This window comes from Heterodontus francisci, chromosome 44 (assembly GCF_036365525.1).
Source record: "Heterodontus francisci isolate sHetFra1 chromosome 44, sHetFra1.hap1, whole genome shotgun sequence".
NCBI classification, from domain to species: domain Eukaryota; kingdom Metazoa; phylum Chordata; class Chondrichthyes; order Heterodontiformes; family Heterodontidae; genus Heterodontus; species Heterodontus francisci.
Window position 1 is genome coordinate 11,077,740 of NC_090414.1, and position 72,089 is coordinate 11,149,828.

Here is a 72,089-nt window from a genome sequence, read left to right on the forward strand (position 1 = left end):
CTGCCACTTCACAACCACCAATATCCTCAATTCCGCTAACCCCTACTAATATTCTCAGCTCTTTCCACCCCACGTAATATTCACAACTGCTCCCACCCCAGCTAATATTTTCAGACCGTAACCAGCATTCCTACCCTGCTCAGTTACTCCCACCCCATAAAACTTCTTCTGATGCTCCCGAAACTGCCGAAAAAATAACTTCAACCACGCCCAGTTTACTAAGCTTACCTCATTCCGATGCCCACCTAATATGCTCAGCTCTTTCCCTTCCTCACCTAAAACCCTCAGCTCTACCCCACCCCACAACATTCCCTCAGTTCCTCCCCACCACACAATATTTCCTCAGCTGCTCCCCTCCCCCACCCCTTAAGCTGAACAACTCCTGATCCCCACCTTATACTGGCAGCTTGCCCATCCAAACTGGTATCCATAGCATTGCTCCACATCGATCCAAATCCTTAAATCCACATGTAATATCCTCAGCTCATGCACCCCCACCCCACATAGGAACCTCAGCCCCTCCCCAGCACACCTGATATCCTCAGCTCCTCCTCACCCCTACATAATGTTCAGAGCTCCTCTCCAGCCCAACTCAAAATTCATATCTTTCTCATCCCCAACTAATGTTCTCAGCACACCTTTCCCCCACCTATAAACGTCAGACCCTCCACACCACACCTCATATCATTTGCTCCATATTTGTACCTAATATTTTCAGCTAAATCACATTGCATCCAGAATCCTCAGATTCCACTCACTCTGCCTAAGCTTGGGCTCCTCCCACCCCTTATTCCCTCTGTTCTGCACCTCCACCTAATATCCAGTGTCTCTCCCCACGCTACCTAAAAGCCTCAGATCCTCCGCAGCCCCAATTACAGCTTCGGAATCTGCCACATAAGCTTATTTTTCAGGCTCTCACTTCCTCGTAATAACTTCACCTCTGCCTCAGACCCAACTAATATACTCAGCTCCTCCCAACCCACCTGATGTCCTCTGCTCCTTCATCATCACCACCACTTATCATACACTCCTCCAGGATACAGCGCTACAATGCTCTAGCTCCACTCCACCTCACATAATAACATCAGCTCCTCGCACCAACAGTAACATCCTCAATACCTCCCCACCACGCAAAATGTCTCAGAAGCTCCCCACCATACCCAATATCCTGGCGTCCTCCCACCCCCACCTAATATCCTCAGCTGCTCCTCACTCCACATAATATTGTCAGCTCATCCCAGCACCCATATCAGTCTCTCAGACTATAACCCCGCTCCCCCCCACAGTATGCTCATCTTCTCCCCACTGTCAATTCGTACAATTAATCCTCTTCACCCCAATATCCTTAGCTTATCAGCCAATCCATCCAATACCCTCTGTTCCTCCTGCACCCCACGTAATATCATCTGAAACTCTCTATGACCACCTGATGCTATTTGCTCCTCCACAGCCCCAAATAATATCCTCAGTTCCCTACCACCCCAGCTAATATTGACTTCTCACCACCGCCTGCAACCTATATCTTCAACACCCCATCAACAATTAAAATGCTCAGCTCCAAATAATAACTTCAGCTCCTTCGTACCCACCTCAGATATTCAACACTTCCCCGCCGTCAACCAATATCCTCAGCCCTTTCCCGCACTACATAATGTTCTCAGCTCCTCCACGCAGACAACCATAAAGCCCACCCTCTCCCTACTGTCACATAATATCCCAAACTCCTCACCACCACCTTCACCCCCTCCCTTCCCTACCGAATATCCTCAGCTCTTACCACCCCACCTATTATCGTCAGCTACCCCACTCTACCTTCTGTCCTCAGCTCCTCCCTACTCTACCTGATGTCGTCACTTCGTTCCACCCATACAGAATATGCTCATCGTCACACCACTCCACCTAATAACCTCAACTTCTCCCCACTGTCACATAGTTTCTCTCCATCCCATCATGTCCCACCTCAGATCCTCAGCTCTCCACCACCGTCAGTTCCGAATGACAACAAGCTTATATCCTTGCCTCTTCCACAAACCCATTTAATACCTTCTGTTCCTTGCCAGCTCTACCGAATAAGCTTATGCATTCTTCACTCCATCCTATCTCCTCAGCAAGCTCTCACCGTACATAATATCCTCAGCTACCGCCCATTCCACCTAATATCCTCAGATCCTCTCCCCTAGCTCCACCCAATTTTCTCAGGTCATACCTCCCATACCTAATGTTCTCAGCTCCTTCCAGTCACTCCAATAAATGCAGTTCATCTCCACCTCCGTTACCACTCTCTGCTCCTCCCCCATTCCACGTTATATCCTCAGAACCGGCCAATTCACCAATATACTCTGCCCGCCAGGATCCCACCTAACATCCACAAATCTTCCCCACCCAGACCTGATAACGGAAGGACCACCTGGCATCCACCTAGGCACACAATATGAAATGGCGCAACCAGATATGCCGACCCTGCAAATTCTTCCTTATTTACATCAGGGAGAGTGTGCCAAAATTGGAATAGCTGGTCCAACAGACCATTCAAGCTAAAACCAAACATAGTCATACTCAAGGAATCATACTTTACAGACATTGTCCCAGACACCACCATCACCATCCTTGGGTAAGTCCTGTCGCACAGACAGGACAGGCCCACCAGTTCTGGCAGCGCAGCGTTATACAATGGGCACTGTATACATAGTTGCCCTGGATGCCCTCAACATTGACTCAGACCCCGCATGAATTCTCATGGCATAAGGTCAAACATGCGTGGGGAAACCTGCTGCTGGTTACCACTTACCGTCGTCCCACCAAACCCTCCCTCCGTCCCGCGCCTGATGGACCAATGCTTCTCTATTCTGAACACCACTTGGGCAAAGCACTGATAGTAGTAAAGGCACAGAATGTACTCTGGGTGTGGGTCTTCAATGTTCATCATCAAGAACGGCTTGGCAACACCAACACTGATTTTGGTGGCTGAGCCCCAAAGGATCTGGCTGCTTGATTGGGTCTGTGGCAGGTCGTGAGTGAAGCTACTTGACCGCACTCTCAACAAAATCTATCTGCAACACATGCATCTGTCGATAACAGTGTTGGTAGTAGTGACAACCGCACAGTCCTTCTGGAGTCGAAGTTCTGTCTTCACATTGCAGATACATCGCATTGTGTGGCACCATCAACGTGCTAAATGGGATGTATTTCGATCAGATTTAGCAACTCATACTAGGCATCCATGAAGCGCTGTTGGCTATCAGCAGCAGCAGAATTGTATTCAACCACAATCTGCAACCACTTTGCACGGCATAACCCGACTCGACCATCAAGCTGCAGGATCAACCTTGATTCAGCAGAAATTCTGGAGGGCATGCCAGGAACAGCAGCAGATTTCGGTGTTTCGGTGACTGCAGCTTTGATAGTAATGGAGGTGCGTGAGCGGGCTTACAGCTGTGAAGTCAATATCTGTGTCAGTTTAAAAGTGAATTCCCTTTTGTTTTCGGAGGACCAGGGGACTGCTGGGTAAGTAAAAAGTATATATTTGTGTGGTGGCTGTACCCGAGCCAATACACGTGTAGTGTCTCCCACCCACCCTCCTCCTCTAACCAAAAAAAATGACTCTTGTGTGTTGATAAGGTAAGCTTTTTATTTAAGAAGTTCTGTCCGTTGTATTGCGAACCTAACAAGTTTTAACTTTTTGTTTTTGGTTTTTCAGTAGATTTGTTGGGAATTTGGAATAGTGGGAATGTAGGTTAAGGCAGTTGCATGTTCCTCCTGCAGAATGTGGGAGGTAAGGGTCGCCAATAGTGTCCCTGCTGACTGCATCTGTGGGAAGTGCACCCAACTCCAGCTCCTCGAGAACCGCGTTAGGGAACTGGAGCTGGAGCTGGATGAACTTCGGATAATTCGGGAGGCAGAGGAGGTTATTGAGAGGAGTTATGGGGAGGTAGTCACACCTCAGGTAAAGAAGTAGGTAGATGGGTTACCGTCAGGGGAAGGAGAGGGAACCAGCAGGCAGTGCAGGGATCCCCTGTGGCCGTTTCCCTCAACAACAGGTATACCGTTTTGGATACTGTTGCGGGGACGACTTACCAGGGGTAAGCAATGGGGTACAGGTATCTGGCACAGAGTCTGTCCCTGTTGCTCAGAAGGGAAGGGGGAAGAGGAGCAGAACATTAGTCATTGGGTACTCCATAGTTAGGGGAACAGATAGGAGGTTCTGTGGGAACGAGAGAGACTCACGGTTGGTATGTTGCCTCCCAGGTGCCAGGGTTCGTGATGTCTCGGATCGTGTTTTTGGGATCCTTAAGGGGGAGGGGGAGCACCCCCAAGTCGTGGTCCACATAGGCACCAACGACATAGGTAGGAAGAGAGATGGGGATTTAAGACAGCAATTCAGGGAGCTAGGTTGGAAGCTTAGAGCGAGAACAAACAGAGTTGTTATCTCTGGGTTGTTGCCCGTGCCACGTGATAGCGAAGCGAGGAATAGGGAGAGAGATGAGTTGAACACGTGGCTGCAGGGATGGTGCAGGAGGGAGGGTTTTGGTTTCCTGGATAATTGGGGCTCTTTCTGGGGTAGGTGGGACCTCTACAACAGGATGGTCTTCACTGAACCAGAGGGGTACCTATATCCTGGGGGGGAGATTTGCTAGTGCTCTTCGGGGGGGTTTAAACTAATTCAGCAGGGGAATGGGAACCTAAATTGTAGTGCCAGTGTACAGGATGTTGAGAGTAGTGAGGTCAGGGATATGGTTGCAAGGACGCAAGAGGGCACTGGCAAGCAAGAACCTTGTTTAAAGTGTGTCTACTTCAACGCCAGGAGCATCCGGAATAAGGTGGGTGAGCTTGCAGCATGGGTTGGTACCTGGGATCTCGATGTAGTGGCCATTTCGGAGACATGGGTAGAGCAGGGGCAGGAATGGATGTTGCAGATTCTGGGATTTAGATGTTTCAGTAAGAACAGAGAAGATGGTAAAAGAGGCGGGGGGGGGTGTGGCATTGTTAATCAAGGAAAGTATTACAGCGACAGAAAGGACGTTTGAGGACTCGTCTACTGAGGTAGTATGGGCCGAGGTTAGAAACAGGAGAGGTGAGGGTACCCTGTTGGGAGTCTTTTATGGACCTCCGAATAGTTCCAGAGATTTAGAGGAAAGGATAGCGAAGATGATTCTCGACAGGGGCGAGAGTAACAGGGTAGTTGTTATGGGGGACTTTAACTTTCCATATATCGACTGGAAATACTATAGTTCGAGTACTTTAGATGGGTCAGTTTTTTTCCAGTGTGTGCAGGAGGGTTTTCTGACACAATTTGTAGACAGGCCAACCAGGGGCGATGCCACATTGGATTTGGTACTGGGAAATGAACCCGGACAGGTGTTAGATTTAGATGTAGGTGAGCACTTTGGTGATAGTGATCACAATTCGGTTAGGTTTACCTTAGCTATGGGCAGGGACAGGTATATACCGCAGGGCAAGAATTATAGCTGGGGGAAAGGAAATTATGATGCGATCAGGCAAGATTTAGGATGCGTAGGATGGGGAAGGAAACTGCACGGGATGGGAACAATCGAAATGTGGAGCTTATTCAAGGAGCAGCTACTGCGTGTCCTTGATAAGTATGTACCTGTGAGGCAGGGAGGAAGTTTTCGAGCGAGGGAGCCGTGGTTTAATAAAGAAGTTGAAGCACTTGTCAAGAGGAAGAAGAAGGCTTCTGTTAGAATGAGAGGTGAAGGCTCAGTTAGGACGCTTGAGAGCTACAAGCTAGCCAGGAAGGATCTAAAGGGAGAGCTAAGAATAGCAAGGAGAGGACACGAGAAGTCATTGGTGGATTGGATCAGGGAAAACCCTAAGGCTTTCTATAGGTATATCAGGAATAAAAGAATGACTAGAGTTAGATTAGGGCCAATCAAGGATAGTAGTGGGAAGTTGTGTGTGGAATATTTTGCGTCAGTATTTACAGTCGAGAAAGAAAATGTTGTTGAGAATACTGAGATTCAGGCTACTAGGCTAGATGGGATTGAGGTTCACAAGGAGGAGGTGTTAGCAATTTTGGAAAGTTTGAAAATAGATAAGTCCCCTGGGCCAGATGGGATTTATCCTAGGATTCTCTGGGAAGCTAGGGAGGAGATTGCAGAGCCTTTGTCCTTGATCTTTATGTCGTCATTGTCGACAGGAATAGTGCCGGAAGACTGGAGGATAGCAAATGTTGTCCCCTTGTTCAAGAAGGGGAGTAGAGGCAGCCCTGGTAATTATAGACCTGTGAGCCTCACTTCGGTTGTGGGTAAAATGTTGGAAAAGGTTATAAGAGACAGGATTTATAATCATCTTGAAAAGAATAAGTTCATTAGAGATAGTCAGCACGGTTTTGTGACGGGTAGGTCGTGCCTCACAAACCTTATTGAGTTTTTAGAGATGGTGACCAAACAGGTGGATGAGGGTAAAGCAGTGGATGTGGTGTATATGGATTTCAGTGAGGCGTTTGATCAGGTTCCCCACGGTAGGCTATTGCAGAAAATACGGAAGTATGGGGTTGAAGGTGATTTAGAGCTTTGGATCAGAAATTGGCTGGCTGAAAGAAGACAGAGGGTGGTGGTTGATGGAAAATGTTCATCCTGGAGCTTAGTTACTAGTGGCGTCCCGCAAGGATCTGTTTTGGGGCCACTGCTGTTTGTCATTTTTATAAATGACCTGGAAGAGGGTGTAGAAGGGTGGGTTAGTAAATTTGCAGATGACACTAAGGTCGGTGGAGTTGTGGATAATGTCGAAGGATGTTGTGGGGTACAGAGGGACATAGATAGGCTGCAGAGCTGGGCTGAGAGATGGCAAATGGAGTTTAATGCGGAAAAGTGTGAGGTGATTCACTTTGGAAGGAGTAACAGGAATGCAGAGTACTGGGCTAATGGGAAGATTCTTGGTAGTGTAGATGAACAGAGAGATCTTGGTGTCCAGGTGCATAAATCCCTGAAGGTTGCTACCCAGGTTAATAGGGCTGTTAAGAAGGCATATGGTGTGTTAGCTTTTATTAGTAGGGGGATCGAGTTTCGGAGCTACGAGGTCATGCTGCAGCTGTACAAAACTCTGGTGAGACCGCACCTGGAGTATTGCATGCAGTTCTGGTCGCCGCATTATAGGAAGGATGTGGAAGCTATGGAAAGGGTGCAGAGGAGATTTACTAGGATGTTGCCTGGTATGGAGGGAAGGTCTTACGAGGAAAGGCTGAGGGACTTGAGGTTGTTTTCGTTGGAGAGAAGGAGGAGGGGAGGTGACTTAATAGAGACATATAAGATAATCAGAGGGTTAGATAGGGTGGATAGTGAGCGTCTTTTTCCTCGGATGGTGATGGCAAACACGAGGGGACATAGCTTCAAGTTGAGGGGTGATAGATATAGGACAGATGTGAGAGTTAGTTTCTTTACTCAGAGAGTAGTAAGGACGTGAAACGCCCTGCCTGCAGCAGTCGTCAATTCGCCAACTATAAGGGCATTTATGTGGTCGTTGGATAGACATATGGATGAAAATGGAATAGTGTAGGTCAGATGGTTTCACAGGTCGTCGCAACATCGAGGGCCGAAGGGCCTGTACTGCGCTGTAATGTTCTAATTCTAAAAAGAAAGGATATACCTGTAAATGTGGTGTCAACCTGGTAAGCTACAATACAGAATGATATGCCTGCCAAATAGCAAAAGCAGCATGCGATGGACAGAGGCTCAGCGATCCCACAACCTCTTGAGTTTAGCTGTTTCCATGCATCAAGGCTATAATGAGGTCAGGTGCTGAGAGGCCCTGGCGAAACCCAAACTGAGCATCGATTATCTCTCTAGGTTGAAATATAAAATATACGGCAACTTTTTTTTGAAGCGGAGCACAATGCAGTGTGTTGCTGGAATCACAGAGGCTGTTTTCTTGTTGCAATGCTTGGTTTTCAGCTATTGGCAACAAATGCCGACAAATCGTTCAAACAAGAAAGCGACGGTGAATCATACAGAACACTCTGGCTGCACGAGTCGGGCAAGATTAATATTACACAGGGGGTGATGTCCAGGAACGACATTGGGAAATAATAATAACTGAAACGCCTCAATATGACCACAGTGAAAATGACAAGTGGATCCGCAGTTGCCATGCCCAGCAGGTGGCAAGTGATGCAGGGTGAGAGGCGGCACTTGCCCCGCGACAGGATCACTATCGCCATTCAATTAACTGTAAGATAGAGAACGGAATATATACTGGAAATGAATCATCAAACATGCTCCCTAACTGAGCACAGAGCGTTAGGACTGGATTGTGGCACAAAAAAAAGGTGGGTTGCAATTGGGACAAAAGTAAGGGTAACTCAACCATGACTTCAATTTCAAGTTTCATTGCGGTGTGTAGGGAGCCGAGCAGCAAATCTCTCACAGGAGGTGGGTCGGCATGCTAAATATTTTAATGAGTTTCACAGCATCTGAATTAACCTTGTTTACAGATTTAACTCTGGCCAGGCATAATTCAACCTCAGACAACCCCAGCCCCAACCACGCCACACAACAAATACAGTCGCGATCGGTAACGGGGCACCCCACCCGTCTCCCAGTTTCAGAACCACACATCGTGCAGTCACACCCACTGATTGGTCCACACTCTACTTTGTCCGGGATCGGATACTTGCTCTGGATCTGAAGAAACCCAGGATTGGAGATTAGAAACTCATGCATTGGACATCCTCACAGTGTCTGGGATTGATTCACAGCAACCTTTTTAGGAGTCTCTTTCCTAGTCGTATCCATGTAACTTTTACCCATGTGGGCCACAAGTACAGGATCCTCGCCCTCCACTGTAATCAATTTCCTTTCTAGTCATGCACATCTGCCCTGAAATCTGGCAGGCACCAGGGAGAAGGCATAGCCTTCTGGAGTCTTTACCTTAGCTGCAGAGAAATTCATTCCCTTTATTCCCCTGAATATACTGTCCCCTACTACCACTACATTCATATATACACTCCCCTGTTGAATTACTTCCCGTACCACGACGCCATGCTCAGTTTGATTGTTCACCTGGCAGCCCTCGCTCTCATATTGAAATATCAACAAACCGTTTGGACAATTGCAAAGGCTGATGCTACTCACGTCTGCCTTCTCCATCACATTAAGTGCCTCATTGGCAACTCTCCTGTCTCTGACCACTGACGAAATCACTCAAAGAGGTTTGACTGCATTCTGGAACAAAATGTGTAGCTTACTGCCATCTTCAGTGATGCATCGCAGTTCTTTAACTCCGAGCCAAAGTTCCTCGAATCATGGACGTGGTTGTTCTGCAACACATTTATGTCAACGAGCTCCCGCGTACTATATCGGCAACTCTTCACCTGCCCTGACATTCTTATTGCATTTTAACTAACTAATTTATTGCTTGCCCCTCACAACCATTTACTGGTAAATGATTTAGACGTGAATATAGAAGTAAGTTCGCAGATTACACAAAAATGTATGCTGTTATAAATTCATGTTGTTAGGGTTTCTGCCTCTACCACCCGTTCAGGCAGTGTGTTCCAGATTGCAACCACCCTCTGGGTGAAAAAAATTATTTCCTCAAATCCCCTCTAAAGCTTCTGCCCCCAAAATAGTGAGGAGGAAAGCCTTAGGTTACAGGACATGTATATGGTCTGGTAAGATGGGCAGAGCAGTGACAAATGAAATTTAATGCTGACAAGAGTGGGGTGATGCATTTTTGGAAGATTCATAGGCAAAGGAATATACAATGGATGCTAGGACCCTAGGGAGGACAGAGGGTGAGACGGACCTTGGTGTGATTTTCCATAGATCACTGAAGACAGCAGCACAGGTACATAATATGGTTAGGAAGGGATATGGGATACTTTCCTTTATTAGCCAACGCATAGATCATAAGAGCAGGGATGGTATGATGCAGCTGTATAAAACGCAAGTTAGGCCACAGCTGGAGTACTGTGTACATTTCTGGTCGCCACACTATAGGAAGGATGTGATTGCACTGGAGAGGGTGCAGAGGAGATTAACCAGGATGTTGACTGGGCTGGAGCATTTCAGCTATGACGAGACACTGGATAGGCTAGGGTTGATTTTCTTACAACAGAGAAGGCTGAGGGGGGACCTGAGTGACGTATACCAAATTTTGAGGAGCATATATAGAGTAGATAGGAAGAAACCTTTTCCCTTAGAGGAGGGATCAATAACCAAGGGGCATAGGTTTGGGGGCAGAAGCTTTAGAAGGGATTTGAGGAAATAACTTTTTCACCCAGAGGGTGGTTGCAATCTGGAGCACATTGCCTGAACGGGTGGTAGAGGCAGAAACCCTAACAACGTGAAGTATTTAGATTTGCACTTGAAACGCCATAGACTACAAGACTATGGGCCAAGTGCTGGAAAATGGAATTAGAAAGGTTAGCCGCGGACATGGAGGGTCAAAGGGCCTGTTTCTGTGCTGTATAACTCTAAGACTCTATCCATTAATGTAATAATGTAAAATTGTGTAATAAAATAAACGTTACCGCTGAAGAAAAATTGTAACATCGCCAGCTTATCTTCTACTTGCGTCTCCGAATTAATAATGTCGCTACAACAGCATTATTTATTTTAAATACACTTTTCTATCTTCCAGATATTTACACATGCTGCCTAATCTTAATATTTATTGATATTCCCTAACAGATATTATTCATCTACGAATTAACCTATGGCTTATCTTGGATGTAACTGTGTTTTTTATTTCCCAGCTCAGTCATTGTCTGGTGATACCTGATGTCCGCTGTTCTGCCACAGCCTCTAGTGACTGTCCCGAGGCATGTAGATAAGTAAGAGAGCTAATAGTGCTTGAGTTGTGTCTGCATATAAAGTCCGTGATTGTCAATTGATGAAGGGCGGCACAGTGGTGCAGTGGTTAGCGACCCGGGTTCAGTTCTGGGTCCTGTCTGTGCGGAGTTTGCAAGTTCTCCCTGTGACCACGTGGTTTCCGCTGGGTGGTCCGGTTTCCTCCCACAGCCGAAGACTTGCAGGTTGATCGGTAGTCTGGCCATTGTTAATTGCCCCTAGTGTCGGTAGGTGTTAGGAGAATGGTGGGGATGTGGTAGGGAATATGGGGATTAATGTAGGATTAGTATAAATTGGTCGGCACAGACTTGGTGGGCCGAAGGGCCTGTTTCACTACTGTATCTGTCTGTGACTGCGAACACAGCACTAACTCTGCTTCTCTCTCCACAGACGCTGCCAGACGTGCTGAGTGTTTCCAGCATTTCTTTTTTTTTACTCCAAACTTTATAACTGATTGGAACTCTCTTCACTTGTGGCATTGGTTACACGCCCATAGGGCCCGATGGACAAAGGAGCATTCAACCCGACACCCTGCTCCGCCATTCAACTGGATATTGGCTGACCATGCACCTCAACACCACTTTCCCACACCTTCCCCCTATCCCCTGATGTCATTAATATCCAGATAACCAATGATTTATGTCTTGAACATTATCAGTTATTCACCGCCCTCTGAAGAATTTCTCCTCATCGCAGTCTTTTACATTGGACTGGAGCCCACGCCCACCCACCACCAAGTCGGGGACGATGTCATCTTCGCCGGGCCTGGAAATCAGGCGATGATTTTACGTTTCCCAGGCCCTTAGTTGGCCTCGGGCGTGCATTTCACCCTACGGAGACAGTAATTACAACTTCTGACAGCTGCTGGCCATATCATCAGGCGAGCAACACGCATCAGCAGCGTCACAGGGGAGCGAAGTCCACTGCTGGGACAGCAACCAGGGAGAGGAGCAGGAGGAATGCTGGTCCAGAATTAAGGTGCTTGCGTGGGATTTTATTGGGGACAGTCGGACATGCCTCAGTGACAAAGGAGGACTCCTTTGCGGGGGGAATATAGTATAATGGGTGCAGCTTGTGGTGTGGGAGGGCGGGGAGAGGGGAGGGGAGGCACTCCGTAAGCAACAAGAAGGTGGCCAGATTTTACTGATCTTGCTGAGATCTTCAGCCACACGCTCCCACTGGTAATACAGCTGCAATGTCAGGGGGAGCAACTTAAGTGGCAGTTAATTTGCCATGCAGGCCTTAATTAACCTGGGGCGGGTGGGCCGCAACTTGCCACCATCGCCACCACTTGTAAAATTGCAGTGGGAGTGGGGAGGTGACGGGAACGGTAGCTCCGCTTCCCACTCACATTTATACAACCTCCCCCGCCATCCCCTCCAGTACACTCCACTGGGGTCATAAAATGCAGCCCTATGTCCCCTGATTCTTGACTCATCAAGCAAAGCAAGCATCCTGTCTATATCCATCCTGTAACGCCAGTAAGAATGTTGTAAGTTTCAATGAGATCACCTTCAGCTCTTCGAAACCCCAGCGAATAAAGGTCTTGTCTCCTCAATCACCCCTCATAATGCAATACCACGATGCCAGGGGTTAATCTGGTGAACCTTTGTTGCACTCCCTCGATGGCAAGTATTTCCTTCCTTAGATGTGGAGACAAAAACTGTATACAAAATTCCAGGTGTGGTCTTACCAAGGAGCTCTACAATTGCAGGAAGACTTCTTTACTCCATAACTCAAAAAATGGGCAACATATCATTTGCCTTCTGAATTGTTTGTTGCTCCTGCATGCTAGCTTTTAATGACTCATGAAAAAGAGCACTCTTTGGGCATCAACACTTTCAACGTCCCTCCATTTAACAAATATTCTCTCTTTTTTTCTACCAAAGTGGATCACTTCACAATTATTCACATTATATTCCATCTACCATACTGTTGCCCATTCACATAGCCTGTATAGTTCCTCTTGAACCTTCCCTGCTTGTTCCTCACAACTTGCATTCCCACTAAGTCAAATTTCGGAATATAGAAACATAGGAACAGGAGTAAGCCATTCAGCCCATCGAGCCTGCCCACCATTCAATACAATCATGACTGATTATCCAATTCAAATCGTTTTTTCCCCCACTCTCTCCTCATTCCCTTTATATCATTGGCATTTATAAATCCGTCAATCACTTCTTCAAACATTCCCAAAAACAGATCTTCCACAGCCCCCCGGTGCAGGGAATTACAAAGAGTCACAAACCTCAGGGCAAATAGATGTCTCCTCATCTCTCTCCTAAGTGGCTTCCCCCATATTTTGAATTTGGGTCCCCTGGTTCTAGACTCCTCAACCAGGGGAAACATTTACCTTGTCTATCCCTTTAAACATTTTGTCGGTTTCCATGAGATCACCTCTCATTTTACAATTAATTTCAGCTATATAACGGATGCACTGGTTGTCATGATTGATTTAACAATTACGTTTGTTATAGTCAATTGATCAATTAACTGCAGCATGTTATTGTCATATTGCTTATCTGGTCAAATTCAGCAACTAACAACAGCTTTATTCTTCAGCGTTTTGGTTATCATAGATCCATACAGACACATATAAATACAGCACTGGAGAATGCTATTCAACCTATCGTGTCCGAGCCGGCCGAAGCAACGTGCTACCCAATCTAATCCCACCTTCCAGCATCTGGTCCATATCCTTGCAGGTTACAACACTTCAGTTGCAAGTACAGGTACGTTTTTAAAATAATTGAGGTGCTCTACCTCCACCACCATTCCTGGCAGTGAGCTCTAGACACCTACCACCCTCTGGATGAAAAAAGTGTTTCCTCATGTCCCCACTAATCCTTCCACCAATAACCTTAAAACTGAGCTCCCCGTTAATGACCTCTCTGCTCGGGGAAACAGGTCCTTCCTGTCTTTACTTTACAGGCCCCTCAAAATGTTGCACACCTCAGTTAATTCACTCCTCAGTCTCCCCCGTTCGATGTAAAACAACACTAGCCTGCACAATCTTTCTTCATAGCTGTAACTTTCAAGCCCTGCCAACATTCTTGCAAAACTCCTCTGCACTCTCTCCAGAACAACTATGTCCTTACTGTACTGTGACGACCAGAACTGTACACATTACTCCAGCTGTGGCATAACCAGCGTTTGATACATTTCCAGCATTATATCCCTGCTTTTGTATTCTATACCTCGGGCAATAAAGGGAAGCATTCCATATGCATTCTTCACCACTTTATCTATCTGTCCTGCCACCTTCCGGGACCTGTGAACATGCACTCCAAGGTCTCTCACTTCTTCTATTCCTCTCAATATCCTCCCATTTATTGCGTATTCTCTCACTTTATTTGTGCTCCCCAAGTGCATTACTCAACTATCACCAGTAACCTGTCTCTCGATGCAGAAATCAGTAAGTGCATGGGAAAGGCATCCGCTACTATGCCCAGACTGGCCAAGAGAGTGTGGGGAAATGGCGCACTGACACGGAACACAAAAGTCCGAGTGTTTCAAGCCTGTGCCCTCAGTACCTGGCGCTATGCCGACGAGACCTGGACAACGTATGTCAATCAAGAGCGACGTCTCAATTCATTCCAGCTTCGGTGCCTCCAGAGAATCCTTGGCAACTGGTGGCAGGACAGTATCTCCAAAGCAGAAGTCCTCGAAGCGGCCAACATCAGCAGCATATACACCCTACTGAGCCAGCGGTGCTTAAGATGGCTTGGCCATGTGAGCCACATGGAAGATGGCAGAATCCCCAAGGACGCATTGTACAGTGAGCTCATCACTCGTATCAGACCCACTGGCCGACCATGTCTACGCTTGAAAGGCGTCAGCAAACGCAACATGAAGTCCTTTGACATTGAACACAAGTCGTGAGAGTCAGTTGCCAGTGATCACCAGAGCTGGCAGACAGCCATAAAGGTGGGGCTAAAGAGTGCCAAGTCAAAGAGAAATAGCAGTTGGCAGAAGTACAAGTAGGGATTCAACTGTGTAACAGCCCCGGCAACCAACCTTTGCTGCGGCGCCTGTGGAAGTGTCCATCACTCTAGAATTGGCCTTTATAACCACACCAGGCGCTGCTTCACAAAGCACTAACCGCCACTAGGCGCCTACCTATTGTCTCTCAAGACAGGGAGGCCAAAGAAGAAGTGCATTATCTCACATTTCTCTTGATTGAGTTCCATTTGCCACTGTCCCGCCCACTCAACCAAGCCATTGATATCATTCCGGAGTCTACAGCTCTCCTCTTCTCTATGAACCACAAGACCAATGCTTATGTCATCATCAAATTTTCCAATCATGCCTCCCACTTTTAAGTCCAAATCGTTAATACGCACCACAAACAGCAAGGGACTCAACACTGAACCCTGTGGAACGTCACTGGAAACAATGTTCCATTCACAAAAAAAAATCTGTCGACTACTACCCTTTTGTATCCTGTCAACTAAGCTAATTTTGCATCCAACCTGTCACATTCCCTTCTAGCCCATCGGCTTTCATTTTACTGACCTGCATGTCATGCGGGACCATGTCAAATGCCTTACCCAAAATTCATGTAGCCCACATCAACTGCACTACCCTCATCAACCCTCCTTGTTGTTTTCTCAAAGAATTCAATTAGATTAGTAAGACATGACCTTCCCTTAACAAATCCATGCTGACTATCCCTGATCAATGCATGCATTTCTAATTCGCAGTTTATCCTGTCCCTCAGAATTGATTCTAATAATTTACCCACCACCGTGGTAAGAATGACCGACATATAATTATTTGTCCCTTCACTCGCACCCTTTTTAAAGAATGGTATAACTTTCGCAGACCTCCAATCCCCTGGCACCTTTCCCATATCTAGTGAGGAATTGAAGATAATCCTGAACGCAGTTGCTATTTCCTCCCTGGCCGCATTTAACTATCTGGGATACAATCCATCAAGCCCTGGCGATGTATCCACTTTCAAGGACGTCAGACCCGCTAGTACCTCCTGTCTAATTATGTGAATCGTATATAATATTTCCCACTCCTCCTCTTTTACAACTATATCTGCATCAGACCTCGACTTTGTAAAGACAGAGGTTAAAAAAATATTCATTAAGAACCCATCCCACATCTTCTCCATTCACGTGGAAATTCCCTTGTACCATCTCTCATAGGCCCTGCTCTTTCCTTTGTTGTCCTCTTGCTCATAATGGATTTTTATTACAGCATTGTGTTTTGCTTGATTTTCCCTGCCAATAATTTTCCATGTCCTCTCGCTGCTTTTCAAATTTCCATTTTCACTTCACTCCTGCACTTTCTATACTTCTCGAGGCTTTCTAAAGTATTACGTGTTTTGTAATCGTCATACGCATTCTTTTTCTACTTCAACTAGCCTTGTAAGTCTCTAGATAACTAGGGATCTCCACATTTGACCGTACCACCCTTTCTCTTTGTGGTGGCACACTCATACTGTGCCTGCAGAAGCTCGCTCTTGAATGCCTCGCACTAGTTTGCCACTTATTTTCCTCCAAGTAGCTGTATCCAGTCCACTTTCACCAGATCAACTCTCAGTTCATAAAATGTGGCTTCCGCAAAATCAATTTTTATTTTATTTTTTATGTTGTCCTTGTCAATTTCCATGTTTATGCTATAACTAACTGCTGTGATCTCTATCTCCAAAATCTAGAATTGTGCCCCCTCACTTTGGACTTGTTACGTGCTGGAGAAGAAAGTTCTCCTAAATGCAGTTCAAGAATCTTCTACCATATGTACCCTTCACACTGTTTGATCCCAGTTGATATTCAGTCAGTTGAAATCTCCAACTACTATTGCCGTATAGTTCTTACACTCAGAAATTTCCCTCCATATTTGCTCCTCTATCTCCCTCTCACTATTTTGGGGGTCGATAGTAAACACCTTGTACTGTCACTGTCCCTTTTTATTGCTGATCTGCACCCATATGGAGTCATTTGATGGTTCATTAAGCATAACATTCCTCCTCAAAGCTGTTATTGATTCCTTAACTAATAATGCTGCACACCTTCCATTTACCCCACACCCACCCCCAACCCCCGCCATCGCTATCCGGTCTGAAAAATCTATATTCGGGGATGTTGAGCTGTCATTCCTGCCCCACTTTCAGCCAAGTTTCTGGTACACCAACAGTATCCCGTTGCCATGTGTCTACCTGTGCCCTCAGCTCATCGCTTTTCTTTACTATATTCCTTGCATTTAAATGAATACCTTTTAACACTGCCAAATTCCTGTGTTTCACACGTTTTAACCTTTGCTTCTTCTGTCTTTCCGAGTCACTCACTAATTTTCTGCCGTCCGTTCCCTGGCCTGCAATTGTCCTCTTTGAAACTGTGGCCAGCTTTCTATTCCCCCTGCCAAACTAGTTTAATCGTTTCCAACTAAGCTATAACTGTAGCTTTCTTCCACAGTGGATCTGTTTCAAGTAACTATAACAATTAACTGAGAAGATATTTTCCCATGCATTGTTGGAAACTCAAATCTGAAAATATAGCACTAACTCGATTACCTCTGTATTTATTATTAAGCCCAATAAACAATTAATTCTGCCGTTATCCCCTGTGTATTGTTTAACGTATCCAATTGAAAAGAAAACTGTACCTTTGTACACCTATGCAGATTGAATCACATGCAATTGTATAATTCTCACCTTATTAAATTCAGAGTATAAAAATTGGCTTAACTGCCTTTTTGTATTTCTGTAAGTACTGTTTATTGTTATCCAATATGACACATAACTGCAATTATATGCACTCGCCTATAAATGATCACATCAAATTAAAAGAAATGTGCTGTTTTCCGTCGTGTGGTGCTTAATGTTTCTGAATAAATATTAATTTTAACACTCTTAATCTGCATGTTATTGTGTCCAGTTTAAGAATTAACTTTAGCTAAATACCGATTGAAAACTGTTGTCAAAAAAATTCCCGCATTGGACCCCATGCTGTATTTACAAATATACTGGAACAGTATTCCTTGTCGTATTGTTATCAAGGCAATTTTTAAAATTAATTGTGACTTTATGGTCTCTCTATTTATTATCAAGCTAATTTTAACATACACAGTAACTATAATTCCTTGTATGTTTACTATCAAACACAGTGTAACAATTAGCAATAACCTTGCCCACCTGTCTGAATTATCATTCCAGTTTCACAATTAATGGAACTTTATTCCACTTTGTATCTGCTACCAAGTCCAATTTGAAAATTAACATTATCAGTTATCAATAGGGACCCACAAAATTCACCGCTAATTTTTACAAAATCAACATTCGCAGCATTTCAACAAACGTGAATTTCAGGATTTGACATACTTAAATCGCACATTTCACAGTATTGCATCAAACAATGAAAATTATCAATGTTTAAATGGAAAATAATGATGTCTGGTTGCTAATATCATATAATACATACTACAAATATTAGCAAACGCTGACTATAGACATGTCATATCCTTTAATCACTGAAGTCAGTGGTTTTAGGCAAGCATGGAGCAATCTGGAACTGTTTGTTTCTTCATTCTCTGTCTCAAAACGGTGAACACCTATCCATTATTAGAAGCAGCTGTCTCTGCATCCATAGAGTTTGTTGGAATTGTTATACAGCGTGGTGCTGGTCTTGCAACATTCGGCATTCCACAGAGCCCACAGCCTCGCAATGTGGCGGAACAGGGACAAAAAAACAAAAAACCTTCGGTAGATAATCCTGTCGTAGTTTATTTGTACTTGGCAAGCAGCCACCATTTTTAAAATTCATTTATGGGATGTGGGCGTCACTGACCAGGCAAGCATTTATTGCCTATCCCTAATTGCCAATGAGAAGGTGGTGGTGAGCTGCCTTCTTGAACCGCTGCAGTCCATTTGGGGTAAGTATACCCACAGTGCTGTTAGGAAGGGAGTTCCAGGATTTTGACCCAGCGACAGTGAATGAATGGCGATATAGTTCCAAATCAGGATGGTGTGTGACTTGGAGGTAAACTTGCTGGTGGTGGTGTTCACAGGTATTTGCTGCCCTTGTCCTTCTTGTTGGTAGAGGTCGTGGGTTTGGAAGGTGCTGTCTAAGGAGCCTTGGTGCATTGCTGCAGTGCAACTTGTAGATGGTACATACTGCTGCCAATGTGCGTCGGTGGTGGAGGGAGTAAATGTTTGAGATGGGGCTCCAATCAAGCGGGCTGCTTTGTCCTGGATGGTGCGAGCTTCTTGAATGTTGTTGGAGCTGCACCCATCCAGGCAAGTGGAGAGTATTCCATCACACACCTGACTTGTGCCTTTGTAACTGTAACTTGTTGTGTTGGGCTTGATAACAGATCCAATGTAGAATGATGGATGCTGGACAGACTTTGGGGAGTGAAGAGATGAGTTACTCGCCTCAGGATTCCCAGCCTCTGTCCTGCTCTTGTAGCCAAGGTATTTATATAGCTACTGTAGTTCAGTTTCTGGTCACTGGTAGCCCCTAGGATGTTGATAGTGGGGGATTTTGTGATGGTAATGCAGTTGAATGTCAGGGGGAGATGGTTAGATTCTCTCTTGTTGGAGATGGTCATTGCCTGGTACTTGTGTCGCGCGAATGTTAGTTGCCACTTATCAGCCCAAGCCTGGATATTGTCCAGGTCTTGCTGCATTTCTACACGGACTGCTTCAGTACCTGAGGAGTCACGAATGGTGCTGAACATTGTGCAATCATCAGCGAACATCCCCACTTCTGACCTTATGATTGAAGGTAGGTCATTGATGAAGATGGTTGGGTCCAGGACACTACCCAGAGGAACTCCTGCAGTGATGTCCTGGATCTCAGATGATTGACCTCCAACAACCACAACCACCTTCCTTTGCACTAGGTATTACTCCAGCCAGCAGAGAGTTTTCCCTTGATTCCCATTGACCTCAGTTTTGCTCGGGCTCCTTGATGCCATACTCCGTCAAATGCTGACTTGATGACAACGGCAGTCACTCTGACCTCACCTCTTGAGTTCAGCTCTTTTGTCCATACTTGAACCAAGGCTGTAATGTGATCAGGAGCTGAGTAGCCCTGGCGGAACCCAATAGCAGTACAATGTTCATCTGTGTATTGTTAATCATTTCTAATTTAATCATAACTGCACCTTTATTCAGCATTGGATCTGTTATCAAGCCCAACACAACAATTGACTGAAAACTTATTGCATTGCAATTAATTTAAGTAAAATAATACTCAATAGTTTCATTACCTTGATAGTAGCGATCATGTCACATCAACAATTAACTGTGCATTTATTACTATGTATATTGTTTAACATGACTAATTTGACATTTACCTTTATCGTTTTCCCCAGGTGCACTCAGTACCATGAGCAACGTAACAAATAATTCGTTTTATTAATCAGTGCATAAACAACTGACCAATTAGCTGTTAGAATAATTCATTATGTACTGCTTATTGTTATCCAGTATGGCAATTAAATTTAATTTTCTGCACCTCTGGCCATAGCAAAAATAAATAACTATGGCTTTTCCCCTTGTGCGTTGCTTAAATTCTCCGCCTTAATGATTAGTTTTAACACTCTAAACCTAGATATTATGTATCATTTCCGATTTATTAATTAAGTGGAGCAACGTACCACAAGTATTTTTTGTCTGTGTTAAATCTGCATATTGGTTATCTTGTCCGATTAAACAATTTAATGTGATATTATTCCCCCGTGTAAGAAGCCCAATTTAAAAATACTTGTAAATTTGTGCCTTTTTTATTTTACAGTTACAAATTAACAACTGCAGCACAGTGGCGCAGTGGTTAGCGCTGCAGCCTCACAGCTCCAGTGACCCGGATTCAATTCTGGGTACTGCCTGTGTGGAGTTTGCAAGTTCTCCCTGTGTCTGCGTGTGTTTCCTCCGGGTGCTCCGGTTTCCTCCCACATGCCAAAGACTTGCAGGTTGATAGGTTAATTGGCCATTATAAATTGCCCCTAGTATAGGTAGGTGGTAGGGAAATATAGGCACAGGTGGGGATGTGGTAGGAATATGGAATTGGTGAAGGATTAGTATAAATGGGTGGTTGATGGTCGGCACAGACCCGGTGTGCCGAAGGGCCTGTTTCAGTGCGGTATCTCTAAAATAAACTAAACTGTGACTTCATATCCTGTGCGTTCATTGTTCAAAATAGTTTCATAATTGGTTCCAACTTTATACCATGAATATTAAGTATCATGTGTATTTCTATGATTATCTGTAAGTTTATTCCCTTATACATTAGTTATCAGGTACAGCTTCACAATTAACTGTAACTGCATTAGCTTGTTTATTTATTATTACGCCCAATTAAAAAAATGCCGTATCTTCATTCCTAGGGGTACTTCACCAAGCCCAAAACAACAATTATCTCTAACTTGCTATCCTGTGCTCTAGTTATCTTGCCCAATTTTACAATTAACAGTACTTTTATGTCCTTGCGTATTGCTCGAAACAAGTCTCTGAAACATTACATCCCGTAAATCGTTTTCAGAAGCACAGGAATTAACAATACCTTTATCCAGCGTGTCCCGGATTTCAAGCACAATTAGACAATTACTGGAACTTTACTTCACTCTGTTTTACTTTCCAAGCCCATTTTGACAATTAACTGCATCTTTATTTCGCAGTTTTAATATTATAGAGCCTAAATATCGTATTTAGCTCTAACTTTATGTCATGTGCGCCATTTTGACAAATAAGTTTAACTTGATTGTCTTGCATCTTGCATAACCCAAGCTTTCAGATTACCGAATTCCCACGTGTATTGTTACCCAGCCCAATTTGTCAATTATCTATAACTTTATTTGTGCATGTTGTCATCATCTCCAATTAAGCTATTGGCATTGACTTTATTCCCCTGTGTATTAGTTACCAGTTCAGATTCAACGATGGACTGTAACTTTTTTCCAATAGGTGTCAGTTATCAAGACTAATTTTAAGAAAACGCCCCACCATAAACCACCTCTACTCACTCAAGCCCAATTCAACAATTGACTATAACCTTGTACACTATATTATTTATCATTTCAAACATAAATAACAACAATTTCTTCCCCTTTGTTTTGTTTATGTGATTTTTACAATTAACGTGAATCAAATGTGTACCAGTTATCGTGCCCAATTTAACAGTTAACTGCAGATATGTCCCTCATGCACTCGTTACCATGAGCAATTGACCAATTCAATTATGGCATTAGCTATTGTCGGTGTTATTTGCAATGGAACAAATCAATGGAAATGTGATCCTGACAGAGTGCTTATCAGGTCAAAGTTTACAATGTATGATTCTGTAAAAGAGCTATCATCTCCAACAATAAATTGATTGTAACTGTACAAACTATAGAACATAGAACATTACAGCGCAGTACAGGCCCTTCGGCCCTCGATGTTGCGCCGACCTGTGTAACCATCTGACCTACACTATTCCATTTTCATCCATATGTCCATCCAATGATCACTTAAATGCCCTTAAAGTTGGCGAGTCTACTACTGTTGCAGGAAGGGCGTTCCACGCCCCTACTACTCTCTGAGTAAAGAAACTACCTCTGACATCTGTCCTATATCTATCACCCCTCAACTTAAAGCTATATCCCCTCGTGTTTGCCATCACCATCCGAGGAAAAAGACTCTCACTATCCACCCTATCTAACCCTCTGATTATCTTATATGTCTCTATTAAGTCACCTCTCCTCCTCCTTATCTCTAACGAAAACAACCTCAGGTCCCTCAGCCTTTCCTCGTAAGACCTTCCCTCCATACCAGGCAACATCCTAGTAAATCTCCTCTGCACCCTTTCCAAAGCTTCCACATCCTTCCTATAATGCGGTAACCAGAACTGCATGCAATACTCCAGGTGTGGCCTCACCAGAGTCTTGGGCAGCTGCAGCATGACCTCGTGGCTCCGAAACTCGACCCCCCTACTAATAAAAGCTAACACACCAGTTGCCTTCTTAACAGCCCTATTAACCTGGGTAGCAACTTTCAGGGATTTATGGACCTGGACACCAAGATCACTCTGCTCATCTACACGACCAAGAATCTTCCCATTAGCCCAGTACTCTACATTCCTGCTACTCCTTCCAAAGTGAATCACCTCACACCTTTCCGCATTAAACTCCATTTGCCATCTCTCAGCCCAGCTCTGCAGCCTATCAATGTCCCTCTGTAACCTACAACATCCTTCGGCACTATCCACAACTCCACCGACCTTCGTGTCATCCGCAAATTTACTAACCCACCATTCTACACCCTCATCCAGGTCATTTATAAAAATGACAAACAGCAGTGGCCCCAGAACAGATCCTTGCGGTACACCACTGTTAAGTAAACTCCAGGATGAACATTTGCCATCAACCACCACCCTCTGCCTTCTTTCAGCTAGCCAATTTCGGATCCAAAGCTCTAAATCACCTTCAATCCCATACTTCCGTATTTTCTGCAATAGCCTACCGTGGGGAACCTTATCAAACGCCTTACTGAAATCCATATACACCACATCCACTGCTTTACCCTCATCCACCTGTTTGGTCACCTTCTCCAAAAACTCAATAAGGTTTGTGAGGCACGACCTACCCTTCACAAAACCGTGCTGACTATCGCTAATGAACTTATTCTTTTCAAGATGATTACAAATCCTATCTCTTATAACCTTTTCCAACATTTTACCCACAACCGAAGTAAGGCTCACAGGTCTATAATTACCAGGGCTGTCTCTACTCCCCTTCTTGAACAAGGGGACGACATTTGCTATCCTCCAGTCTTCCGGCACTATTCCTGTCGACAATGACGACATAAAGATCAAGGACAAAGGCTCTGCAATCTCCTCCCTGGCATCCCAGAGAATCCTCAGATAAATCCCATCTGGCCCAGGGGACTTATCTATTTTCACACTTTCCAAAATTGATAACACCTCCTCCTTGTGAACCTTAATCCCATCTAGTCTAGTCGTCTGTATCTCAGTATTCTCCTCGACAACATTTTCTTTCTCTACTGTAAATACTGACGAAAAATATTCATTTAACGCTTCCCCTATCTCCTCTGATTCCACACACAACTTCCCACTACTATCCTTGATTGTCCCTAATATAACTCTCGTCATTCTTTTATTCCTGATATACCTATAGAAAGCCTTAGGGTTTTCCTTGATCCTATCCGCCAATGACTTCTCGTGTCCTCTCCTCGCTCTTCTTAGCTCTCCCTTTAGATCCTTCCTGGCTGGCTTGTAACTCTCAAGCGCCCGAACTGAGCCTTCACATCTCATCCGAACATAAGCCTTCTTCTTCCTCTTGACAAACTATGTCCAGTTCAACAATTGTTTGTAACTCGATTCACTTCTTTATGTCTCACAACATTTAACTAAAAATTGATCAGTCCACTTAAGGACTTGTATACTGGATTTAACAATTAACTGCATCTGCACTCCTTGTGCATTAGTTATCATGGCTATTTTCACAAAGAAGCATTTCGTTAGTTTTTTTATTGGTTATTCAGACCGATTCAAAAATGTATTTCCGTTCTCCGAATATATAGATGCTCTCACGAACAGTTTGTCAATCAACTCAATCGTCAGGGAATTATTTATACGCAATTGACCAATTAATTAGAGGGAAATGTATTCGCTGTGCATTTTTATCCTCATCTAGTGTAACAATTGATCGCAATATTATGCTTCAGTGTATTATTCATCATATCAAATTTGAGGAACTGTAAGATTTGAATGTAATCTTTTACACAATGCATTAGTAATCACAACATTTTTCTTAGCCACTATTCTCGTTATGCTTATTTAACAATTGACTTTAAATGCATTCCACTGTTGATTGGTTGTCAAACCCATTAAGAAAAAAAAACTGGAACGTTCTTCCACTGTATATTAAGCTCTGTGTATTATTCTGTTACCAAGCCCACACTGACAATTGCATCTAACTGTTTTCCCCTGCGTATTGTTATCAAGCTCAATTTAGCTATTAACTACATCTTTCCATGTGTATTTTTTTTTATCAAGTCCAATATAATAATTAGCTATAACTTTATTGCTTTGGTCATGAGTTGTCATCAAGAATTATGGCAATAAACTGTGATCTATAATCTTGTGTATTGTTTTCTTTTAATCCAATTAAAAGAAAAAATATGTATTATTTTATCGTGCATACTAGTTATTAAGCCTAATTTTAAAACGAACATAAGAACATAAGGACTCGGAGCAGGAGTAGGCATTTCAACCCCTCGAGCCTGATCTGCCATTCAATATGAGCATGGCTGAACTCATCTCGGCCTCAACTTCACTTTCCTGCCCATTCTCCGTAACCCTTCAACCCATTACTAATCAAAATCTTTCTATCATCTCCTTAAATGTACTCAATGTCCCGGCATCTGCCGCACTCTGGGTTAGTGAATTCCATAGACTCAGGACCTTTTGAGAGAAGTAATGTCTCCTGTGCTTTCGCAGTCATGTTCAATTAATCAATAGTAGTAGCTTAATTCTCCTGCAAATTGCTATCAATGCCAGTTTTTCAATTAACTGTAAACATATCCCCACACGAATCGTACCATGCCCAATATAACCATTTACAGTAATTTTGAGCCATAGAGTCTTATACGACACAGGAGGATACTTTCTGGTCCATCAAGTATATACTCACATTCCACAGAGCCATGAAGTCATTCCGACTCCCCGGTTTGATCGCCACAGCCCTGCATGCCGAATTCTCAGAGATGGATTTCCAATGCCCTCTTGAAATGATCGATCATCTCTACTTCCAGCACACCTGCGGGCAATGGCTTCCAGGTCATTCCCACCCGCTATCTAAAATGAAGTGCTTTCTCATATTCACCCTGCATTTGTTACCAAGACCTTCAATCTCTGTCCCATATTCCTTGTACCATGTGTTAAAGGAAACATTTTCCCCTTGTCTAACTTATCGAATCCTGTCATAATCTTATACATTTTTGTTAAATTTCTTCTCAATACCTATTGTTCTAAGGAGAATATACCCAGTTCTCCCAAGCTAACGTTCTAGCTAAAATCCTTCTTCCCTGCAACCATTTGGGTAACTCCGCCCTGACCCTCGCTAGGACCATCACATTATTGCTGAAGTGTGGTGACGAGAACTTGTCATGATACTACATTTACAATCTAACCAGAGCTTTATAAAGGTTCATCATAACGTTCCGGGTTTTGTACAAATGCCTATATTTCTGAAGCGTACGACACCATATGACTTACGAATCATTCTCCCAAAATGTCCTGCCACATTGAAAGATTTATGCACTTGCACCATCAATTTGTTCTGTTCCTGCATATTCTTCAGAACTATGCCATTAACTAGATATTGACTCTCCTTATTCCTTCTGTCATTGTGCATCATATCACACTTATTACACAGCATCTGATAACTTTCTGCCCATTCTATTGCCTATCTATGCCATGCAGGTGGTTTGTATCATGCTCGCTGTTTGACGTACCTCCAAGTTTGATGTTGTCAGCAGAATTTGAGATTGTACTCTGTATTCCAAGATCGAAGTCGTTTATATATAGCAAAACATTGTGGTCCCAGCACTGACCCTTGGGTAACACCACTGTCTACCCTCCTCCAGTCTGATAAGCAACGAGTGAGTATGAATCGCTGCTTTCTGTCCATTTGCCGATCTGTTACCAATAGGACACTGACCCTCCTATTCCATGAGTCACAATTTGTTAAACAGCCTTTTCAGTGGTATATTATCACATTTTTTCTTCAACTCCAATAAAAACAAGATCCACCTCATTGCATTCATCAACGTTCTCCGTTACATCATCAAAAAAGCAATTAGATTAGTCAGGCATGATCTGCATTTTGCAAATTCATGTTGACTGTCCTTAATTAACTCGAAATTCTCTAAGTATGCGTTGATATGTTCCCTGAATTTTTTTTCTAAAATCTTACCCACCACTGATGTTTAACTATCTGGCCTGTAGTTGCTGGGGCTGTCTTTACATACCTTCTTGAATAAGGGTGTCCCATTTGCCAATCTCCAATCCTCCAGTAACATATCACCCGTGTCCAGGGAAGAGTGAAAGGCTATGTCAAGCCCCTCCACTTTCTCCATACGCTCTTCCTTTTAGCAACCTGGGTTTCAGGTCCACCTGATCAGCTAATGTATCTACCCTAAGAATAGCCATCCTTGTTAGTACCTCCCCATCTCATTTATTTTTTTATCCTGTCCATTGCTTCCAATCCCTCTGTTTCTACTGATACTTTGTCAGCCTCCATTTACTTCGGGAACAATAGAACAAGGTATTCATGATGTATGATATGTATGGTAGCCTTGCCCTGTCCCTAATAGGCGCTACTCCTCCTTTTACGACTCACTTAATATTTCCAGGCCAGTAGAAAATTTTTGTGCTTCAGTTTTATTTTGTTGACATTCTGTTTTCATATTTTCTTGGCTAGTCTTATTTTCCTATCTCAACTTATTGCATATGGCCTGGTTTTTACTTGATGAGGTCAACTGACATTCACCATGGACCCTATTTATGTTTCATCATCATCATCTCTACCTCAATTGTCAACCAAGACCTGTACTTGGTTTCCCCACATCTCAGGCTTAGAGGAACGGTCTTAGCCTATATTGGAAGCATTTCTTCCTTCAAGATAACCAATTGTTCCGATGCCATTCTTTGTTTCTATTCTTCCCTGGCTAGGTCCCTTCTCATCGTGGTGATATTAGTCTCTTCAAATCTAAACATTCAACCTGATTTTGTTCCTTGTTTTTTTTCTGAACTACTAGTCCAAACTTATGATCGGATTATCAATCTTACCCATGTGCTCCATCACAGACACGTTGTCCACTTGACTCACTACGTATCCTAGCGTCAGATTGAGCAGTGACACATTTATAGGTGGCCTGAGAACATAGTGATTAAGGAGCTTCTCCTGAATACATTTCAGAAATTGCTGCAACTCCTTACCCTTTACTTTCAAATGATCCCAATCGACATTTGGGGAATGACATTGTCCCAATATCACCTCTCTATAGTTTATTGTATTTATTTATTGATACAGCACTGAAACAGGCCCTTTGGCCCACCGAGTCTGTGCCAACCAACAACCACCCATTTATACTAATCCTACATTAACCCTATATTCCCGACCACATCCCTACCTACCTACACTAGGGGCAATTTACACCTATCAACATGCAAGTCGTTGGCTGTGGGAGGAACCTGAAACACCCGGTGGAAACCCACGCAGTCACAAGGAAAACTTGCAAGCTCCACACAGGCAGTCCGCTGAACTGAACCCAGGTCTCTGGAGCTGTGACGCTGCGGTGCTAACCACTGCGCCACGGTGCCGTCCATGTTCTTGCACATCTCTGTGATTTCCTTGCATATTTCCTTCTCCCTCTCTCTCTTTCCCCCTCACACTCTTTTTTGGCCTTTGACTACCCCTAGTAGCGTTATCAGATCGTATTTGCTCCTCAGCTATAGACAAATGTACTCTGCTCTTGCCCCTTCAAGCACAGTCTGCCTTTCCAGCAATGCAATCACTTCCATAATTAAGACTGCCACACCACTTTTTTTTATCCTCTTAATGTTTTCTGAACACTGTGCATCCTTGTATATTAAGCAAACATTCCTCACCATTTTTAAACCACGTTTCCGTTATTGCCCTGCATGATGTTCCCATGTGCCATTTCTGCTTATAGCTCACCGAAAATATTCAGCACACTTTGTCCGGTTCAATACATGCCTCGTAATCCTGTCTTTGCATTCCTTATCGACTTTCTTGTTGCACTCCCATCTACTACAAAACTATTTCCTTCTCCCTTCATAATTTGCAACTTCCTACTCTGTTGCTTCAGTCACTTCCAATTTTTGTGCACGTCGGTGATTCTCGTTTGTTTTATCCTCTGGATTCCACACCCATGCGAAGTTATTTTGAACCTACACAATAGCACTATCAATGTGTCCCACAAGGAAATTTGCTGGAGCTCTATTCAGAGACAAAGCAATAGGCCTGTGCAGGTCCCATCCTCACCAGAACTGGTCCCAGTGTTCCAGGAATCGAATACCCTCCCTTCTGCGCCATTTGCCAGCCACACATTCATCTGCATTATCCTCATATTTCTATACTCACTTGCACATATTACTGGGAGCATCCAGAAATTACTACATTTCAGCCCCACTTGCTAATTTCTTACCTAGTTCACATAATTCTTTCTGCAGGACCACATCATATTTTCTACCCATGCCATTGCTACCAATGTGGTCCACGTCCTCGGCTGTTCAACCTCTCCGCTCAGCGCTCTGCAGCCATTCCGTGACATCCTTGACGGTGGCATAAGGAGGACAACAAATTGTAGTATAATATTGTCAAGAGGTTAAACTTGATTGAAAGTAAATATGAGTCAAGAGAGCAGGCCGAAGACACTCACAAACAGTTACAGCATGGCATTTGAAGGAGGCACATGGCTAGTTTTGAGTGTATATAGTTACTATGCAATAAAGCTTCACGAGTATCATCCACGAATCACGCTGGCTAGACATTATACGGTGGCAGCATTAGGAACAAAATATATAACTTGGTTGCCAGAAATGAAAAGTTGAAGCAACAATCACCTTTCAGCCGGAAGAGCGGAAACTTAAAAACAAGGAGGTGATGTGAACAAAGTTCAAAACCGTAGAAGCTGGAGGAAGGCTCCACCGAATGGAGGCGGTGCTGAAAAACAATATATTTCGTGAGTCATTGCACCGACGATGAAGCAATCTCAGTTAAAAGAAAAGCCTTCGAAGGGCTTAAACATAATGTTCTAACTTCTCTGTGTGAGCGAAAGGAAAAAGGGAGAGGCTGGTCAACAGATATATATCTTATTCAGACATGACAATGGAACAAGTGTGATGCACCTGTCAAATAAAGGACCATGGCTTTCCACGTACGCTGTGCAACCAACAGAAGCTCAGTTACATGGCCCATGAGGCGTTGCACCTGAAGTAACCCCCATCAGCACAGATGGTGAAATTTGTACTCAGTTAATACATCTGAATTTAAAAAAGCGAGTCAAATGGTGACCATGGAACCATTGTCGATTGTTGTAAAATGCATCTGATTCACGAATGTCCATTTGGTACGCAAACCTGCCGTACTAACCTGTCCTGACCGACATGAGTCTCCGGAGACACAAAAATGTGATTGACTCTTAAATGGACTCTGAAATGGCTCAGCAATCCCTCCATTCAAGGACAATTCGTAGTGGACAACAAAAGCTGGCGAGCCAGCGACGAACACAGTCCATAAACGAATAAGAAAAAAAGAGAATGTTATAAGCAGCACTTCAGTTTAAGGGAAAGCAGATGTCAGAAAACCCGCATGTCCGAGGAAAAGTGGACCTCTCACTCTGAAGTAGAAGAGTTGCATTGTCCTCAAAACCATAAAGAAAGTTGAGGAAGATAGGAAAGAGGAATCCAGGTAATAGGACTAGGGAAGGTCGCCCATCCTGGCTTGATCACTGCAGCGAGTCGAAATTCCAGAAGGGAAGCCACACAATGCAGAGAGAAGCCGCAGAACACAGGATAGTCCGCCATGCCGTTCAATAATTACCAGAGAATGTGAAATTCGACAAGTTCCAACAGTATTGCTGCTCGGACAGAAAATTTGGTAAGAAGCAAGTCCAACAAAATTGTTAAGTACACAGATTGGATCAAAGAGGAAGATCCGATCAAATTATAGTTGATAACTTCTCAAGATGGTTCGAAATTAAGCGGATGTACACAAGAACAACTGAAGCAGTCATCCGTCTTTTATAAGATTTTTTAGGAACACTTTGGAGAGCTGAACAGTTAGCATCTAATAATGGACCACAAATTTCAAACGTTTACTTCACGCACTTTGCAGAAGAATGTGGATTTGTTCATCTAACAAGCTCTTGTAAGCATCTGCAAACAAATGGAGAAGCTGTCAGAACCATTAAAGATATTATGATGAAAAATCAAGAATTCGAATCATACTGACATAAAGAAATATTAAACTATTGTGTGGATCGGGGTCATGAAAGCTCTTAATTTAATGAAAACTTCGTCTGAAACTTCCAATTCTACTCAATGAAGTACTGCAAGGACTGCAAAGCAAGAATTATCAGAAAGTGCACGACAAAGAAAAGTCGAATAGAGACAAGAATACCCATAATTAAAACAATAAATACCTTACAAGAAATCTACAAACGTTGCTAGATGGTATTAAGTAATTTAAAAAATTGAATGTATGTAAATATACATTGGAATAAAGACTTGATGGGAGATGTAGTATAATGGTGTCAAAATGTTAATCGTGAGAAAATGTAAACGTAATGTAATCGTGTTTTTGGGATCCTTAAGGGGGAGGGGTAGCAGCACCAAGTCGTGGTCCACATAGGCACCAACGACATAGGTAGGAAGAGAGATGGGGATTTAAGGCAGAAATTCAGGGAGCGAGGGTGGAAGCTTAGAGTGAGAACAAACAGAGTTGTTATCTCTGGGTTGTTGCCCGTGCCCCGTGCTAGCAAAGCGAGCAATAGGGAGAGAGAGGAGTTGAACACGTGGCTGCAGAGATGGTGTAGGAGGGAGGGTTTTGGTTTCCTGGATAATTGGGGCTCTTTCTGGGGTAGGTGGCACCTCTACAAACAGGATGGTATTCACTTGAACCAGAGGGGTACCAATATCATGGGGGGGAGATTTGCTAGTGCTCTTCGGGGGGGGGGGTGGTGGTGGGGGTGGTTAAACTAATTCAGCAGGGGAATGGGAACCTAAATTGTAGTTCCAGTGCACAGGATGTTGAGAGTAGTGAGGTCAGGGATACGGTTACAAGGACGCAAGAGGGCACTGGCAAGCATGAACTGCGTTTAAAGTGTGTCTACTTCAACGCAAGGAGCATCCGGAATAAGGTGGGCGAGCTTGCAGCATGGGTTGGTACCTGGGATCTCGATTTTGTGGCCATTTCGGAGACATGGGTAGAGCAGGGGCAGGAATGGATGTTGCAGATTCCGGGATTTAGATGTTTCAGTAAGAACAGAGAAGATGGTAAAAGAGGGGGGGTGTGTGGCATTGTTAATCAAGGAGAGTATAACGGCGGCAGAAACAACGTTTGAGGACTCGTCTACTGAGGTAGTATGGGCCGAGGTTAGAAACAGGAGAGGAGAGGTCACCCTGTTGTTAGTCTTCTATAGACCTCCATATAGTTCCAAAGATGTAGAGGAAAGGAGAGCGAAGATGATTCTCGACAGGAGCGAGAGTAACAGGGTACTTGTTATGGGGGACTTTAAATTTCCAAATATTGACTGGAAATACTATAGTTCTAGTACTTTAGATGGGTCAGTTTTTGTCCAGTGTGTGCAGGAGGGTTTTCTAACACAGTATGTAGACAGGCCAACCAGGGGCGATGCCACATTGGATTTGGTACTGGGTAATGAACCCGGCCAGGTGTTAGATTTAGATGTAGGTGAGCACTTTGGTGATAGTGATCAAAATTCGGTTAGGTTTACCATAGCAATGGGCAGGGACAGGTATATACCGCAGGGCAGGAAGTATAGCTGGAGGAAAGGAAATTATGATGCGATGAGGCAAGATTTAGGATGCGTAGGATGGGAAAGGAAACTGCTGGGGATGGGCACAGTCGAAATGTGGAGCTTATTCAAGGAGCAGCGACTGCGTGTCCTTGATAAGCATGTCCCTGTCAGGCAGAGAGGAAGTTGTCGAGCGAGGGAGCCGTGTTTTGTGAAAGAAGTTGAAGAGCTTGTCAAGAGGAAGAAGAAGGCTTATGTTCGGATGAGACGTGAAGGCTCAGTTAGGGCACTTGAGAGTTACAAGCTAGCCAGGAAGCATCGAACGGGAGAGCTAAGAAGAGCAAGGAGAGGACACGAGAAGTCATTGGCGGATCGGATCAAGGAAAACCCTAAGGCTTTCTATAGGTATATCAGGAATAAAAGAATGAAGAAAGTTAGATTAGGGCCAATCAAGGATAGTAGTGGGAAGTTGTGTGTGGAATCAGAGGAGATAGGGGAAGCGTTAAATGAATATTTTTCGTCAGTATTTACAGTAGAGAAAGAAAATGTTGTCGAGGAGAATACTGAGATTCAGACTACTCGGCTAGATGTGATTGAGGTTCACAAGGAGGAGGTGTTAGCAATTTTGGAAAGTGTGAAAATAGGTAAGTCCCCTGGACCAGATGGGATTTATCCCAGATTTCTCTGGGAAGCCAGGGAGGATATTGCAGAGCCTTTGTCCTTGATCTTTATGTCGTCATTGTCGACAGGAATAGTGCCGGAAGACTGGAGGATAGCAAATTTTAGTTTTAGAGATACAGCACTGAAACAGGCCCTTCGGCCCACCGAGACTGTGCCGACCATCAACCACCCATTTATACTAATCCTACACTAATCCCATATTCCTTCAACATCCCCACTTGTCCCTCTATTTCCCTACCACCTACCTCTACTAGGGGCAATTTATAATGGCCAATTTACCGACCAACCTGCAAGTCTTTTGGCTTGTGGGAGGAAACCGGAGCACCCGGAGAAAACCCACGCAGACACAGGGAGAACTTGCAAACTCCACACAGGCAGTACCCAGAATCGTGGAGCTGTGAGGCTGCAGTGCTAACCACTGCGCCACTGTGCCGCCCAATGTTGTCCCCTTGTTCAAGAAGGGGAGTAGAGACAGCCCTGCTAATTTCAGACCTGTGAGCCCACCTTCGGTTGTGGGTAAAATGTTGGAAAAGGTTATAAGAGACAGGATTTATAATCATCTTGAAAAGAATAAGTTCATTAGCGATCGTCAGCACGGTTTTGTGAAGGGTAGGTCGTGCCTCACAAACCTTATTGAGTTTTTGGAGAAGGTGACCAAACTGGTGGATGAGGGTAAAGCAGTGGATGTGGTGTATATGGATTTCAGTAAGGCGTTTGATCAGGTTCCCCACGGTAGGCTATTGCAGAAAATACGGAAGTATGGGATTGAAGGTGATTTAGAGCTTTGGATCAGAAATCGGCCAGCTGAAAGAAGGCAGAGGGTGGTGGTTGATGGCAAATGTTCATCCTGGAGTTTAGTTACTCGTGGTGTACCGCAAGAATCTGTTTTGGGGCCACTGCTGTTTGTCATTTTTATAAATGACCTGGAAGAGGGTGCAGAAGGGTGGGTTAGTAAATTTGCGGATGACACGAAGGTCGGTGGAGTTGTGGATAGTGCCGAAGGATGTTGGAGGGTACAGAGGGACACAGATAGGCTGCAGAGCTGCGCTGAGAGATGGAAAATGGAGTTTAATGCGGAAAGGTGTGAGATGATTCACTTTGGAAGGAGTAACAGGAATGTAGAGTACTGGGCTAATGGGAAGATTCTTAGTAGTGTACATGAACAGAGAGATCTTGGTGTCCAGGTACATAAATCCATGAAATTTGCTACCCAGGTTAATAGGGCTGTTAAGAAGGCTTATGGTGTGTTAGCTTTTATTAGTAGGGGGATCGAGTTTCGGAGCAACGAGGTCATGCTGCAGCTGTACAATACTCTGGTGTGGCCGCGCCTGGAGAATTGCATGCAGTTCTGGTTACCGCATTATAGGAAGGATGTGGAAGCTTTGGAAAGGGTGCAGAGGAGATTTACTAGGATGTTGCCTGGTATGGAGGGAAGGTCTTACGAGGAAAGGCTGAGGGACTTGAGGTTGTTTTCCTTGGAGAGAAGGAGGAGGAGAGGTGACTTGACAGAGACATATAAGATAATCAGAGAGTTAGATCGGGTGGATAGTGAGAGTCTTTTTCCTCGGATGGTGATGGCAAACACGAGGGGACATAGCTTTAAGTTGAGGGATGATAGATATAGGACAGATTTTAGAGGTAGTTTCTTTACTGAGAGAGTAGTAGGGGCGTGGAACGCCCTTCCTGCAACATTAGTAGACACGCCAACTTTCAGGGCATTTAAGAGGTCATTGGATAGACAAATGGATGAAAATGGAATAAAGTAGGTCAGATGGTTTCACAGGTCAGCGCAACATCGAGGGCTGAAGGGCCTGTACTGCGCTGTGATGTTCTAATTCTAATTCTAAACATTAACGCTCACCAGAATGAAGTCAGAGATCATGTGGGAAAGAGACAAGAGCAGTTGCAGCGTGGTTTTTGAAGGAGACACAAAGGCTAGAACATAGAACATGGAACAGTACAGCACAGTACAGGCCCTTTAGCGCACGATGTTGTGCCGACCATTTAACGTACTCTAAGATCAAAGTACCTACATACCCTTCATTCTACTATCATCCATGTTCCTATCCAATAGTCGCTTAAATGTTCCTAATGTATCTGCTTCTACTACCACCGCTGCCAGTGCATTCCACGCACCCACCACTCTCTGTGTCAAGAACCCTCTGACATCTCCCCGAAACCTTCCTCCAATCACCTTAAAATTATGCCCCCTTGTGATAGCCCTTGCCGCCCTGGGAAAATGACTCTGGCTATCTACTCTATCTATGCCTCTCATCATCTTGTACCCCTCTATCAAGTAACCTCTCATCCTTTTTCGCTCCAATGAGAAATGCTATAGCTCCCTCAGCCTTTCTTCACAATGAGGCGACCAGAACTGAACACAATATTGCAAGTGTGGTCGAACCAGGGCCTTATAGAGCTGCAGCATAACCTCGCGGCTCTCAAAAACCCAATCCCCCTGTTCATGAAAGCCAACACACCATACGCCTTCTAAACAACCCTATCAACTTGGGTGGCAACTTTAAGTGATCTATGGACATTGACGCCAAGATCCCTCTGTTCCTCCACACTACCAAGAATCCTGTCTTTAAGCCTGTATGCCGCATTCAAATTCGACCTTCCAAAATGAATCACTTCACACTTTTCCAGGTTGAACTCCATCTGCCACTTCTCAGTCCAGCTCTGCATCCTGTCAATGACCCGTTTCAACCTACAACAGCCTTCCACACTATCCACAACTCCAGCAAACTTCGTGTCATCGGCAAACCTACTAACCCAGCCTTCCACTTACTCATACAAGTCATTTATAAAAATCACAAAGAGCAGAAGTCCCAGAACAGATCCTTGTGGAACACCACTGGTCACCGAGCTCCATGCTTTCCATCTACTACCACCCTCTGACTTCTGTGGGCCAGCCAATTTTGTATCCAGACAGCCATCTTCCCCCTGTATCCCTTGCCTTCTTACTTTCTGAATGAGCCTCCCATGGGTAACCCAATCAAATGCCTTGCTAAAATCCATATACACCACATCCACTGCTCTTCCTTCATCAATGTGTTTTGTCACATCCTCAAAGAAATCAATAAGGCTTGTGAGGCATGATCTGCCCCTCAGAAAGCCGTGCTGACCTTCTCGAATCAAACCATGCTTTTCCAAATAATCATAAATCCTGTCTCTCAGATCCTCTCCAATAATTTGAGCACAACCGATGAAAGACTGACTGATCTATAATTCCCAGGGTTATCGCTATTCTCTTTCTTGAACAAGTGAACAACATTTGCCACTCTCCAATCATCCAGTACTACTCCAGTGGAGAGTGAAGACGCAAAGATCATCGCCAAAGGCGCAGCAATCTCTTCCTATACTTCCCGTAATATACTTGGCTATATCCCATCTGGCCCGGGGACTTTTCTGTCATCATGTCATTCAAAATTTCCAGCACATTCTTCCTCTTCACGTCAACCTGTTCGAACATATCAGCCTGTTCCACGCTGTCCTCACAAACGACCAGGTCCCTCTCACTAGTGAACACTGAAGCAAAGTATTCATTTAGGACCTCCCCTACCTCCTCCGACTCCAGGCACAAGTTCCCTCCAATATCCCTGAGCGGCCCTACTCTCACGCTGGCCATCCTCTTGTTCCTCACATAAGTGTAGAACGCCTTGGGATTTTCCTTAATCCTACCCGCCAAGACTTTTTCATGTCCCCTTCTCGCTCTCCTAAGTCCATTCTTCAGTTCCTTCCTGGCTACCTTGTAACCCTCTGGAGCCCTGTCTGATCCTTGCTTCCTCAACCTTAAGTAAGCTTGCTTCTTCCTATTGACTAGCTGGTCCACATCTCTTGCCATCCAAGGTTCCTTCATCCTACCATCCCTTCCTAGCCTCATTGGGACAAACCTATCCAGCAGTCGCAGCAAGTGCTACCTAGACAACCTCCACATTTCTATCGTGCATTTCCCTGAGAACATCGGTTCCCAATTTATGCTCCCCAGTTCCTGCCTATTAGCATTGTAATCCCCCCTCCCCCAATTAAATATTTTCCCATCCCGTCTGCTCCTGTACCTCTCCATGACTATAGTAAAGGTCAGGGAGTTGTGATCACTATCACCGAAATGCTCTCCCACCGAGAGATCTGCCACCTGGTTCGTTGCCAAGCACCAAGTCCAACATAGTCGGCCTATCGACATACTGAGTCAGAAAACCTTCCTGGACATAACTGACAAAACCTGCTCCATCCAAACTATTTGCACTCAGGAGGTTCCAATCAATATTAGGGAAGTTGAAGTCACCCATGACAACAACCCTGTTACTTCTGCACCTTTTCAAAATCTGCCTCCCAATCTGTTCCTTCATGTCTCTGTTGCGATTGGGGGGTCCATAGGAAACTCCCAACAAAGTGACTGCTGCTTTCCTGTTTATGACTTCCACCCATAATGACTCCTTTGACAAAACCTCCACGACGACCTCCCTTTCTGCAGCTGTGACACTATCCCTGATTATCAATGCCACTCCCCCACCACTTTTACCTCTCTACCTATTCCTTTTGAAACATCTAAACCCCGGAACATACAAATTCCATTCCTGCCCCTGTGATATCTACGTCTCCGTAATGGCCACAACATCGAAGCTCCAAGTATTGATCCATGCTCTAAGTTCATTATCCTTATTCCTGACACTTCTTGCGTTAAAATAGACATACTTCAACCCATCATACCGGCTGCAACTTTGCCCTGTCACCTGTCTAACCTTCCTCACAGACTCTCCACACTCGATACCTGCCTGTTCAACAGCTGCACCATCCAAGGATCCGTAGCTCCGGTTCCCATCCACCTGCCAAAATAGCTTAAACCCTCCCGAAGAGCTCTAGCAAACCTCCCGCCCAGGATATTGGTGCCCCTCCAGTTCAGACGCAACCCGTCCTTCTTGTTCAGGTCCCACCTTCCCCAGAAGGTATCTCAATGATCTACATATATGAATCCCTCCCTCCTGCACCAGTTCTGTAGCCTCGTGTTCAGATTTACTCGCTCCCAGCTTCTAGCCGCACTAGCACGTGGCACCGGTAACAAACCTGAGAATACTACCCTGCTCGTCCTGCCTTTCAGCTTCCATCCTAACTCCCTATATTCGCTTTTCAGGTCCTCATCCCTTTTCCTCGCTATGTCATTGGTACCGATATGTACCACGACCTCTGGCTGCAACGCCTCCTCCTTAAGAATCCTGTGGACTTGATCTGAGACATCCCTGTCACTGGCACCTGGGAGGCAACATACCATCCGGGAGTTCTAAAGGGGGAGGGGCAGCAGCCAGAAGTCGTGGTATACATCGGTACCAATGACATAGCTCGGAAAAGGGATGAGGACCTGAAAAGTGAATATAGGGAGTTAGGTTGGAAGCTAAAAGGCAGGACGTGCAGAGTAGTATTCTCAGGATTGGTACCGGTGCCACGTGCTAGTGTGCCTTGAAACAGAGAGCGAGTGCGGCTGAACACGTGGCTACAGATGACTGGAGGGTGGCAAATGTTATTCCCTTGTTTAAGAAAGTGAATAGAGATAAGCCTGGAAATTAGAGACCAGTCAGTCTTACGTCGGTCGTGGGCAAATTATTGGACAGGATTCTGAGAGACAGGATTTATGATTATTTGGAAAAGCATGGTTTGATTAGCGATACAAAGAGAACAAAGAACAAGGAAAATTACAGCACATGAACTGGCCATTCGGCCCTCCAAGCATGCGCTGATCCAGATCCTCTATCTAAACATATCGACTATTTTCTAAAGGTCTGTGTCTCTTTGCTTCCAGCCCAGTCATGTTTCTGTCGAGACAGTCAGCATGGCTTTGTGAGGGGATGGTCATGCCTCACAAGCCTTATTGAATTCTTTGTGGAAGTGACAAAACACATTGATGAAGGAAGAGCTGTGGATGTGATGTATGTGGATTTTAGCAATTCGTTTGATATGTTTCCTCATGGTAGGCTCATTCAGAAAGTAAGGAGGCATGGGATACAGGGAAATTTGGATGTCTGGATGCAGAATTGGCTGGCCCATCGAAGACAGAGGGTGGTTGTAGATGGAAAGTATTCAGCCTGGTGCTCGGTGACCAATGGTGTTCCGCAGGGATCTGTTCTGGGACCTCTGCTCTTTGTGATTTTTATAAATGACTTTGATGAGCAAGTGGAAGGCTGGGTTAGTAAGTTTGCCGATGACACAAAGGTCGCTGGAGTTGTGGATAGTGTGGAGGGCTGTTGTATGTTGCAACGGGACATTGACAGGATGCAGTGCTGGGCTGCTAAGTGGCAGATGGAGTTCCACCTGGAAAAGTGTGAAGTGATTCATTTTGGAAGGTCGAATTTGAATGCGGTATACAGGCTTAAAGACAGGATACTTGGCAGTGTGGAGGAACAGAGGTATCTTGGTGTCCACGTCCATAGATCCCTCAAAGTTGCCACCCAAGTTGATAGGGTTGTTAAGATGGCGTAAGCTGTGCTGGCTTTCATGAACCGGGGGATTGCGTTTAAGAGCCGTGAGGTTATGCTGCAGCTGTATAAAGCCCTGGTTAGACCACACTTGGAATATTGTGCTCAGTTCTGGTCGCCTCATTATAGGAAGGATGTGGAAGCTTTAGAGAGGGTGCAGAGGAGATTTACCAGGATGCTGCCTGGACTGGAGGGCATGTCTTACGAAGAAAGATTGAGGGAGCTAGGGCTTTTCTCATTGGAGCGAAGAAGGATGAGAGGTGACTTGATAGAGGTGTACAAGATGATGAGATTGAGTGGATAGCCAGAGACTTTTTCCCAAGGCGGAAAGGGCCATCGCCAGCGGGCATAATTTTAAGGTGATTGGAGGAAGGTTTAGGGGAGATGTCAGAGGTAGGTTCTTTGCACAGCGGTGGTAGTAGAAGCAGATACATTAGGGACATTTAAGAGACTCTTGGATAGGTACATGTATGATTGTAGAATGAAGGGTATGTGGGCAGTTTGATCTTAGAGTAGGTTAAAGGGTCGGCACAACACCGTGCGCCGAAGGGCCTGTACTGTGCTGTACTGTTCTATGTTCTATGTTCTATACAAAAAAAAGTTAAATACTGAGTAAAGCTTCTGCTACGCTGGCCCAGCAAATACTCCCAGTGCAGGTACTGTATGGGTTAGATGAATAGTAAAGCTCCCTCTGCACTGTTCCATCAAATACTTCCAGGGCAATCACTGCAAATGTTGGATCCAGAGTAAAGTTCCCTCTATACTGTTCCATCAAACATGCTCATGGGATGTAAAGCACGGACGACAGAAGGAGTAAAGCTTTCTCTCCTCTCTCTCATCAAGCAAGCAAAGGGATAATGCAGCATAGGTTACATACATAGCATAGCTCCATCTACACTGTTAAATCCAACACTCCCGGACAGTTAGACCATGGGTTGCATGCAGAGTAAATCTGCCTCTAAAAGGTCCCACCAAAGAGAACCATGCCAGGTAAAACACCGGTTGAAAAAAGAAAATGTAAAGTTCCTTCTACACTGACTCACAAATGTGTTGCCACAGTGTGTGGGGCCTGTATTTGATGGAGTTCGGACAGATATCGCATTGAGATGTCTTTCCTCATCCCGTGCTCTCTGTGGATTTAGATCGCCAACTCGAAGCTGCGTCACGAGTTTGTGTGACAAAATAATCCTGAAATGTTCGACTGTGCCAAGATCCTGATGGAGTACAAAGATTACAAGGCGAGTGGTCCGATCGGGCAACTGACCATTGCTGTGGAACGGTGTGGAGCAGTCTGGTCCATATTTGCCTGGCAGAAGAAACGGGATTGGTTCTTAATCCCGGTTTAAAGAGCTGGATCACTGTCCCAGTGAAGGATGTGATTGGATGAGATTGCCCTTGGTTGTAGTATTTGATGTTGAAATGTTTGATATTTGGGAATTGAGAACTGCAGCTTGTTTGCATCAGTCATGTTGCTTCTCTCTTGACACTCAGTCCCTGAAAATCTCTGGGTCGACAGCGAACTGTTTCAGTCTTCTTAACTGAGGAAGGATGTACTTCTCAAAGACTGCGGGCAGCCAACCTTCACGAGATTGATTGTCATATGCGAGGATTTTCCCATGAGGAGCGAATGTGTATGATAGGCCTATACTCTCATGTAAATGTGATAAAATTCTGAAAGGGCTTAACAAGGTGGATGCTGAGGCTGTTCTCTCCCGGCTACAGAGTCGAGAATTCGGGGTCACAGTCTTCGCATAAGGGGCCTCAAATTTAGCACTTGGATGATGAGACATTTCTGAACTCATAGGCTTGTAAATCTTTCGAATTCTATGTCCCAGGGAATGTGGATGCCAAGTCACTTAATATATTCATGACAGATGCTCATTGATTTTTCGAAACTGAGGAAATTAAGGGATATGCGGATCTGGTGGGACATTGGAGTTGAGGTGGTATATCAGCCATGATCTTATTGGATGGCAGAGCAGGCTCGATAGGCCGAATGGCCTCCTCCAGCTTCTAACTCGCGTCTTCTTCCAAAGCCAACAATTGATTTGTCAGCAGTTCAGTTAAGGTTCTCTGTGCTCACTCCTGAGATGAAAGGGTTCTCTTTTGACGAAATGTTGTGCAGGTTTGAATTATATACATTGCTGTTTGGAAGAATGGGAGATAACCTTGTTGAAGCATATAAAATTCTAATGGGGCTTGAGAAGTTGACACGTTAGAACTGTCAGTCGCTGTAAACTATTGCATTGAACATGGCAGCGTCTCGACCAATCAGAGCTCACTTGCCAACCAATCAGCACTCTCTTCTGATTCATTCCAAGCTGTTGTTTTCCCTTGCATTGGTTATTCTTGCAGATTGTCCTCATGACTGCAAGACGAAAACTTCGACAACACGTCTCTATTTTCAGCAATACTCAAGTTCTATACTATTGAACGACAATGAGAAAAAAAGTGGATTTTGAGCTAGTGAAAGGGGGAAGGAGTCAAGAACAATAGGGAAGGTATGTAAAAGGGCAGAGCATATGAGATTTTAATTGACAAAAGATGTCATGGTACCAAGCCAAGTAAATAATCCCTATGAGGCAAGGAAGGGATGGTAGGGTGAAGGAACCTTGGATGACAAGAGATGTGGAACAGCTAGTCAAGAGGAAGAAGGAGGCTTACTTAAGGTTGAGGAAGCAAGGATCAGACAGGGCTCTAGAGAGTTACAAGGTAGCCAGGAAGGAACTGAAGAACGGACTTAGGAGAGCTGGAAGGGGACATGAAAAAGTCTTGATGGGTAGGACTAAGGAAAATCCCAAGGCGTTCTACACTTATGTGAGGAACAAGAGGATGGCCAGAGTGAGGGTAGGGCCGATCAGGGATAGTGAGGGAACTTGTGCCTGGAGTCGAAGGAGGTAGGGGAGGTCCTAAATGAATACTTTGCTTCAGTATTCACTAGTGAGAGGGACCTGGTCGTTTGTGAGGACAGCGTGGAACAGCCTAATATGCTCGAACAGGTTGAGGTTAAGAGGGAGGATGTGCTGGAAATTTGTAATTATATGAGGACAGATAGGTCCCCGGGGCCAGACGGGATATACCCAGGTTTATTACGGGAAGCGAGGGAAGAGATTGCTGCGCCTTTGGCGATGATCTTTGCGTCCTCACTGCCCACTGGGGTAGAACCGGATGATTGGAAGGTGGAAAATGTTGTTCCCTTGTTCAAGAAAGGGAATAGGGATAACCCTGGGAATTATAGACCAGTCAGTCTAACATCGGTGGTGGGCAAATTATTGGAGAGGACTCTGAGAGACAGGATTTATGAATTTTTTGGAAAAGCCTGGTTTGATTAGAGAGAGTATGGCTTTGTGAGGGGCTGGTCATGCCTCACAAGCCTTATTGAATTCTTTGAAGATGTGACAAAACACATCGATGAAGGAAGAGCAGTGGATCTGATGTCTATGAATTTTAGCAAGGAGGCATGGGATACAGGGGAAGTTGGCTGTCTGGATACAAAATTGGCTGGCCAATGGAAGACAGAGGGTGGCAGCAGGTGGAAAGTATTCTGCATGGAGCTCGGTGACCAATGCTGTTCTGCAGGAATCTGTTCTGGGACCTCGGCTCTTTGTGATTTTTATAAATGACTTGGATGCGGAAGTGGAAGGCTGGGTTAGCAAGTTTGCCGATGACACGAAGGTTGCTGGAGTTGTGGATAGTGTGGAAGGCTGTTGTAAGTTGCAACGGGACATTGACAGGTTGCAGAGCTGGGCTGGGAAGCGGCAGATGGAGTTCAACCTGGAAAAGTGTGAAGTGATTCATTTTTGAAGGTCGAATTTGAATGTGGAATACAGGCTTAAAGACAGGATTCTTGGTATTGTGGAGGAACAGAGGGATCTTGGGGTCTATGTCCATATATCACCCAAAGTTGCCACCCAAGTTGATAGGGTTGTTAAGAAGGCGTATGGTGTGTTGGATTTCATGAACAGGGGGATTGCGTTTAAGAGCCATGAGGTTATGCTGCAGCTGTATAAGACCCTGTTTCTACCACACTTGTAATATTGTGTTCAGTTCTGGTCGCCTCAGTATAGGAAGGATGTGGAAGCTTCAGAGAGGGTGCAGAGGAGATTTACCAGGATGCTGCCTGGACTGGAGGGCATGTCTTACGAAGATAGATTGAGGGAGCTAGGGCTTTTCTCATTGGAGTGAAGAAGGATGAGAGTTGACTTGATAGAGCAGTACAAGATGATGAGCGGCATTGATAGAGTGGATAGCCAGAGACATTTTCCCATGGCGGAAAGGGCTATCACCAGGGGGCATAATTTTAAGGTGATTGGAGGAAGGTTTCGGGGAGATGTCAGAGGTCGGTTCTTTACACAGGGAGTGTGGAATGCGCTGCCAGCGGTGGTAGTAGAAGCAGATACATTAGGGACATTTAAGCGACTGTTGGATAGTTACATGGATGATAGTAGAATGAAGTGTAGGTAGTTAGTTTGATATTAGAGTAGGTTAAAGGTTCGGCACAACATCGTGGGCCGAAGGGCCTGTGCTGTGCTGTACTGTTCTATGTTCTATGTTCTATATAAACAAAAGGAGGGTCATTAGTGAGAACAAGAACAAAGATCAGCACAGCACAGGAACAGGCCATATGGTCCACCAAGCCTGCGCCGATCTTGATGCCGACCGAAGTTAAAACCTTCTGCCCTTCCGGCGAACGTATCCCTCTATTCCCATCCTATTCATGTATTTGTCAAGATGCCTCTTAAACTTCGCTATCGTTCCTGCTTCCACCACCTCGCCCGTCAGCAAGTTCCTGGCACTCACCACCCTCTGTGTTCGGAACTAGCCTCGCACATTCCCTCTAAACGTTGCCCCTCGCACCTTACACCTATGTCCCCTAGCAATTGACTCTTCCACCCTGGGCAAAAGCTTCTGACTATCCACTCTATCCATGCCACTCATAACTTTGTCTACCTCTATCATGTCGCCCCTCCACCTCCGTCGTTCCAGTGAAAACAATCCGAGTTTATCCAACTTCTCCTCATAGCTAATGCCCTCCAGACCAGGAAACATCCTGGTAAACCACTTCTGTACCCTCTCCAAAGTCTCCACTTCCTTCTTGTAGTGTGGCAACCAGAAATACACGCAATATTCTTAATGTGGGCTAACTAAAGTTCTGTACAGCTGCAGCATGACTTGCCAATTTCTATACTCTATGCCCCGACCGATGAAGGCAAGCATGCTGTTTCCCTTCTTGAGAGGGAGAGGAGCGGCAAGACAGAGAAAGTAGTGCACTGTCAGAACGTCAGTACTGAGGGAGCACTGCGCTTTCAGGTGGATAGAACGTATTCTGTAGGATCACTGCACTGACGGAGAACCAGGACTGTGGGAGCGCTAACTGTTGAAATGTCAGTTAGGGAGGGAACGCTGCAATGTCTGAGAGTCAGTACTGGAGAGCGCTGTACTGTCTAAATGCCAACACTGAGAGAATGTTGTACTGTCAGTGTATCTTTCCTGCAGGGGCACTGCGTGATAGGAGGGTCAGTCCTGAGGGGATGCTGCACTTTCAGATTATCGGTTCGGCAGGAGTTCTGGACTGTCGGAGGTTCGGTACTGAGGGAGCGCGGCACTGCTGGAGAGGCAGTACTGACGGAGTCTACACTGCCGAATCGTCAACACTAAGGGATTCCTACACCCTTGAATGACCCTTTCTGATCGAGCAGTATGTCATTGTCGAGGCAATACAGATGGAGTGGTGAAATGTTGGAGCATCGGATTTGTAGGAATGCTGAACTGTTGAAGTGGCAGTACAGAGGGAACGCTTTACTGTTCTAGAGCCAGTACTGAGCCAACGCTGCACTGTTGTAATGTCAGTATATAGGGAAAGCTGAACTGTCAGCGTGTCAGTACTGAGGGAGATATGCACGCTCAGTTTGCCAAAACTGAGCGAGTGATTCACTCTGGGAAGATCCAAACTGCAGAAGCATTGAGCTGCAGGAGGGTAATTGCTGAGGAATCGTAGCACTGTTGAAATGTCACTAGAGAGAGAATACTGCACTGTCGAAGGGTCAGTGCTGAGGAGCTTTGCTCTGTCAGAGCGTCAGAGACGGGAAATTCTGTGTTGTTGGAGGGGCTGTTTAAAGGGAGCACAAAACTGTCCGAGGATTGATTTTGCAGGAACGCAGTAGTGTCAGAAGGTCCCTGCTGAGGGAATGCTGAAGTGTCGGAACATTAATGAGGGTCAGTAATGAGGGAACCGTGCACTGTTTCTCGGAAGTAGCGATGCACATTTGGATGGGCAGTACATAAGGAGAGCTCCACTGCCGGAGAGGAAGAACTGAGGGAGCCCTGCAATGTCTGAGGGTCAGTATTGAGGGAGTGGGGAAGGGGGGCAATCGTGGAATTTGGCAAGAGGAGATCATGTGACAGGAACACCAACCTTGCATTCTACCAGAGTTGGTACCACGAATTATCGGTGCAAACTCATGCAAAGCGGGCATAGAAAGATGGCATTAGATAAAATTATTCTGCTCATCACTCCGTATAAATCTGCTCTCACACCGCTTCCTCACGTTTGATGTAGGTGTAGACCATTCAGCCCGTCGAACCTGTTCCACCTTTCCATTGGATCGTGGGTGATTGTCTACCTCAGTTCCACTTCCATGCGCTATCTCCATATCCCTTGATGTCATTTGTCTCCAGATACCTATCTCTATTTCTAACTTAAACAGACTCAGTGAATGAGCTTCAATAGTCCTCTGGGGTAGACAATTCCAAGGATTCTTCACGCTCTAAGTGAGTAAATTCCTCTAATTTCAGTCTTAAATGGTCTGCCCCATATTCTGATGTTATGTCCCCTGGTTCTAGATTCAGTAACCAGGGAAGCATACTCTGTACATCCATCCTGTCACGCCCTGTCGATTTTTCTTTTTACGTTTCAATGAGATAACCTCCAGAGAATACAGGTCCAGTTTCCCCAATTCAGATGAAGGGACACTGACCTGAAACGTTAACTCTGCTTCTCTCTCCACAGATGCTGCCTGACCTACTGAGCATGTCCAGCATTTCTTATTATTATTCCAGTTTCCTCAACCTCCTTTCATTTGACCATCCCACCATCGCAGATATTCGTATGGTTAACCTTCTTTGCACTCCTTCTATGACAAGTATATCCTTCTTTAGATAAGGAGATCAAAACTGCACACAACACTCTTAGTGCCATCTTAACAAGGCTCTTTACAATTGCAGCAATATATCTTTGCTTTTGTGCTCAAAACCCCTAGCAATGAAGGCCAGAAAATGATTTCCCTTCTCAATTGCTTGCTGCACCTTTGTGCAAGCTTTTAGTGACATGAACACGGGCACCCAGCTCCCTTTAGACACCAACACTTCCCAGCCGCTCATCATTTATGAAATATTCTGGCTTTCTGTTTTATTTTCTATCACGTTTTCCGATCACTTCACACGTCTTCACATTATTATCCCATATACCATTTTCTTGCCCATTAACTTAGTTTGTCCAAGTCCACTTGAGGCCTCCTTGGAACTTCCTCTAAATTTGCATCCCTACCTAACTTTGTGCCAGCAGCAAATTTAGAAATATTCCTATTGGTCTCCAAATCCAAATCATTTCTATAAATTATGAACAGCTGTAGCCCAAGCACTGATGCTTGCATTACTCCATGAGTATCAGCCTGTCATCCTCAATATGGCCCGTTCATTCATACTCTCTGCTTTCTCTCTGTTATCCAAGTGCCAATCCTTACTAGTATATTAGCCACAATCCCATGCCCTCTAATTTTGTTTCCGAACTTCCTGAGTGGGACCTTGTGAAAAAAGCCTTTTTAAAATTCAAATGCACCACATGCCCAGATCCCCTTTATCAATGCACCAAGTAACAACCTCAAAAAATGTCAAGTTTTTCAAACATAATTTCCCTGTCATGAATCGATGTTTACTCTGCCTAATTTTACTATTAATTTCAAAGTGTCAGGTTATCGCATCCTTAGAAGTAAATTCTGACATTTCCCCTACTAATAACGTCAAATTAACAGATACATAGTTCTATATCCCCCCATCCCTCCCTTCATGAACATCGGGCTTACTTTCCATTCTGTGAGAACCTTTTTTCAGAATTTATTAAATTTCAGAAGATGACCATCAGTGCATCCAGCATCTCGATAGCCACCTCATTCAACACTCTGGGACGCAGCTCATTTGGTCCTGGGGAATATCAACGTTCTATCCAGTTAACTTTTCAGTTACTATCTCTTTAGTAACACTAGTTTTTTTCAGTTCTTCAGTTTCACAAGCCCTATAGTTGCCAAGTATTTTTTGGAGATTTTCTGTATCTTCTTCCGTGAAGATATACACAGATTAATTGATCAGCTTCTCCACCATTTCCCTGTTCTACACTATAGGTTTTCCTGACGACACCTGTAATGAACCCACATTTCTCCTGGGGTTAGTATTTTCCTTTTCACATACCTAAGGACGTTTTTCTGGTCGCCTTTACGCTTCTCGCAATCTTGCACTCATAGTCTCATTTCCATCTTTTGTCAGTTTATTGGTCATCCTTTTCTTGGTTGTACTGTGCTTCCAATTCTCAGGCTCACCATTTTCTTCTGGCATCCTTATAAGCCACCCACTTTGAGATAATGAGTATTTAACATCTTTTGTTAGCCACGGTTGTTTCATCTTTCTAATTGGGTGCTTGTGCCTTCCAGGAATATATATCTGTTGCAGACCATGTAAATACTAACCAATGCCTGTCTACCATCATATTTGTTATGGTCATAAAGACTCCTTTGCAACAAGGGTATTAGTGAGCTATTTCTCATTAGATAATGTTAAATATAAAATTGTCCGATCCCTAGTTGGTTCTTCAACGTACTGCACCAAGAGCCCTTTTCATACAAACTTCAGGAATTCATCCTTCAAAGCTATGACTCAGTTTATATCTAAATTAAAGACTCCCATTATTACTGTATTACCAACGTTACATGCATCTTTAATTTGCTGGTTTATATCGTGTCCATCATTCCCATTACTGTTTGGAGCCCTATGATCAACGTGCACCAATTATTTTATCCGTTTGCTGTGTCTTAGCTCGAACTATTTCCACATTTGTATACTTCGATCTAAGATCCTCTCTCAATAATGTACTGATCTCGGCCATCCCAAGAACGCTACATCACCTCCTTTATCCTTTTGCCTATCCTTCCTAAACGATGAATAGCCTTGCAAAATCAGTTCCCACTCTTGACCACCCTGTAGCCACTTCCCTGTAATAACAATTAAATCATACGCAAAAACATTAACTTTTGCCTTCAAACCATCAACCCACTTGCGAATGTTTTGTGCATTCTGATAGAGTGCCTTTAATTCTGGCTTTTTAACATTATTCTGTATTCTGATTCCATTTGATATTAGTGTTTGCTTTGTCTGTCTTCTAATTTCGCTTAATACTTTTCTACCTTTAGTTACCAGTTTTGCTTCATCCGATCTGAGCAGACCCTCAGTTTAAAGCCTCCCCAACAGCAGTAAGCCATCTCCCTGTCAGGTTATCAGCCCCGGTCCTGTTCAGATGCAACTGGTCCATGTTGTACAGGGCACAGCTGCCCCAGAACAGGTCCTAATGCCTCAAAAATCTGAGGTTCACTTGCTGATACCTCTTCTCCAGCCACGTGTTCAATCACCCAATTCTCCTGTTCCTATAACAAATAAAAACAAGAAATGCTGGAACCACTCAACAGGTTTGGGAGCATCTGTGGAAGGAGAAGCAGCGTTAACGTTTCGGAACAGTGACCCTTATTCGGGTTCCGAAGAAGGTTCACTGACCCGAAACGTTAACTCTGCTTCTCTTTCCAGAGATGCTGCCAGACCTGCTGAGTGGTTCCAGCATTTCTTGTTTTTATTTCAGATTTCCAGCATCCGCAGTATTTTGCTTTTGTCCCCTGTTCCTATGCTCACTGGCACGTGGGACTGGGAGTAAAGTTGAGATTAATTCTTTTTGAGGTCCTCCTTTTTTATTTCCTTCCTAGCTACTTAAAACCTGCTTTTAGGACCTGATCCCCATTCCTACTTATATCCTTGGTACCAACGTGGACGATTACCTCTAGCTTTTCATCATCCCCCAGAAAGTTGTCCTGTAGCCGTCATGTGACATCCTTGACCTTGGTACCACGAGGCAACTCACGACCCTGGTGACATTCTACGGTATCAAAAATGCATGTCTGTTCCCCGAAACTAATGGACCCCCTATCACTCGCGCTCTTCCACTCATCTCCCTTCCCTCCTGTGCAGCTGAGCCACCTATAGTGCCACAAATTTGGCTCTGTCTAAATCCACTAAGGAACCATCGCGACAGCAGTATCCAAAAGGCCAAACTGGTTATTGAGCGAGACTGTCTCAGGGTCTTCTGTACTACTTCTCTGGTTCACTTAAAATGCCTGGCAATAATCCATTCCCTATCTGCCTGCATGCTCCTAACCTGCAGTGTGACCACCTCACTAAACATGCTTTCCATGTAGAAACATAAATATGTAGTTCTCTGACTCACAGATGCATCACAGTGACTCCCGCTACCACTCGAGTTCCAAAACTTGGAGCTCAAGCTTGTGCAACCGGGGACACTTCCTGCTGATGTGTCTGTCTAGGACACACAGAGCATTCATAACTTCCCAAATGCAACAGTCTGTACATTCCACTCGAACGATCTCACCTGCCATATTTTAAATTATCAGACTATTGATTATAAGTAGACTAGCTCAACATTTACACAAGAATCAGCTCTTTCAACTGCAACTGAGTAAGAATCAAACACTGGGGGATAAAAAAGAAGAAATACAGGGCGCCTGCTCCCCCTCCCCACCAGCCCCACCACCCCCTCCCCCCGGCTTTACCGAACTCCCGACTGTTTTGGCACATATCTAATCTACCACCTGTCGGGAAATGGAGAGATGGAGAGCAATGAAAGTGAAAGGAAAAAAACCGGAATACACTTCGGAGATAAGAGCAGAACATATTTAACATAGGAGCGCCCAGATGAAACGGGATGCTGACATAAAATCTGAAATGAAACCAGAATGCTGTGGATGTTGGAAATCCGTTAACTTTCTCTGCTCCTTGTTTGAGTACACCAAGTTCCTCTGAACATCAACAGAAGTAAAACATTTATGCTTTAAAATGAATCTGTTATTCTATTCTTACTATCAAAGTGAATAGCCTCACACATCTCCACATTATATTTCATCTGACAACCTTGGTGCCCAGTCACTTCAACACACTGATTGTCTTTCCAGCCTCTTCGTGTCCTCCTCACAGCTGACTTTCCCACCTAGATTTGCACCGTTGGAAAACTTGGAAACATGGAGCTGGATTTTACTGGACCCTTGCTGCAGATGGTCCTGGCGGGGGACTAGAAAGTTGCTACGGGAGAGACCCGCCACAAGCCTCAAAGATGGGCGACCCACTCCATATTTCTGGTGATGCGGGATGTCGTGGTGCATTTCCCGCACCCTCCCCCAACCAGGGCTTGTCGACGACGGCCAATTTAATGTGTCAATTAATTAGGCAACATCCTTGTGAATCTTTTCTGCACCCTCCTTAGCTGAATCACATCTTTCCTGTAGTGAGGCGACCAGTACTGCACACAGTACTCCACATGAGGCCCAACCAACGTAACATGACGTCCAATCTCTTGTACTCAATGCCTCGGCCGTTGAAGGTAAGCATGCCATATGCCTTCTTCATCACCCTGTCTACCTGTGTTGCCACTTTCAGAAAACTATGTACTTGCACCCCAAGGTCTTTCTGCTGAACAACACTCTCCAGGGTCCTCTCATTCACTGTATATGTCCTGCCCTGGTTTATCTTCCCAAAATGCATCACTTCACACTTGTCTGCGTTAAATTCCATTTGCCAGTCCCCTGTCCACTTTCCCAGTTGATCTATATCCTGTTGTAACCTTGGACAACCATCTTCACTTTCCAATATACCCCCAATTTTGGTGTCAGCAGCAAACTTATTAATCATGCTCTTTACATTCACATCCCAGTCAGTAATATGACAAACAACCGAGGGCCCAGCACCGATCCCTGCAGTACACCACTGGTCACCGGCTTCCAACCTCAAAAAAAAACCCTCCTCCATCACCCTCTGCCTCCGATCACCAAGCCAATTTTCTATCCAATTTGCTAGCTCACCCTGGATCCCATGTGTTCGAATCTTATGGACCAACCTACTGTGCCGGACCTTGTCAAAGGCCTTGCTAAAGTCTATGTAGACAACGTCTATCGCCCTGCCCTCGTCAATCCACTTGGTCACCTCCTCGAAAAACTCTATCAAATTCGTGAGACATGATTTCCAACGCCAATAGCCATGCTGACTATCCCTAATCAGACCATGCCTTTCCAGATTCATATAAATCCTGTCTCTCAGAATCCATTCCAATAACTTTCCCACTGATGTAAGACTCACCGGTCTGTAGCTCCCTGGCTTATCCCTGCTGCCCTTCTTGAATTAAGGCACAACATCAGCTATCCTCCAGTCTTCTGGTACCTCACCCGTAACTAACGATACAAAATTCTCTGCCAGGGCCCCTGCAATCGCTTCCTTTGCTTCCCATAGCCTCCTAGGATGCACCTGGTCAGGACCTGGGGATTTATCCACCTGAATGCGCTTCAAAACCTCCAATACCTCCTCCTTTGTAATGTTGATATGCTGCAGGATATCAGTGTTCCCTCCCTTGAACTCATTCGCTTCCATGACCTTCTCCACGGGAAATGCGGACGAGAAATATTCATTTAAGACCTCGCCCATTTCTCGTGGCTCCACATATAGATTGCCACACTGATCCATGAGGGGACCTACTTTCTCCCTCGCTACCCTTTTACTTTTAATATATTTATGGAATCTTTTAGGATTCTCCATCATCTTATCTGACAGGGAAAACTCATGGCCCCTTTCCGGCCTCCTAATTTCCTTCTCAAGTGTAGTCCTACATCTTACAGGGACTCAATCGATCCAAGCTGCCTATACCTGACATATGCCTCCTTCTTTGTCCTGACCATACCCTCACTATCCCTCATTAACCAAGGTTCCCTAAACTTGCCAGCCTTGCCCTTCCATCTAACAGGATCCTGCCGGACCTAAGCTCTTCCTATCTGACTTTTAAAAGCCTCCCACTTGCCAGACGTCCCTTTACCTAAAAACATCCTCTCCCATTCAACGTTTGAGAATTACTGTCTGATGCCATCGAAATTAGTATTCTCCCAATTTATGTATTCAACCTTAGGACCAGTCCTATCCTTTTCCATAACTATCTTGAAGCTAATGGAGTTATGGTCACTTGTCCCAAAGTACTCCCCCCTTGACACATTAACCACCTGCCCATCCTGATTTCCTAAGAGGCTGTCGAGTGTAGTCCCTTCTCTAGTCGGGCCATCCACATATTGCTTCAAAAATCTATCCTGGACACACTTAACAAATTCTTCCCCATTTGATCCTTTTTCACGTAGGCAGTCACAGTCAATATTAGGAAGTTAAAATTACCTATGATTACAACCCTATAATTCCTACACCTGCCTGTGATTTCCCTACATATATGCTCCTCCACTTCCCTCTGACTATGGGGTGCCTATTGTATAATCCCATCAAATTTGATCACCCCTTTCTTATTTCTAAGTTCTACCCATATGGCCTCGCTGGACATTCCCCCAGGGATATCCTCTCTAAGTACTGCCGTAATGTCCTCCTTAATCAATAGTGCAACTCCCCCTCCTCTCTTACCTTCACCTCTGTTACGCCAGAGCGATCGGTACCCTGGAACATTGAGCTACCAGTCCTGCCCATCCCTCAACCACGTTTCCGTAAAAGCTATAATATCACAATCCCATGTACCGATCCATGCTCTGAGTTCATCTGCCTTACCTGTAAGGCTTCTTGCATTAAACTAAATGCAGTTTATCCTACCAGACCTTCCACACTCCCTGTCCTGCTCATGCCAGCCTGCCTACTGGACTAGCTTTCTTTACCCGATACATTTGCCTCAACTATCTCATCTGAGAGACTACTACTTTGGGTCCCATACCCCTGCAAGACTAGTTTAAACCCTCCATAGTAGCACTAGAAAACCTCCCGGAAGGATATTGGTACCCCTCCAGCTTAGGTGCAACCCGTTCTTCTTGTACAGGTCATCTCTGCACCACAAAGAGATCCCAATGATCAAAGTAGCTGAAGCCCTCCCGCCTACACCAACTCTTCAGCCACGCATTCATTTACCTAATCCTCCTATTTCTACCCTCACTGGCACGTGGCACATCGAGTAATCCTGAGATTATAACCGGAGAGTTCCTGCTTTTTAACCTTCTGCTGAACTCCCTATATTCACTTTGCAGAACCTCATCTCTCTTCCTGCCTATTTCGTTAGTACCAATATGGGTCACGACCTCTGGCTGCTCACACTCCCCTTTCAGAATGTCCTGCAGCCGCTCCGAGACATTCTTGACCCTAGCACCAGGGAGGCAACATACCATCCTGGAGTCTCGTTTGTGGCCACAGAAACGCCTATCTGCACCCCTTACGGTAGAATCCCCTATCATTATTGCTCTTCCAACCCTTTTCCTGCTGTGTTGTGCAGCAGAGCCCTCCGTGGTGCCACGAAATTGGCTGTTGCTGCTTTTCCCTGGGAGATAATCCCTCCCAACAGTGTCCAAAGCGATATATCTGTTTGAGAGAGGGATGGCCACAGGGGACTCCAGCACTACCTGCCTGCTCCTACTACTCCGTCTGCTGGTCACCCATCTCTTTTCTGCCTGTGCAGCCATTACCTTATTGTAATGTAATGTAATTGTACCTTGTAATGTAATTACATTGTAATGTACCTTACGCCTAATCCCATATGCTTTAATTTTGCACGCTAATCTTTTACGTGGGACATTATCGAAAACCTTCTGAAAGTCCAACTACACCACATCTACTGGTTCCCCCTGATCTCTTCTACTAATCAGATTATCAAAAGTTTCCAATCGATTTGTCAAGCATAATTTCCCTTTCGTAAATCCATGTTGACTTTGTCCTCTTATGTCATTGTTTTCCACGTGCTCTGCTATTACATCTCTTCTAATGGACTGGAGCATTTTCCCCACTATTGATGTCAGGCTTAACCGAATATTTATCCCTGTTTTCTCTCTGCCTCCTTTTAAAAAAATACTGGGGTTACATTAGCTACCCTCCAATCCGTAGGAAGTGTCCCAAAGTCTATAGAATTTTGAAAGATGGCCAGCAATGCATCTACTATTTCAATCGTCACTTCATAAAGTGTTCTGGGATTTGGATTATCAGGCTATGAGGATTTATCGGCTTTCAATCCAATCAAATTCCCAACGACCATTTCACTACTAATACTGATTTCATACCGTTCCTCCTTCTCACTAGACCCTATGTTCCCCAACATTTCTTAGAGGTAATTTGTGTCCTCCTTTGTGAAGACAGAACAAACATATGTATTTAATTGCTGTGCCATTTATTTGTTCTTCATTATAAATTCCACCATTTCTGACTCTAAGGGACCCACATTTGTCTTCAGTAATCATTTTCTCTTCGCATATCTACAGAAGCTTTTACAGTCAGTTTTTATGTTCTCTGCAAGCTGTCTCTCATACTCGACTTTCCCTTTCTTAATCAATCCTTTTCTCCTCCTTTGCTGAATTCTAAACTGCTACCAATCCTCAAGTTTGCTGCTTGTTGTGGCGAATTTATATTTCACCTCCTTGGATCTAATACTAATTCCAATTTATTTTGTAAGCCATGGTTGAGCCACCCTTCCTGCTTATTTTGTGTGCCAGATAGGAATGAACAATTGTTGTAATTCACCCATTCGCTCTTTACATGCTAGCCATTGTCTATCCACTGTCAAACCTTTAAATAATATTACCAAAACTATCACAGCCAACTAGTGCCTCATACCTTCATAGTTTCTTTTATTTAGATTCAGGACCCTAGTCTTGGAATCAGCTCTCTCACTCTCCATCTTAATGGAGAATTCCATCATGTTATTGTAACTTTTCCTCAAGGGATCCTGCACAAGAGTGTTAACTAATCCTTTCTCATTACACAATACCCAGTCCAGGATGGCCTGGTTTCTCAACACATTCGGACAAAAATCATCATGTACGCACTCCAGGAATTCCTCCTCTACAGTATTATTGCTAATTTGTTTTCCCCAATATTTATGTAGATTTAGGTCACCCGCATTTACAGTTGCACACTCGTCACACCACTCGCCACTGCCTAGAAACTTGCAAATTCTCCGTGCATCCCTACTTTCTGCTCTCAGTCCATTAACCTAATCTCTAACCATGCTGACAATGGAGCAGATGCATTCTAGAAATAACGAAGGAGCTCTGCAGATATCATTGGGACCATGCAGAAGCGAAGTACAGCAGCTGCAATACCAAATATACCGCCAAGTACCTCACCTATTTTACCCTTCATACATCTCATGACCCACACGTAGTAGATTCTGCAGCTCACACAGGAGACTTCTTAGCCTTGTTAGGATGCAGTGAACTTGGGTCATCATTGGATCCTAGCGACTGGATATTACTTTTTAAGTCAGGCTTGTTGGCGCTGTCAACAACACCTTCCATCACTTTGCTGGTGTTCGAGAGGATGCTGATGGGCTGATATTTTGCCAGAATGGATTTATCCTGCTTTTTGTCGGTAGGATATACTTGAGCAATTTCCACATTGCCTTGCAAATGCCAGTGCTGTAGTTTTATTGGAACTGCTTGGCTAGGGGTGCAGCTGGGTCTGTAGTACAGATCTACTTGTTAACTTCAGAACAGAATGACAGTCAATATCAAATTAAACTCAAATATCCTCCACCAGCAAGCAAATAGATAGCGGGTGGTAATAGGTGGAATGGGACCTGTTAGGGGCAAAAAGATAACACATGCATAGAGGCATAGGTCAAAGTTAGATAACTTAATGGGTACATCGCATCTGTGTTAACTGAGGAAAAATAATCTGACAAAATATCAGTCGAAACTTAGAGAGCTAGGATCAAGATTGAGAGTGCAGGGGTCATGGAACGGCTGGATATGCCTCGGGTACATAACTCACCTGCTCCGAATGGCTTCCAGCCCAAGTTGCTAAAGGAGGTGGGAGTTGAGATAATGGAAGTACTTAGCATAATCTTCCAGTCTTCCCTAGATGCGGGGGAGATGCCAAAGGATTGGAAAGTGGTACATGTGACACCCTTATTCAAGCAAGAGTGCAAGACCACTTCCAGAAACTACAGGCCAGTTAGTTTAACATCAGTGCTGATTACGGTTTTAGAAACAATCAAGGCAATGGTCGACTGGCACTTGAAGAGGTTTGAGTAAGTTAAGAATATTCAGAACGAATTTGTGCAAGAAAGGTCATGCTTGACTAATCTAAAAGAATCTTTGGTGAAGTTAGAGAGGAAGCTTTTGAAGGTATTGTGGCGGATGCTGTCAATGTGGATTTTAACAAAGCATTTGATAATGCATCACACAAAAGGCTGGGTAACAAAATTGAGGATCATGGAATAGGAGATTCAGTTAAAAATTGAATGAAAATATGGCAGAAGGACAGAAAACAGTTAGTCATGGTAACGGGTTGATTTTCTTTCAGACTAAATGGTGGTAGACAGTGGTGCTCCCGTAGGATCAGTGCTAGGAGAACTGCCTTTTTAGCTATATATCAATGAGCATGGAACACCGAGGAGAATTTCAAACTTTGCCAATTATACCAAACTTGGAGGAGCAGGAACGTGTCAAAATGTACGAATTGCATGCAACAGGACATAGATAACCTAGCAGAATGGGAAGCCAAGTGCAAGGTGGAAGTTTAGTGTGGGATGATGCATTGTGGCAGAAGGGATGGTGTGATGCGATGGTGACTTAATGACAGTGTTATAAAGAGAGTGCAGGAATAAAGGTGGGGTGGTGGGGGTGGGGGGGTGGGGGATGTAGCTAATGGTCTGCATGTGTATCGATCTTTACAGGTGGCAGAAGCTTTTGAGAGAGTCGTTGAAAAGTGGAGAAGCATGTGCGATCCTGGGTTTCATAAATAGAGGCACAGATTATAAACATGGAAGTTATGCTTAAATGATACGAAGCTTTAATAAAGAACCAAATAGATTGTTGCAGCTAGTTCTGGTCACGCCACTTTAGTAGTGATATAAGGGCCCTTGAGAGTGCGCAGAGGAGATTCAATAGAATGGTTCGAGGGATGAGTGATTTTAGCTGCAAGTTTAGGTTGCAAAAGCTGCAGTTGTTCTCCTTGCAACAAAGGGAATTAAGTGAAGAATTAATAGGTGGTATAAAAGATTATGGAATGTTTTCAAAAGTGAGACAAGGATAAAACACTTCTCAGGAACTGATGGTCACAGATTTAAGGCTTTGAGTTAGACATAGAAGTGGAATAAAGTGTTTATGTAGCGAGTGTTAATGACTGCAACTCGCTGTCTCCGATGGTGGTGAAAGCAGCAACAGTCAATGATTGAAAAGTAACTCTGATGGACACTTGAAGGAAACAAACGCCCACGGCCCTGGGGATCCAGCATGGGTGTGGGACAGTCTTGATTGCTCCGTGGCGAGCCAGCACCGCCTCGATGGACAGAATAGCCTCCTTCGATGCTGTAAATCATTCTGTGACACGATGAATCTATGACGTAAAGAGTGTTTGGTCTAAAGCAATCTTAAAGTCAGTGCCAGCTTTTTTCTACGATTTCCAGCCCAGATTTTTTTTGCAGCCTGTGTGAGCATTGCAATGAAGGTGCTGTGAACATGTTGCCATCCCTGGGTGACTCAATGCTATATTTTACAAAAAAAATCATCGCCCACCTTTACCGCTATCACTTTTACCAAAACCAAGTTATTGCTGCATGCTGTTGCCCTTATATCACTGTTGTTATTACTGCCAAAAGGATATGTAAAATTTAGTTTCTTAGAAACTGTACAGCTTCAGTAGGCGACCGTCAGTGCACATCAATCTAGTTCGGAGGGCACATTTTAGCATCAGACGACTGGAAAAAAGCGAAAACACACTCTTTATTTTTCCTTCTTTCCTTTCTTTTTTTCTGAAAAAAAAATCGATCTATGTTGTTCCTTAGTACAATACCCACGCCACGCCGATCTGATTGTTTAAATAGCAATGCATTTGTCTACGGGATTTATATGCATGCCTTTAGCAATTATGATTTCTCAAGTTATTACTACGTAAAAGTAGGGAAGTGTTGCTACAGCTGTGCAGGGCTCTAGTGAGACAGCAGCTGGAGTTCTGTGTACGGTTTTGGCCTCCTTACATATAACAAAAGGATATAATTGAAATGGAAACAGTTCAAACAGGGTTCACTCTACAGATTCATTGGTTGAAGGTGTTATCTTTGAATGAAGGTTGAGAAACTTGGGGCTATATCCATTAGAATTGAGAAGAATGAAAGATGATCTTACTGCAACAAATAGGATCTTGAGGGGACTTGACAGGGTGGATTATGAAAAGATCTTTCCTCTTTTGAAGGAGTCTGGAACTAGGGGGCACCGTTAAAAATAGGGGACTTCCATTTAAGACTGAGATAAGGAGTTTTTTTTCTCCCTCTCAGAGGTTCGTTACTCTGTGGCATTTTTTCCCCAGTGAGCAGATAGTAGAGATAAATAGGTCATACTTGATTGGCAGGATGTGACTAGTAGAGTACCATATTGACAAACTATTTACAATCTACATCAAAGTGTTGGATGATGGGACCAAATGTATGGTCAGTAAATTTGCTAATGACACAAAAATAGATAGAAAACAGGTTGACAAAAAGTCAAAAATGGATATTGTTAGGTCTATGGGTTTGCCAAATGTTGCTATTCTTTAACATGAGTTGCCCTTGGGCCATTTCAGAGAAACTTAACATTGAGTCACCTTGCCCTATGGTTGGAACGCATAAAACCTTGAGTTTGACTGTTAATTGGAGGCACTATGTTAGATTAGGGAGCTTTTAGAAATTGACTTGATGTATTACTCAGTGGTGTTAAATGGTTTTGAGGTGTTGGGTAGGTTTCAGATGCTGTAGTACTTTAAGAATTATTTTAGATTGAAGAGCTTTATTAGTGTGAGGGGTTGTATTAGTATGAGGCTGTCGTACTGTGAGGGTCTGTATTAATAAAAAGGGACGATATTAGTTTTAGAGCCTGTATTAGTTTGAAAGAATGTATTAGCTTGAGGGTCTGCATATAGTTGAGCGTCTATTATTTTGAGAGTCGGTATTAATTTGACAAGCTGCATTCGTTTGTGGGGGCGTATTATTTTGAGTGGTTGTGATGGTTTGCTGTGCCATATTAGTTTGTGGAGCTATACCATGTTGAGGTTGTCTATTACTTTCATGAGTTGTATTAGTTTGACAAGCTGTATAACTTTTGATTTTTTGATTTAGCGATACAGCACTGAAACAGGTACTTCGGCCCACTGAGTCTGTGCCGACCATTAACCACCCATTTTTACTAATCCTACACTAATCCCATTTCCCTACCACATCCCCAGCTGTCTCGTTATTCCCCTACCACCAACTATACCAGGGGCAATTTGTAATGGCCAATTTAGCTATCAACCTGCAAGTCTTTTGGCTGTGGGAGGAAACCGGAGCACCGGGAGGAAACCCACGCAGACACAGGGAGAACTTGCAAACTCCACACAGGCAGTATCCAGAATTGAACCCGGGTCTCTGGAGCTGTGAAGCTGCACGCTAACCACTGTGCCACTGTGCCGCCCTTTGATGTGCAGTAGTGTGAGATGCTGTATTAGCTTGAGGGGCTGTATTTGTTTGAGGAATTGTATGAGCTTCAGGGTCGGTGTTAGTTTGAGATAATGTATTAGATTGAGGTACTGTATTAGTGTAAGATGTTGCATTAGTTTGAGTGGGCTGAATGAGTTTGAATTGCTGTATTAGTTTGTAGACTTTTATTAGTTTGAGTGATTGTATTAATTTGAAGAATGTTAGGTTGATGGATTATATTAGTTTGAGGGGCTGTATTAATTTAAAGGACTGTATTGGTTTCAAAGGCGGTATTAGTTTACAGGAATATATTAGTTTGAGGGATTGTATCAGTTTGAGTTTTTTTATTGGAATGACATATTGCATGACTTTGAGAGATTGTATTAGTTTCAGGCATTGTAATCGTTTGAGGGACTGTATTAGTTTTCGGACTGTATTATTTTGATGGACTGCGTTAGTTTAAGGGAAAGTACTGGTTTGATGGATTGTATTAGTTTGAGGGACTGCATCAATTTGATGTACTGTATTAATATGTGGTTCTGTATTAGTGTGACATGTTGCATTCCTTTGAACGAATGCATTCATTCGAGAGATTTCATAAGTTTCAGGATATCTATTAGTTTGAGCGACTGTGCCTGATTAAGTGACTGTATTAGCTTTAGGGATTGTATGAGTTTGACGGACTGTAGTGGATTTAGTTACTGTCTTACTCTGTTGACAATATTGTAGGCAGCGCTTGGAGGGCAGGCGAGGCTATGAACGTTAAGGGGTTTGTGTCGGTTGGAGGGATTGTGAGTGAAGTGTTGCAATAGTTTGAGGTGCAATCCTCATCTGAGGTACTGTATTAGTTTAACGTTTGTAATTCACCACAGCAAATAACCCACTAGCTAAAGGAGAGAGCCACATGCAAGATTATAGACCTGACATGCCACTCTGACGTTTGCAATTGAAACTAATACAATCCATCAAACCAATACAGAAACGATCACGTATGAGATCTTCAGTCTGGACTGATAGTTTTCGAAGTAAAAACAACATTACTGGGTGAATACAGCATTCATATATCATGATCTAATTAATGCCATCAGATTTGTCCAGTCTTTGTTTTTTTTTCATCTCAATTCAATTACAGTACTAAACATATTCAATCACAACAGGGCATTAACTTGGCTGTCGTAATCTGTTTTTTTAAAATTAAAATAAAAACAACAATGATACAACATCAATCTCCCTGTGAAAATTCCACAGGGTATAAATGAAATGTTCTGAGAATGTTTCAACGCACATTAATTCAGAGCATGCTGAATGAATGGACTGAAGATTTCACACAGAAAATGCATTATCCAATTGACAGTTTCATAAAAATATTCTACATGATGCTTGCTATCATCGGGGTTCCTGGTAAGAAACTATAACCATTCAAGTTTTATAAATGCGTATGTGGGCTGGCCTCTGTTCTCTTTTTTTCCCCTCTGTGTCACATAATTTTACATGTTAGCTATTGGTGACCGATATGCAATCACTGAATGAGTGATACCATAAGTTCAAGTCAAATGTCTATAATTATCTCTGTGGGTTTTGGGCTTGTTCCATTGTCTGTATTGAAAATAAGACTCTGTTTCTAATACACAGGATACTTTCAACTGGCTGCCTTTTTGGAATGTTGTGTACTGCTGAATTTTACTTGAGTGATGGCAACCCTCTGATGGAATTTATTGTTTGTCGTCCATCCTTAATTGCCATTGAGAAGTTGGTGGTGAGCTCCCTTCTTGAACGTTTGAGACAATCTGGTGCCCACAATCTGGTATGCACACATTACTGTTATGGAGGGCGTTCCAGGATTTTGATCCAACGATAGTTTTGGAGCAGCAATACAGTTCCAACTCAGGACGCTGTGTGGCTTGGAGGGGAACTTGCAGGTCGTGGACTTCCCATGCTCTTGCTTTGCTTGTCCCTCTAGGTGGAACATGTCATGTGTTTAGAAGGTACCTGCCGAAGGAGGCGTGGTGCATTGCTGCAGTGCATCTTGTTTATGTTGCACACTGCTGCGTCGGAGGATCTGGATGTTTAAATGGGTGCAATCAAGTTGGCTAGTTTTTCCCAGAGGATGCCAAGTTTCCTGAATTTGTTGGAGCTGCCCTCATCCAGGGAAATTAAGATTATTTTATTACGATGAATCAGTGAATTGTAGACGTTAACCGAATACAGCCCCTCAGATTAAGATAGCACCTCAAACTATCGCTGCACCTCCAACTGACACATTCCCTCCAACCAACACAGTCCCTTTAACTGCCGTAGCCTCTTTCACCAACCGAGCCCTTCATGCAATATTGCCATTAGAGTAAGAATGTGCCTTGTGGAAAGGCTTTGGGAATTAGAAGGTGGGATACTCACCACAAAATTCCCAGCCCCTGACCTACTCTTGCGCAATAGTGTGGCTGTTCCAGTTCACTTTCTGGTCAACTGCAATTCCTATGATGTTGATGGTGGATCATTTATCGATGGCAAGCTGTTCAATATAAAAAAGGGAGATGGTTTGATTTTCCCGCTTGTTGGAAATTATTGTTGCCTGGCACTTGTGTGCAGCGAATGTTACAAGCCACTGATGAGCCCAAGCCTTAATTTGCCCAAGTTTGCGACATGTGGAAGTGAAGATGTTTCAGTATCTGAGGAGTTGTGAAAGGTACTGAACATTAGACAATCATCAGTGAAGAACACTTTTCTTACCTTATGATGGAGGGAAGGTAATTGATGAAGCAGCTGAAGATGTTTGGGGCTAGGACAAGATCATGAGGGACTCCTGCACCAATGTCCTGGAGCTGAGATGACTGGCCTCCGAAACGTACAACGATCTCCCTTTGTGCTCAGTGAGATTCCAACCAGTGGGTATTTTTAGCCCGATTGCCTTTAAATTCCATTTAGCTATGGGTACTTGATACCATTCACAGTCGAATCCTGTCTTGATATCAAGGGCAATCAATCTCATCTACTATCTCTGGAACATTCAGTGTCCGGGAGAGAGTCCCCTTCCGTAGGATTGTGTTCAGTCTGAGGGCCTGTCCTTTCCAGGGCATTTCTCCGAAATCAGTATTTTCTCCCATCAAGACGAGTGGTCTGAGTTCCCCGGTCGTGGTACGAGGCTTAAGGTGTCCTGTGCAGCGTACTGGTCCGAATCTGCGGGTGGTTCTCCTTTCTTAGTGGTCTCTTTTCGTGGTTGATTATCCAATTCCGAGTGAGGGTCTCCTATCCAGTGGAGTAATCAAAGTCTGTTGATGACTACTTTCACGGGGAGTGATCTGTGTTAAGGGATCTGTTTCCTGGCGAGTTTGTCAAGTCCGGTGCAGTCTCCTCTCCGGGCGGGAGGAGGTTAATGGGGATGGGAGGTGGGGTGGGGGTTGTTCTGGTCCGTTATTGTTTTCTATCCCAGAGAGTACTGCGAGTCCAAGGTTCTCCTGTGACACGGACTGTCTGATTCTGGGGCAGGCCTGTGCTGACTGGAAGTACAATTTTTTCAAAGGTTCTTTTAACCCAAAGAATGGTGCGAGTCTGTGGAGGTTCTTCTACAACAGGGAGTGGTCCGTGTCCAAGTGAACTCTTATCGCACATGGTTCCAATCTCCGCAATGCATCGATTTATGAGGTATGGTTTCCCATTCTGGAGAATGAACTGAGTCCAGGGGCAGGATCTCCTTCCTTCAGCAGTGGTCCAGTCTGGATTGTCTCTTAATTTGCACAGTGATCCGAGTTCAGGCGAGTGTGTCCTATCCCGTGGAGTTGTAAGACTCTGGGGATCTTCAAGTCGGTGGGAGGATCTCCCATCCAGGGGTACGGTCTACGTCCAGGGCGGAGTTATTGAAATTCGCAGTGCTATGCTATTCCAGGAAGTGATCCAAGTACAGGGAGTCTTCTGTCATATGGATTTGCCCGAGTCCGGCGGGCCTTCTGTTCTGGAGAGTCGCCCAAGATTGGAGGTATATTTTCCCGGGGAATTGTCCATGTCGGTACGAGGGTGCCATGTCCTGGGGAGTTGTCTAGGTCGGTCTCCTACCCCAGAGAGTGGACCTACGCCAGGGTACTCCTATCGCCAGAACAGATCCGAGTCTGAGGATATCCTATCGTCTGGAGTTGCCTGATTCCAGGCATCTCCTATCGTGGGGAGCGTTCCAAGTGTGGCAGCTCTGCTATCCTGGAAACCAGTAAAAATCGAGGAGGTTCTCATACCTCCGGTGCATTCCAAGTCCTAGAAGGTCTCCGAATGTCGTTAGTGGTTCATGTCTGGGGGAGCTTCCGATTCCATGTTTTTTACAAGTCCAGGTGGTGTGATATCCAGGAACGTTGCAATTCCAGTCGTGGGTCTCCTAACATGATCAGTGTTCTGAGTCTGACGGGTCTGCTTTCCTGTGCGGTTTTCAGAGTCCCTGTATCCATTTTACTAAGGGATTGCCTGAGTCCAGGGTTATCTTAACAATGGTATTGTCCGAGTCTGCTAGGTCTCCTTTCTCAGGGCCTGGTCCGAGTTTATGACAAGGCCTCCGATCCTGAAGAGTTGACAGAGTCTGTGGGTGTTGTCTATGCTGGGGAACAGTCTGTTCATGGGATCTCACTTATCACGTGGTGTGTTCAGATTTCTGCTGGCATTCTGTCCTAGGGATTGTTCTCAGTCAATCAGTGGTCATCTACCCAGAAAATGGTCCAGATCCAGGGTCTGCCTTTCATCAGGGATGGTCCGATTCTGGTGGTGGAACAGTCTCCTATCCTCGACAGTCTTCCAGTATAGACAGTTGTGTTCCTCTATCACGTGAAATATTCTGATTCAGGATTTTGTTCCAATCTCTGGGAGTGTTTCTAAGCTAGCTGGTCCCGTATCTCAGTGAGTGGTCCAAGTCCAGACCTTGTCTCCTAGCCCAGAGGGAGCTCTTAGTATTTAAAATGTCTCCCAACACGGGAATCGAAATGAGTCTGTGGGTGGGACATTCTTCTATCCGAGGTCGTGATATTATTACAGGGATTGGTTTCCTATTCATGAGAGTGGTGTGAACTCAAGGGGGAGCATCACTTATGTCCAGGTGAGTTACCTATCCATATGGTTCTCCTATCCCAGGAGTGGTCCATGTCAGGGGAGAATCTCCTATCCCAGGGAGGGGACCAGATCTGGTCTGCTCCTACCCCGGTGAGAGGTCTGTGTCTGGGAGGGGAACCAATCCCTGAGAGTGGTCTGAGTTTGGAAGTAGTTTCTGCTACCAAATTAGTGCGAGAAACGTCAGTCAGAGGGGTGAAGTGCTTCACCTGTGAGATATGGGAAGTCCGTGACGCTTCTGGCGTTCCAGGCGAGTACATCTGCAGGAAGTGTACCCAGTTGCAGCTCCTCAAAGACCGAATGGATCGGTTGGAGCGGCAACTGGATGCACTTAGGAGCATGCAGGTGGCGGAAAGCGTCATAGACAGGAGTTTTAGAGAAGTGGTTACACCCAAAGTGCAGGCAGATAGAAGGGGCAGGCAGTCTGTGCAGGAATCCCCTGTGGCTATCCCCCTCTCTCACAAGTATACTGTTTTGGATGACCTATCAGGGGAAAACAGCAGCAGCCAGAGCAGTGGCACCACGGCTGGCACTGTTGTTCAGCAGGGAGGGACAAAGCGCAGAGGAGCAATAGTTATAGGAGACTCTATAGTCAGGGGCACAGATAGGCACTTCTGTGGACGTGAAAGAGACTCCCGGAAGGTATGTTGCCTCCATGGTGCCAGGGTCAAGGATGTCTCTGAATGGACAGAGGGCATTTTGAAGGGGGAGGGTGAACAGCCAGAGGTCGTGGGACACATCGGTATCCATGACATAGGCAGGAAGAGTGATGAGATCAGCTGCTGAATCCCTCATTTACGTACTTGTCACATCAATACTTCGCTATTCCAATACAACATTGTCTAATTTCCCACATTCTACCTTTCATAGACGTGCGGTCGTCCAAAATCCTGGTTCCATATCCTTGTTCGCACCTTGTCCTTTTCTCCATCATCCCTACTCTTGCTGACCTATTTTAGCTAAGAGTATTAGAATTAGAATTAGAACATTACAAGCGCAGTACAGGCCCTTCGGCCCTCGATGTTGCGCCGACCTGTGAAACCATCTGACCTACACTATTCCATTTTTATCCATATGTCTATCCAATGACCACTTAAATGCCCTTAAAGTTGGCGAGTCTACTACTGTTGCAGGCAGGGCGTTCCACGCCCCTACTACTCTCTGAGTAAAGAAACTACCTCTGACATCTGTCCTATATTTATCTCCCCTCAACTTAAAGCTATGTCCCCTCGTGTTTGCCATCACCATCCGAGGAAAAAGACTCTCACTATCCACCCTATCTAACCCTCTGATTATCTTATATATCTCTATTAAGTCACCTCTCCTCCTCCTTCTCTCCAACGAAAACAACCTCAAGTCCCTCAGTCTTTCCTCGTAAGACCTTCCCTCCATACCAGGCAACATCGTAGTAAATCCCCTCGGCACACTTTCCATAGCGTCCACATCCTTCCTATAATGCGGTGACCAGAACTGCACGCAGTAGTCCAGGTGCGGTCTCACCAGAGTTTTGTACAGCTGCAGCATGACATCGTGGCTCCGAAACTCGATCCCCCTTCTAATAAAAGCTAACACACCATATGCCTTCTTAACAACCCTATTAACCTGGGTAGCAACCTTCAGGGATTTATGCACCTGGACACCAAGATCTCTCTGTTCATCTACACTACCAAGAAGCTTCCCATTAGCCCAGTACTTTGCATTCCTGCTACTCCTTCCAAAGTGAATCACCTCGCACTTTTCCGCATTAAACTCCATTTGCCATCTCTCAGCCCAGCTCTGCAGCCTATCTATGTCCCTCTGTACCCTACGACATCCTTCGGCACTATCCACAACTCCACCGACCTTCGTGCCATCCGCAAATTTACTAACCCACCCTTCTACACCCTCTTGCAGGTCATTTATCAAATGACAAACAGCAGTGGCCCCAAAACAGATCCTTGCGGTACACCACGAGTAACTAAACTCCAGGATGAACATTTGCCATCAACCACCACCCTATGTCTTCTTTCAGCTAGCCAATTTCTGATCCAAAGCTCTAAATCACCTTCAACCCCATACTTCCGTATTTTCTGCAATAGCCTACCATGGGGAACCTTATCAAACGCCTTACTGAAATCCAAATACACCACATCCACTGCTTTACCCTCATCCACCAGTTTGGTCACCTTCTCCAAAAACTCAATAAGGTTTGTGAGGCACGACCTACCCTTCACAAAACCGTGCTGACTATCGCTAATGAACTTATTCTTTTCAAGATGATTATAAATCCTGTCTCTTATAACCTTTTCCAACATTTTACCCACAACCGAGGTAAGGCTCACAGGTCTATAATTAGCAGGGCTGTCTCTACTCCCCTTCTTGAACAAGGGGACAACATTTGCTATCCTCCAGTCTTCCGGCACTATTCCTGTCGACAATGACGACATGAAGATCAAGGACAAAGGCTCTGCAATCTCTTCCCTAGCTTCCCAGAGAATCCTAGGATTAATCCCAACTGGCCCAGGGGATTTATCTGTTTTCACACTTTCCAAAATTGATAACACCTCTTCCTTGTGAACCTCAATCCCATCTCGTCTAGTAGCCTGAATCTCAGTATTCTCCTCGACAACATTTTCTTTCTCTACTGTAAATACTGAAGCAAAATATTCATTTAACACTTCCCCTATCTCCTCTGATTCCACACACAACTTCCCACTACTATCCTTGATTGGCCCCAATCTAACGCTAGTCATTCTTTTATTCCTGATATACCTATAGAAAGCTTTAGGGTTTTCCCTGATCCTATCCGCCAATGACTTCTCGTGTCCTCTCCTTGCTCTTCTTAGCTCTCCCTTTAGATCCTTCCTGGCTAGCTTGTAACTCAGTGCTATTCTCAGTTTCAAAATCCCTTTATGGCCTCCCAATCCTCCAGCTCCTACAGTCCTGGCAGACTATAAAAGAGGATAACTTAAGTTTTAGTGATAAGGAACACGTGATTAGCTGGTGAGTGTTATATTGTGTAAAGTTTATTTTAACTAGCGAACTGTATTGATATCAAGCAGGATATATCAGTACTAGTAATGTTTTGTTAATAATTATAAGGTGTGGTAGTATTATTAAGGTGTTATTTCTTGCAGTAACAAAGGTTCAGCTAATAAATAAATTAATGGCAAAGGTGCTTCAACCTCGAGAGTGCACCTCCTGTGCTGTGTGGGCCTTGAGGATACTTTCCATTATCCTGGACAATCATTTCTGCAGCAAATGTTGTCAATTGCGGCAGCTCGAGCTTTTGGTTTTGGAATTTCTGTGGTAGCCGGCGGCACTGCGGTGGATGTGGATGAGAGCTATGTGGATACCACGTCTATAGATTTTGTCAGCCCACAGCTTAACAGTATACAGGGACAGAGGGAATGGGTAACCACCAGGCAGTCAAAACACAGCAGGAAGGTAGTGCAGGAGATCCATGAGTGCATTTCACTCTGCAACAGGTAGTTAGCACCTAATATTGAGGAAAGTGATGATTCACCTGGGAACTGCAGCCACAGCGAAGTCCATGGCACCAAGGGAGGCCATTCTGCTCAGGGGGTCTACAGGGAAGACTGGAAGAGCCATTGTGATTGGTGATTCAATAGTCATGGGACGGATAAAAGTTTCTGTGGCGGCAGGCATGAATCCAGGGTGGTGTGTTCGTTCCGTGGTGCCAGGGTCAAGAATGTCACTGAGAGGCTGCAGAGCATCCTGTCGGGGGAGGATGAACAGCCAGCAGTCGTGGTCCACATAGGTAGAAACATGTATGTGGTCCTGCAGTCAGAATCTAAGGAGTTAGGTAAGAAATTAGCAAACAGGACCTTGAAAGTAGTAATCTCTGCTGTACTGCTCGTGTCACGTGCAGGATAATACAGTATACATGACAGGAAAGATGGTGCAGGAGGGAGGGATTTAGATTCCTGGGACACTGGGACTGGCTCTTGGGGAGATGGGAACTGTACAGGCCGGACGGGTTGCACCTGATCAAACCCAGGAATGAAATCCTTGCTGGAAGTTTTGCTAGTGCTGTTCGGGGAGGGTTTAAACTGTTTTGACAGTGGGATGGAGACATGAGGGTAGACTCATTTGGGGCAAAATCAGAAATGAAAACGGAAGACAGAAAATTAATCGATGAGTCTGAAAGACAGACGGAACAATGGTTTGGAAATTTAAAAAGAAGAGGGTTTTGGCATGCTCAAGGGTATATGTTTCAATGCAAGGAGTATAGCAAATAAGGCAGATGAGCTGCGTGCACAGATATACACGTGGCAGTATTATATCGCAGCCATTACAGAAACATGACTTAAGGAGGGACAGGAATGACAGCTGAACGTTCCCGGTTACAGGGTTTGCAGGTGTGATGGGGAGATGGATAGGAAAGGAAGAGCAGTGGCAATGTTGGTCAAGGAATCTATTACAGCCATGAGGAGAGATGATATATTGGAAGGTTCATCAAATGAGAATGTATGTATTAAGCTCAGGAACGAAAGAGGGTCAGTCACACAGCTGGGATTGTATTTTAGACCCACAATAATTCAGAGGGAGATAGAAGAGCAATATGTCGGCAAATCTCTGAGAAGTGCAAGAACAATTGGGCAGTAATATTAGGGGAGTATAACGACTCCAATATTAACTGGGATACTTTCAGTGTGAAAGGAATTGAGGGAGCAGATTCTTGAGGTGCATTCAAGAGAATGTTTCTGCCCTGTATGGAGCAAGTGCAACAAGGGAGCGCCCAGTTTTAGACTTAGTTTCAGGAACTAAAGATGAACAGGTGGAAGGGGTGGCAGTAGGAAAGCATTTTGGTGGTAGTGATCATAATTCAGTCAGTTTTAACAAAATTATGGAAAAGGACAGAGATAGAACAGGAGTTAGAATTCTCAATTGGGGCAGGGCCAATTTTACTAAACTGAGAAATTATTTAGCGAAAGTGTCAAAGCAGTGAGAACCATTCAAAGGGGAAATTCAAGGTGTTCAGGGGAAACAGGTTCCCACAAAGAAAAACGGTGAGGCGACCAAAACTGGAGCTCCATGGCTTGCAAGGAGCCTACAGGGTAAGATAAGGTAGTAAAGAAAAGCGTATTTCTGACAGTGAGGCCTCGATAGTAGAGAAAGTCGAGAGGAGTATAGAAAATGGAGGGGTGAAATCAGAAAGGAAATTAGGAAAGCAAAGAGGGGCCATGAAAGAATAGTGATAAGCGTAATCCGGGTGAATTTAAAGATGTTTTATCAATATATTAAAAGTAAGAGTATGACTAAGGAGAGAATAGTGCACATAAAAGACCGAAAAGGTAACCTCTGCGTCGGGGAGCAATATGTTGGTATGGTTCTTCATGAATACTTTGCGTCTGTCGTCAGAATAGAGAGGGACAATAAGGAGATTGTAGTTAAGGAGGAAGAGTGTGAAGTATTGAATATGATAAACATAGGGAAAGAGGAAGCATTAATGGGATTAGCATACTTGAACGTTGATAAATCGCCATGGCAAGATGAAATGTAACCCAGGTGGTGAAAAAAGCAACAGAGGTAATAGCCGAAGGCCTGACCAGCACTTTCTAGCCTTCACTGGATACATCAGTGGTACCGGAGGATTGGAGGACTGCTAATATATTGCCTCTGTTACAATGGGAGCGAATTAAAAAACGAATAATTACAGTCCGTCAGTCTAACCTCAATAGTGGACGAATTATTGCAATATATTCTGAGAGAAGGATATACTGTCATTTGGAAAGGCATGGGTTAACCAAGGATAGTCAGCAGGGTTATAAAAGCAAAATACTGCGAATGTTGGAAATCTGAAATTAAAGCAAGAAATGCTGGAACCACTCAGCAGGTCTGGCAGCATCTGTGGAAAGAGAAGCAGAGTTAACATTTCGGGTCAGTGACCCTTCATGAGAACTGATAAATATTAGAAAAGTCACAGGTTATAAGCAAGTGATGTGGGGGTGGGTCAAGAGATAACAAAGGATGTCTAGATTGGACCAGCCACATAGCTGACCAAAAGGTCACGGAGCGAAGGCCAACAATATGTTAATGGTGTGTTGAAAGACAAAGTATTAGTACAGATTAAGTGTTAATACACTGAATATTGAACAGCAGCAAGTGCAAACCTGAAAAAAAACAGTGGGTAAGCAAACTGAACAAACTAAGATGAAATGAAATAAATGCCAATAAAAAGAATGTAAAAAATGAAAAAAAGGATGTTAAAAAAAGGAAGAAAAAATAACTAAAAATGAAAGTAAAATGGGGGGCTGTCATGCTCTGAAATTATTGAACTCAATGCTCAGTCCGGCAGGCTGCAGTGTGCCTAATCCGTAGATGAGATGCTGTTCCTCGAGCTTGCGTTGATGTTCACTGGAACACTGCAGCAATCCCAGGACAGAGATGTGAGCATGAGCACAGGGGGGAGTGTTGAAATGGCAGCTACCGGAAGCTCAGGATCCTGCTTGCGGACTGAGCGGAGATGTTCCGCAAAGCGGTCACCCAGTCTGCGCTTGGTCTCCCCAATGTAGAGGAGACCACACTGTGAGTCGCGAATACAGTATGCTACATTGAAAGAAGTACAAGTAAATCGCTGCTTCACCTGAAATGAGTGTTTGGGGCCTGGGATAGTGAGGAGAGAGGAGGTAAATGGGCAGGTATTACACCTCCTGCGATTGCATGGGAAGTTGCCATGGGACGGGGACGAGGTGGTGAGGATAAAAGAGGAGTGGACAAGGGTGTGCGAGGGAACGATCCCTTCGGAATGCTGACGGGGAAGGGAGGGC